The 72,089-nt window shown below is 37.8% G+C and overlaps 1 protein-coding gene and 4 long non-coding RNA genes across 5 annotated transcripts in view; 2 read left to right on the top strand and 3 right to left on the bottom strand.

Moving 5' to 3' along the window:
• LOC126816090 (uncharacterized) overlaps nucleotides 1–4,524 on the top strand; it is a 10,129-nt gene extending 5,605 nt beyond the window's left edge. The window contains exons 3-4 of the long non-coding RNA XR_007678238.1: nucleotides 3,720–3,795; nucleotides 4,318–4,524. This is a non-coding gene — a long non-coding RNA (uncharacterized LOC126816090). The remainder of the gene's footprint in view (nucleotides 1–3,719; nucleotides 3,796–4,317) is intronic.
• A 16,676-nt stretch (nucleotides 4,525–21,200) lies between these two features.
• LOC126815813 (uncharacterized) lies at nucleotides 21,201–33,060 on the top strand. The gene is made up of 5 exons (XR_007678069.2): nucleotides 21,201–21,338; nucleotides 27,486–27,642; nucleotides 31,147–31,289; nucleotides 32,164–32,290; nucleotides 32,989–33,060. It is a non-coding gene; the product is annotated as an uncharacterized LOC126815813 (long non-coding RNA).
• A 1,206-nt stretch (nucleotides 33,061–34,266) lies between these two features.
• On the bottom strand, nucleotides 34,267–36,528 carry LOC126815812 (uncharacterized). Its single transcript, XR_007678068.2, has 3 exons — nucleotides 36,411–36,528; nucleotides 34,959–35,099; nucleotides 34,267–34,456 (listed from the first exon to the last, which is right to left on the bottom strand). It is a non-coding gene; the product is annotated as an uncharacterized LOC126815812 (long non-coding RNA).
• A 151-nt stretch (nucleotides 36,529–36,679) lies between these two features.
• Nucleotides 36,680–42,567, bottom strand: LOC126815304 (heparanase-like). The gene is made up of 7 exons (XM_050540873.1): nucleotides 42,368–42,567; nucleotides 41,562–41,719; nucleotides 40,489–40,662; nucleotides 38,889–39,051; nucleotides 38,221–38,271; nucleotides 37,273–37,473; nucleotides 36,680–36,824 (listed from the first exon to the last, which is right to left on the bottom strand). The coding sequence occupies exons 1-7, from the start codon at nucleotides 42,559–42,561 to the stop codon at nucleotides 36,680–36,682; spliced, it is 1,086 nt and encodes a 361-aa protein (XP_050396830.1). The 5' UTR covers nucleotides 42,562–42,567.
• Nucleotides 42,568–71,553: 28,986 nt separating this feature from the next.
• Nucleotides 71,554–72,089, bottom strand: part of LOC126815844 (uncharacterized) — a 7,425-nt gene continuing 6,889 nt past the window's right edge. Inside the window, exon 4 of the long non-coding RNA XR_007678080.2 lies at nucleotides 71,554–71,644. This is a non-coding gene — a long non-coding RNA (uncharacterized LOC126815844). The remainder of the gene's footprint in view (nucleotides 71,645–72,089) is intronic.

The following is a 72,089-nucleotide window of genomic DNA, read 5'->3' as shown; positions in this document are numbered from 1 at the left end:
TTGTAATTTGTGCTATGCTTGTATACCTGTATTCAGTTATATGCTATATAAAATGTAGAAGCGAACTATGCATTATTATTCCTGGTAAGACAAACGTCTTAAGAAACTGGAAGAAGTAAATACACAACGTGAAGCAGAAGTAAAGACAGCTAGAGACAAATTCTAGACGATCACAAGGTTACAGAAATATGTAGTAAGAAAAGATGCATGGGTCGTACGTAGGATGTGGCGACCGGTTTCCCATAGACGCTCTCCACGTCAGACAGGAGACTTATGGTGCTACACATCAACTTATGAATGAAATTTCTGGTTGTCAGTGTACTTAAGAAGAGAATAAAGCTGGTTTGCACCGAATGACCCCTAATTAGAAATTTAATTTACCTGAAATGTGCGACATTGGAACAAGGTGTAAAATCTAGGGAATGATCATAGGATTCACAACCACTAACTTAAGAATGAATATTTAGGTGGTAAATGCACTTAAGAACAGCAGATGTGACCAATAACCTTAAACAATCAGTGTCAAGCAGTACAATATGCCCACAATGCTAAGTTTCCTCTTGATCTCCGATAGTAACACTGATACTATCCTACTAAGAGTCATTTAAAACATAGATCTATGTCATGTTTTTGCAGATATCAACCAAGACCCAATCAACCAGAACCTAACTTAGGAGAGGCAACCATCTCCATCAAAGTAAGCATCATCAGATTCCTCATTCCTCATGTCTTCCTCAACCAATGACTCCCATAGTTCAGGACCATTACACCATAAGATTTCTTACTGTCTTTCCTTAAACTCCTAACCATCTTCTGGCGATGAGTGCTGGTTAATTCCTGATTTATCAGCGTTTCCCTATATCTTTGAGTCCAAAAATTCCCTTGTCATCTGTAGTGACACTTTTGATTCGCAGGGGGGAATCATAGTTCAGAACCATTACACCATAAGATTTCATACTGTCTTTCCTTAAACTCCTAACCATCTTCTGGCGATGAGTGCTGGTTAATTCCTGATTTATCAGCATTTCCCTCTATCTTTGACACCAAAAATGCCTTTGTCATCTGTGGTGACACTTTTGATTCGCAGGGGGGAATCATACTACCATTGATGCCCTTTTCAGTTTCTCCGGAAGATTTTCACATCTTGCCTTAGACCCATTACGTCTTCTCAAACACGGTGTAGCGATGCCTGTTGAGTGAGGAGATTGCTTGTCGCTTATCCCCATACATCTGCACGGTGAATGATATCGTTACATCGTGTTTGAGAAGAGCAATGGGCCAAAGGCAAGATGTAAAAATCTTCTGGAGAAACTAAAGGGCATCGATAATAGCAGGAGTCTTCCTTGCGAATCAGAAGTGTCACTACAAATCAAAAGGGGCATCTTTAGTCGCAATTAAATGTCGGGAAGCGCTGTTAAAACAGGAATTACCCAGCACCCATCGCCAGAAGATAGTTGAGAGAAGGACATAATGAAATCATGCGTTTTAATGGTCCTGAACTCCGGGAGTCATTGGTTGAAGAGAACATTGAGCAATCTGATCAGGATACCTCTGATGATGACTTTGACATTGCTTCCTCTGATGAAGAGTTGCCTTTCCTAAGTTAGGTTCTGGTTGATTAAGTCTTGATTGATATCCGCAATAACATGACATAGATCTATGTTTTAAATGACTCTTAGTATGAAGGAAGTGGGCGGTAATTAATGTATCAGTGTTACTATCTGAGATCAAGAGGAAACATAGCATAGTGTTCATATTGAACTGCTTGTCACTGATTTTTTAAGGTTATTGTTCACATCTGCTGTTCTTAAGTTCATTTACCACCTAAATATTCATTCTTAAGTTAGTGCTTGTGAATCCTATGATCAGTCCCTACATTTTACACCTTGTTCCAATGTCGCACCTTTCATGTTAATTAAATTTCTAAATAGGGGTCATTCGGTGCAAACCAACATTATTCTCTTCTTAAGTACACTGACCACCAGGAATTTCATTCTTAAGTTGATGATATGATTTCTGATATTATTCCATACAATTTAGGCTTGGTTTCTCACTCGCACCTTTCATGTTGATTAACATGTCAATTACCGATGGGGATTTTTTCGTTATCTTTGAGATTATGTCATACTTTTAGCTAAAACTTCATTTATTTTATGTCTCATATTTATGCTCCTAGCAGGATAAAAAAAATGTCAATGTAGTTTTGTGCAATATACTTGGAAGAGATCACGAGATAATGGAAAAATCGTTTTCAGTAAAATCGAAAAATTGCTAATTAGTGACCTTTGGCCTCTTCTTAAGTGGACTTTCCACAAAAAATCCCATTCTTAAGTTATATTTCCTAATTCAGGGCACATTCCTCTATCAAATGCCATAGAAGTGGAACTTGCACCTTCCATGTTGAATAAACCCATTTTGGGGGGTACTATGAGTGGCTCCTCCTACCACACCCACCACTGGTGCAACTTAAGAATTGGGTTTCTGGGGTCTCCTAACCCAGCCATACACCACTAGCATGTCAAACCTTCCGCACCTTCCATGTTGAACAAAACCCACCTAGCTCCTGGACTATTCGTACTCATTTGATCTATAAAAAAAGTGAAACGAAAAAGGGTTCATGTTTTAATCAGACTATGGTAATTTGTTACAGTCATTTGTTAAAAATAAATTTACTGTCTGTTCCAGTTGACACTACGACTCGAAAATCTATTGCTATTTCTTCAATTTTTAATTAAAATGTTTAAAACGTAACGACCTACCTGGAATTGCCATCCCTTTACCTTCTACGCGTGGGAACTAATTTCACATCAATTAGTGAGGGGGGGGGGGCTTTCCGAGATACGGGGACAGGGTACGTTCAATGTCTTAAATTGGTTGGATATCTGATTTGTTGATTAGCATTTTTAGCCTTTTACATCTCTTTTACAACTAAATATATATGACCCTATTTGATAACTGTTTTGTTTTGGGAGGGCGAGAGCTGTAAGCAGGTATTCTAATGCATAAAAATGGCAGGAAATATGATTATTGGGCTCACTCTACCTCTAGGGTGGCATCTTGAGCCACCGGACCATATGCATTAAAGATAAGGCGATTTTTAGACAAAATTTATACTTTATCCGAAAGGTTACCATGCCACCTAATGCTGAAAATAAGAGTACTGTTGGGATACATTTGGGGATACATGCAATACTATGAGTACTGATCAGGAATATTAAAATACCCCGTCAGAAACGGTTGTTCCGATCACAAACTAACTGTAAACATACAGCCAGAATAGACGAGAACGCGTGTACCATCTAGATTCGGTTTGGTGCCAAAACAACGTGATAGAAAAGATTGACGATCAAAACTGCTCAGCAATACTATATACCGGAAAACCCCGGAAAACAACCGGAAAACTACTGGAAAACACCGGAAAACTACAGGAAAACACCATGTTATACTGAATACCGGAAATCACCGGAAAAATACTAAATACCGGAAAACACCCTAAATAGATAACCCAAAGCCTGGTCCTCTGTTTGCGGGGAGTTAGGGTTAGGTTTTCCCGGTGTTTTCCAGGGGACCAGGCTCCGAGTTACCTATTTAGGGTGTTTTTCAGTATTTAGTGTTTTTTCGGTGTTTTCCGGTAGTTTTCCGGTTGTTTTCCGGTATCTAATATAGCCAAAACTGCTGATGTAGAGGTTTTGCAATAATGGAAACATCTTTGATTTCAGTTATTGCTGGTGAAGTTTTGGCTGCGATCTTTGTCATCTCTATTATAATAATGCTGTTCATCTATTTTAAGTAAAGGTATATTTTTAGCGTCCCATATAAACTTTTTGCATAATTAAAATATGCTACTTAACTCTAAATCACCTTTTATAGATGTATTCCTGTGAGAGTTGGTGAGTTACCTTTACTGTCTATACGGTGGGTAAGAAGCTAGCTCGCTAGCCTGGAGGTCAGGTGTTCAATCCCTGCATTGACCGAATATGTTCATCCAGATTCCCCGGCGTGCTTCCCCCTTGTCAGTGATGCAGGACAGAGGACCTGACAAGGACAGCTGTCTAGTCGTTCGGATGTAACGAAAAACCGAGGTCCCGTGTACACATTGGCGTGCACGTAAAAGATCCTCTGACAGTTGAAATTCGATATAAGAGTAGGCCGTAGTGCAGCTGTCCGGGGAAAAGTTCCCTCATAGTACATTTACACTGTATGGCGTATGCCCGTCTTCATTAACCCAGTTCGGAGCAGAACAGTAGGACGTTAAACCCCATTTCATTTCAATATTTGTTATAATAAATTGTCTTACAGCTTCATTTTACATTTCAGGTAACTATTACAAGATGTTCTTATTATCTGCTACAAGCTACAGAGTGAAAGTAAAATTAACAGTGATCTTTACGTATTGTTAAACAGCTTATTAGCAATTATACTCCACTGTCTATACAAAATATGGATTTTGTTTTCATTTCTCCTAAGAAAGTATTTTGCAAATTTGTAATATAAATTTATAGACTTCAAAAGAACTTAACAATTTGGGAAGAATTATGTCATTACTTTTCCAGAGCATTAGACAAATCTTTCACTTCAAGCCATTCATAACGTGGAGTCCATGAAATTAATCTTTCACCAGTAAATGAACAGTGTCAATCACAACTTATAGTTTGATATTGTAAGATTTTTAAAGAGATAGACGGAGAATTGTAAAAATCGATAAGGCTCACCCTTCCATGGTAACATGGCTACTCATCGAATTTTTTAAACAAATGAAATGGGGTTTAACGTCGTCTTGTTCTGCACCAACTGGGCTAATGAAAACGGACATTCACCATACGGTGTATTATCAGGTAAATTGTGCACGGACAGCGTCGCTACGGTCTACTCTTACATCGAGTTTTAACTGCAAAAGAATCTTTTACGCGCATACCAATATGTACACGAGACCTCGGCTTGTCGTTTCATCCAAACGATTAAACTTTGTCCCTTGCCAGTTGTTCTATACGGCACCAATGATGAGGGAAATCCACGTCGGAAAATCCGGATGAATTTTCATTTTAAAACAGATCTGTTAAAAGTTGTAGCATATATTGAGTTCGGAAGGTTTTCCGCAAAGGTCGTCGTGGGGTGGGGGGGGGGGCTGCAACTCCACGACGCCGAATATCAACAGTCTTTGTCTCCCTACGAACCCAATGAACCAGCTAATTTTTTTTTCTTTTAGTTATGATGAATTTCTTTTTTTTTAAAAATATCATTTTTTGTACAGCTAAATTATTTTAAGAGTATTTTTCTATTTTTCTATCTAATACAGAGTATTTTAGAATGAATCCCAGTATAAACTAAATTTGTTAGTATTTTATTTTGGAAATACATAACAAAATAAGAGTAAAGAGTATTTAATACGAATCTGTCTGTTCATTTACATACATTCAGATTTATTTGCATTAGGAAGAACTATGAATCCAAGATTATATCCTCCAAGTACTATTGATCCTGAATGTGGAACCGCGGAAAGGGGAGGCAACTCATAATCACTCATTAATTGGATCAGGTTTCCATTTAGTTTAGCATATCTGAAAAAGAGAATAAGAAATATGTTTAATAAGAATACTTACAAAATTAAAAACAGATCAGAGTATAACTCGAGAAACTTCTCTGACAAGAAAATGAAATTAATTTCCGGTGAACAAAATTGCTTGCTTTGATATCACTAAATAGATTTTTGTTTTTAATTAAAAAAAAAAAAGAACAAAAAAAACCAACCATAATATGTACATATCCGATATTTGGTTCAAACTTTTAATCAGGTTGAATTTGCGGTTCCAGTTTTGTGGTAATCATTCGCCATTTGCAAAACCTTGACCGGAATAAAAGCATTAAAACGGAAATTACGTACATGCGTGAGTAGATTTAACCACTCGCCATACTCGCGCAAGATTAATTTTGTGTGAGTGCTTAATTGCTCGCCACATTTTCTTCGTGGCAAGCACTGAAGAATATTGTCTTCATAGTTCACTCAACACGGCTATTGAATTGCCAATTGTACAAGCGGTTGCCCACACTGATCCGCAGTGAATATTCGCTTGGCCGCTACAATCACTGATAAGGTTGACATCGATGCGACTTAATGACTACAAAATATTAACTTTTTTCTTTCGACAAATTAAATTTTGAAACATTTTTTTTAGTATTAGAAAATTAAATGAAGGTGTTTGACGTATATCTTGATAAAAAATATTCCATATTTAGCGTAAATAGGTACAGAAAATAGTACGCGGAGGCGTAAAATGGGTAAAACGATATAATTCTGCCCGTACCAGTTCATATTACTACGTTCGATGTAAACAACGCACGTGTGACCATCAATTTGATGTTTTTTTCTGTTTGTTTACTCTGAAGTCTTTCAGAAGTACATTTTTTACCGTCTAATCTGATTGACCTGCTCGTGTTTGTTTTAAAACAACAAAAACATGCCACAGAAGTAATCTTTTTTGGCGTTATCGACACCATCTTGCTTTGTTGGTAAACATTGTGATGTGACGTCACCCTTAGAACTATAGCGGTCTGAACTTTTAAAGGTCAGTCATCTTGGACAGAGATAAAAGACGGATATCGCATTAGGTCTGTAAAACAGATTGGCGGTTGCCATGCATGATACCCGCACATTTTGCAATAGATGGACGGAGAACAGTGGACGCTAGCCCTCACAAGGTTTTCGTACATGTCCAATCTTTGAACCATTACGATTTACTTACTTTTTGGGATAACTAATTCAAATAAAGCTTACATAAAAAACAAATATATTGCAACCTGCAATGACGTCAACGTAATTTTCAAAATGGAGCTCAAAAGAAATGTACTAAAACAGACTGTACTAAAAGAAGACTGCTCAACAAAGATATTACAAAATAAAATAAGTAGGTCAATAATGCAACTGTGATTTGATTTGGACTTCGTATCTTTTAAAATTTGGGTAATGCAGCATCTTAAGAAACTGACATACATGCAGGACTGCCTTTGTCAGATAGATGATTGCCAATGCCAACTTGTGTGAAATTATCTAATTTCTGGATAAAGCACACTTTACCATAAATGCTTTTCTTGGGATTTCCAAAACCATAGCTGCATGTAGAGAAATCACTTCACAGTGTAATCGTATGGGCAGCATTGGGTTCATTTTGCATTATTCGGCCGTTTTCTACGAGGAAAGTGTCACATGGACACCCGCACACACACACACACACACACACACACACACACACACACACACACACACACACACATATATATATATATATATATATATATATATATATATATATATATTGACATTTTAAGGCCGACATTTCTACCATTGCTGTCAAAGAGAAAGATATTGCCTTAACGGATATCTCGATTGTAACGGATCAATAAAGGGACAGCGCTTATGACCATCATTTGGAGTACGCAATCGCTCATTATTCACAGCAAATGATCAACATTTGGAGCATGCATCCATCAGTTATTGTTCATTTTATTATATATACATTGCAATTGTATAATTAAAACTTATTTTTTTCTTCTTTTATTGAATTGCTTTTGAATAAAATTACCAACTATGATGCATTTGTCGGCACTAACACCTTTCTTATCAATTGAATGCAATCGTCAGCATCAGCCGTATTGATAAACAATTACAAATTGTTAATGGCATTTGGTCCATAGTTTCGTTGTTTGCTAACTGTGTTGGTGCGTTTTCCAAATTGCAGTAACGCCAACGGGAAGCACGTCCAACTGCCTTACAACAGTATTACATTACAATGCATTATTACATAGTTAGGCTCATAGCAAGACAACTGCAGCTTCAGTGGGTATGGTGCTGGCTCTATGACCAAACTGTCCCGCGTTAGATCCGGTGATGGACAAGCGATTTCCTAGGGATTTTGCATCGTTTAGTCGTTCAAGTGGGAAAAATCCGAAGTATCACGTTTCATAGCAAATTCTTATTGTATCGCATTATGCCATGTCCCGTTGACACGGAAACAGTGCATCTGCCAATGTGAAATCTGTTAAAGGGTACATGTGCTGCTCGAGTTGTTGCATGCTACTCCCGTCTTTGTTTCAATTACTGAATGCTTACTGTGAGGTTAGACCTTGTTCATCACCAGGTGAAAAGAGATAAAGATCTTGAGTTGTGTCACTAACACCAGTAATATCAAGAGTTACTGCATCACTTCCTAGGTTCAATAAATATACCGTTACACTTCCTTTCTGGTACCCCATCATACTATAAATGTAATACAAACAATAATATTTAAACCTTATGATAAGCACTGCTCTATGATTGTCAAAACCAAGCATATAATACATTAATATAGTAATTAAACAAAGGCTTTTATAAGTTAAGTTGCCGAAAAGGAAAATATTTATTAGAACTGGTTACGTGTGATAGTTAGCTGTGTTTTGTTGCCTACTGTTCGTGCTATAGAATTCATCTATGATCAACTAAACAGTCCATGTAGGGGCTAATTTCGGAGTTTATCTAGACCCGGGGTGGCCAACCTTTTACAAACCATGCGTCATACAAGATAATAATAAGTAACTGGGATGTAAAAACAAGGCTAAATTTTCGAAAAATACTGAACCGGAACTGGAAATATTCATAAAGGACAAAAATAAAGCACAATGTCGTGCCGCACCGAATGCCAGTTGTAAACTGGCAAAAATTGGTGACGCATTGCTGAGGCAGACGCCCGACACCTCACGGTCTCACAATTATAGTTTTAAACGCGTATTGAACAGTTACGGGATATTACAGAACAAAGGTCCATGTCTCCTAGTTCGATTCATTAAGCATATTTTAAACTCACAACAGATTATTGTGAAAGAAGATAAAATTCGCTCAAAATAATGAGCAGTCCTATCATATAAATGAAATGCGTCACGTAGCGCATGCGCCCGTTCTTTACCGTAACATATCTAGATCATACTGTCGTAAAGACTAAAGAAAAGGTAATTTGATCTATCAAAAAAAAAACATCCCCCCCCCCCAAAAAAAAACACCCGAAAAGAACTAATAATATGATTTGTGATAAAATTAGGTTTGTAAAATTACCTTTGTTTGTTATAAGTAAATTGTAAAATTACCTTGGAATCGTTGTACAGTGAGCATACATTCTGATATTAATATCTGTACTCTGGGTAATATTAAATACGTAACTACCAACTAATCTTTTATATAATACAGATATCCAATAATCCTGAAAAATAAACAAATATTGATCACGTGATAATGATATCTGTCATTATAATTAAACGCTAACAAAAATAAAAATTGGTAGTGAGAATGTAAGAGACCTTTATTTAGAGGGTTGAATCACACCTTTAATGTTCATTATGCCCAAGTTCCAGACGAACAGACATGTGCGGCCACAAGAGTGTATCTCGTGAATGATCAAATATCCTCCTCCCAGGTTATAATTTTAAGTATAATTTATTATTATATACTTACATTACTTGGATCAAATGTATATGGACCAACCAAGCCACCATTACCACTAAATGTTTGACGTAAAACCCCTTTAACACCATATCGAGCACATACACCTAATTTATCCAACCACCTGTAACCATATATTCATTCAGAAGATGAATTTATTGGTAATACTTACAATATGTGGAGCGAAGGAATGTTCATCAACCAAGCCACCAGTAAATGTTTGTCTTAAAACAGCTTTAACCCCATACCGAGCACAGACTCCCAGTTTATCCAACCACCTGCAAATATCGTATTGCATTAATCTGTTTGATGCTTATCCAATTTCTGTTTCTATTTACTGATATAAAACAAGACGAATTCAGTGGCTTGGCTGCTGTGAATTTGTTAAGTGCAACCCTGGGGGTTGGATGGTCGAATGATTAGCGCGAGCGCGTTGTATCCTAAGGTCTGTCATTGAGTCAACTGGCGTGGTTTCGATTCCCCGGTTGAACGTGACAAGGAGTAGGGTCGCCTGTCCAACCTCGTGGGTTTTCTTTGGGTCCTCCAGTTTCCCCCCACTGCTAAAGACTCCTACGCGCAAGCGAATTATTGAAATAAAATTGAACCATACGTAAGTCCCGAAATGACCTAGTTTGTGTTGAGTGGACGTTAAACCCCAATTCTCCCTCCCGTTTGTCCCCAAGACATACTCCCAAGAAACGTACAGGATAAATCAAATCATTAATGGTAAATCGTTTGGAAATTCCTTACATAATAGGGACCTTTCGCACCGGTACGAAAACGAGTACGAAAACGAAAACATCATCGATTCGTGTGTACTTGTGACGTCAATCCGTAATGAGTGTTCGGCCAGTGAAAAACGTTACGCGTATGGAGCTGGATTAACGTAGGTATGCAAACGAATATGTTTCTTGTCTCATATATTGAATTTTCACCATTTTTCGAGCCTTTGTGTATATTGTTGATAGTGTAGCGTTCGTAGAATGTGCTCACACAAGGAATATTCTGCTTGATTTGTTGTACATCTGCACAAAAATCGATTGAAAACTTTGCCTTGACCGAGAAGTTCATGGAGTGGAAATTAACGCCATCTAGTTATTATCGTACGTCGGATTGCGAAACCGCGTGTTAGAGGATACGAAAACGTAAACGAACATATGTTCGTTTTGGTGTTCGTTTTCGTACCGATGCGAAAGGTCCCTAATCATTAAAAACGGTCCGAAAGTCAATAAAAATCCCAGGAGGTTGGACTGTCGACCAAACTCATTGTCGTAACGACTTAACGACCAACATGAGCAAGGGAATTAAAATATATCATAATATGTTAGTCTTTAAATTACCTGGAGTGTCCAGTGGACGTTAAGTCTCATTTCTCTGTGTCTACACAGGAAAGTTGCACAAAACACAGAGAGAACAGAACAAACGATAATGGAACATTGCAGGTAATACTTACATAAAACTGGCAACATAGGCAGAATCTATATTATTTGGCCCCGCGCTCCACGTTGTGGATGTTTCACCCAGCCATACAGGTTTACCTGGTGCCGTTTTACTAATCGCTTCTACTGATCCTATAATCTGTGGTGTCAATGATTCAAGTATCAGTGGATCTTTAAATCGATCGACAGTCGCTGCAGATCCACCCATATAATAACTTAAAAACAACAAAATTATTACAAATTTACCATATTTAATAATATGAACCTAATTAATACATATTGCTATCATACTTGCTACATACAGGATTGTGCAACTATGTGAATTACGTATATCTCCCAAAAGCAAATATAATACTAAATACATACTGATGGAATGTAACAACATCTACTGCAATTACTCCACCCGCTTGAAGAAATCTCAAAAATAGAAATAAGATTTTTTTATATATATATTATCAATGCACAATCTGATTAAAATACAGATCTACATTTCGTTTCGTTTTTTTTATATATTCGAAGTAGTGATAGGTCGAGTCAGAGGTCATACGAGCGGCTTTTGACCCTATGACGTCAGACATTGATTAATCAACCAGCATTGACGTTTCTAGCGGTTTACCCACAGGTCCGTGCACAGTACGCCAAGAACTCGCCATAACAGACCGCTTCATTGGCTAATCCCTCACATTAAAGGACAATATTGGTGCCAGTCATTATTACATATGTGATAGAACTGGTTAAACACGTTCCAAATATTATTTTATCACAGAGATCATTGCTTAAACAATCGGAAGTGACGAACGCAAAAGGAAAACACGAGTTATCCCTCTATATAACTGACTCATGTTTTCCTTTTGCGTTCGTCACAACCGATTGTTGAAACATTGATTACGCATCTCTCGTAGCAATGATCACTGTGATAAAATAATATTTGAAACGTGTTTAACTAGTTCTATCACAAATGTGATAATGATTGGCACCAATATTGTCCTTTAACTAGAACGTGGCTTATATAACAACTCTTCCAGATCCTAGTGTAGTGAAGATAAGTAAAACGAAATTTTGAACTATAAAAAACGAAACGAAATAGGATCTGTGTTTTAACCAGATTGTATCAAATGCAACGAGACACCATAATGTGACGTCATACTAGAGGGATTAGGTTAGCACATTTAAATTCAAACATGTCACTGCAAATCATTCATGTTTTTATACATCAGAAGGGCAGGGTGACTTACTCGCCGGTAAAACTCAAACGAATTCATAAATAGAATTACGAAACAATGACTTACTCTTCAGTAAAACTTAGAACTATTCCGGCTACATCAGGCCCCACTATAAGAGATGATGAAAGACTAGGTATTGACTTCAGTAGCTTCTTTAAACTGATAAAGTCTACAGCTGATTGCTGGGCACTAACATGAAACTGTGGAGAAATGTTTAATTCTGAAATAGTAACATATCCATTATAACATGACAAGAAATGACCCCAATTGTGGTATGGTAGATAGTCTTAATTCGTAGACAATTTGGTTTTCAAAACTAACGGAAATTGTACGTCAGCAACACATTAACAACATTGTTTAAAATTGTAGTCCCAAAATGACCTAGTTTGTGTCGAATGGCCGTTAAATCCCATTTCTCTCACACGGTGTTTTCATATTAACGAAATGAACATAAGACAAGATCTATCATTGAGTTAATGGTGGGAATTCGTTCATGTAAGTGAGAAGAGGTGGGCTATCTTGCCAACCATTGGGTTTTCTCTGGTTTCGTCTCACTACAGAAGAAGATAACTACGTACTAAGGAATTATTAAAATAAAGATTGGCCATATGTAAATACGAAATGACATTTAATAATCAGCTTTAAATCATTCACCTGAAACAAAATATATTATAGCAGTTAAATGTCCTCTAAGTAAATGAAATGAAATGAAATGAAATGAGGTTTAACGTCCTACTGTTCTGCTCCGATGTGGGCTAAAGAAGACGGGCATACTCCATACAGTGTGCTATGGGATAATTTTGCCGGGCCAGCGGCACTACGGCTTACTCTTATATCGAAAATCCAACTGTCAAGGAATCTTTTACGTGTACGCCCATGTGTACACGGGACCTCGGATTTTCGTCCCATCCGAATGACTAGACAGCTGTCCTTGTCAGGCCCTCCACCCTGCGTCACTGACAAGGGGGAACCACGCCGGAAAATCTGGATGAACTTTCTCGGCCAATGCAGGGATCGAACACCCCGACCTCCCGGCTAGCGAGCCAGCGTCTTACCCACTTAGCCACCGTGATCCCCCAGGTTATTTTAAACTCACGATATCCAGGGGGCGCAACGCGCATAGCTCCCTCATTTATTCTTATGCTGCACTTACCATTTCCCAATTCAAATCCGTATAATCTATATCCCTTTTCTACAGTATATTTGAGTAAATCAATAGCATTAGTTGCATTCCATTGACCATTGATGCGTGGTGCTATACTCAAATCAAATATCAAATCCCAACCAGTGTTATTTGCAAACATATTAATTCTATCCCAATCATTGGCTGTAAAATATAAATTTAAACAAAACTATAATGTTTGAGGTCTATAATTATCAATTTTGATAATCCACATAAATCTTCTCAAATCTTATTTTGGAAGATATTTATGTCCAGGGCTTTTCGGTGTAGACCAGTTCAGAATACAGTTAAAATATTGCTTTTATTTTACAAAAAAAATAAAATGGTTTTTATAAAGTAAATTTGTATGAAGCGTCACATTGTCATGTAAATCCCTCGCGGGGAAATTATCTATGGGATTGGAAACAGTATATGTTGTATATCAACGTCGGAACCGAGTATCCAAGCATATATAATATATGTATCTATATATATATTTGTGACTGTCGTTTGTCTGTCTGTCTGTCTGTCTGTTCGGGGTTGGCGACTACACTAGGTCTGCCCCGTGTCTGAAATTTGGGGTATAGGGGTAGCTCGAACCGGGGAGTAACATAGGCCAGATGGCGTTAGTCTACCACTTCCGGTTTCGGAGTTATGACCCCCGAGCGAAGCCGGTCTGTTCGGGGTTGGCGGCTACACTAGGTCTGCCCCGTGTCTGAAATTTGGGGTATAGAGGTAGCTCGGACCGGGGAGTAACATAGGCCAGGTGGCGTTAGTTTACCACTTCCGGTTTCGGAGATATGACCCCCGAGCGAAGTCTTTCTGTTCGGGGTTGGCGGCTACATCTGCCCCGAGTCTGAAATTTGGGGTATAGGGGTAGCTCAGGCCAGGGAGTAACAAGGGCCAGGTGGCGTTAGTCTACCACTTCCGGTTTCGGAGTTATGACCCCCGAGCGAAGCCGGGTATCCTGCTAGTACTTAATAAAAACTAAATACCTTTAGGACGGTGGATATATCAGAATTACACTATCCATTGCAATCCCCAACCTAATGACTAGAGGAAGATGAAAGTGCGTTTTGAACACAATCGACGGATATGATGACGGATGTTTAAGAATACAGTGCGTGTAAGAAAGGAGGTTTGTTCCAGTGTCAGAAATATTATACACCATGACCGGAGCCCCCGATATCTTAACGCTCTAGACCCTACTTTGCCAAGGCTATAGGTAAATCCAAGACTGAACCACCGTAATGTTTACCATAGTGTTGTACTTTGTTTCATGTCCCGTTATTAGGGGGGGGGGGGGCAACAAAGGGTATTATTTTGGGTATAACAACAGATTTTCTGGCAATAATAATCCGGGTTTGAGAATATATTTAAATACATACCAGACATATAAAAGTTGTTGACATTGACATTTTGTCTGTATGAAGGGCGTTTTGTGTTGTTTCTAGTAAATATGACGTAATCTGCATCCGTACCACCAACTCTTATAATACATGGGGTTAAAGCACGAGCTAATGTCAATAACTTCGGAGAACTGACATGCAAAATAAAAATTATTGTTCATCTATCCTAACTTGCGGTCCTTTGAGAAATTGTATTGTGTATTCTTAAAATAAAAAAATCTTAATATCGTCATATTTTGCTGGATGGCTAAGTGGGTAAGACGCTGGCTCGCTAGCCTGGAGGTCGGGTGTTCGATCTCTGCATTGACCGAAAAAGTTAATCCAGATTTTCGGGCGTGGTACCCCCTTGTCAGTGATGCAGGACGGGGGGCCTGCCAAGGACAGCTGTCTAGTCGTTCGGATGGGACGAAAAACCCAGGTCCCGTGTACACATTGGCGTGCACGTAAAAAGATCCCTTGACAGTTAGAATTCGATATAAGAGTAGGCTATAGTGCCGCTGTCCGGGCAAAATGTCCCTCATAGCACATTGTATGGCGTATGCCCGTCTTCATTAGCCCAGTTTGGAGCAGAACAGTAGGACGTTAAACCCCATTTCATTGCATTTTGCTGGAATTCTTTGACTTAAAGATACTGAAAATCAGTGAATATGTTAAGGTTTTTTTTTTAATATACCAGCAGCTTTGTGGAGAGATGCAGCGAGGACAAGGGTGTTGTTCGGTCATTAAAGTGCAATTTGGAAGGAGTACAAGAGGCCAAGCAACCCTGCTTCTTGGGCGCCTACGTGACTGCTGTCGGTAACATTCAGATTTCGATATGGATCTTCCTCAGCTAATCCCACAAAGCCAGCAGTATCAGCAACTCTATTTTGTAGAGCCGTTACAAGTATTCGGAGGAAGCTAAAACTTTAATCTGTACTTGGAACGTTTACAATAATTTGGTGATAAAATCAACTATGCAAGATGCGAAATTTCAATAGTTTAATTCGGGAGCGTTTATAAGAGCAGTTAACGGAAAATGCCTGGCACTTTTGGTAAATTCGACGGATGGCTTGGATCTGAAATGTACGTTGGGGCATTCGCCAGAAGCAAAAAGTCCAGTCAGTTTATTTTAATAAAATGCCAGACTTTCTAGAAAGACAGAGGGCCCACCCTATCTGATGCAGACCAGTACGCGCATGTACGACATTGATTGAAGCGACAACTTCCGAAAAATACTTACGTAAAGCTGAGGTTGTGCCAATGATTTTGAATAGCTCCGGAATCCATTGTCACGCCCAAAAATCTTGGGTCTATTTTTTGTACAACCGCCACATTGCTTAGATCGATACTGACATCCAAATAAACATGGTTTATAAATAAGGTAAATAAAAATACTATACAGGAAACTATATTCATTATGATGCTGATATATCATTCAATCACACTAACTAACACATTGATCGATTGTGGTTCATAACAAAAAACTAAGTCACAGGATAGGATAATGTTATCAAATGTGGGGTAGACTTACGTTTGATATATACACCTATATAGATCAAGGTCTATACGAAGATAGATAAACAGGTAATCATAATTAGATCAGTATTATTATATCATGTCAATGACAATATTCTACCTTGTACAGGGTGGGTGCATTCTTATCGAAAAAAGGGTGTCTGTAAGACAGGGCCGTAACTAGCTCAAAGCAAAGAGGGGGACGGGAAGTGTTTTCGGGGGTGCTGTAAAATTCACGGACAATGTATGTCGACAACTTACGGGCCTGCGGTAAGATGGACCTTTACATTGACTGGTTCAGGGTTAGTGCCTGGATTACGGTCCATGGGTGAAGGCATCGACACCTAAGGATTTATTTAATCGATTTAATAGTAAAGAGCCCCCTCCCTTAAATCCGCCACTGGGTTGTATACTAGTAGGCAAGATATATGCCTTGGTCTGTACGTTTACTTGTTTTCATTATGTACACCGTCTTTGGTAGCCTGCAAATCTATGTATGCATACAAGGCCATGTTTTAATCAAATCTTCTTTTTTCTGATTTCTTGAAATAACCAGTGGCCGGTGGCTTAAAACTAAGTTATTTCAACGATTCGTCCAACTCTAACGGATCGTTATCTAGCTAACGTGTCATTTGTTAACGGCCCGTTAAATTTCTGTTGTGCAAAGGCATCCCAAGCCTTTTAATGGCCATAAAAACGTGTTTGAACGATAGTGTGAGTGGTAGTTTTTGCCCGACGTCAGTAATTCGCACTTTGTTGTGTGGTGGATGTGAGGTCATTACCCGTGGGGGAGGGGGATATCGGTCATTGGTCCACTGTTACAGTATTGGGTCTTTATGTAAAGTTCTTTATGACAACACTGGTTTAACTTCAAACGTTACTTTTACTATTCTTTTAGTTAAAGACTCCGTAATTAGCTTGTGTTGAGGGAGCCATGGTCCTAGCTTGGTTTGACACCATTGGGTTTCAACTCCCAAATAACTTACATGGCCGCTGCCTTGTCCCAAGTTAACTTCTAGACGCCTTCCTCTAGTCTGAATAATCTCAGTATGATTTCTGCTTATAATCCCTTTCTAGATAAAGGATCATCGAAGAGATTATGCAGATGGCTATACTACATCATGCCTTCAGTACAAATTGCTTTGCAGGCCAGCCATAAGTTTATATGATAATGATAAGGACAATTTGGGTGTCGATAGCAGACAGGAGGATATAAAAAGCAGTTCTGCTTTCATATGTCAAGATGGCACGATAACGTACAGTTGACATCTGTCATTATGTAACATCACGCAAACTTTCTTCAATTCAGTCTGGTTGGCGAGCTCACGACTGATTGCCGTAATTTATCTTTATAGTCCGCTATGTCCAGTTAATTACATTTAATAAAAATAGTTAAATATATACACCTGCCGCCATACCAGAGGTCTGAGCAGAAATTGTAGTTCGTCTATTTATAGCAATTCTCTGTGTCTCTTTTCTCCCCTTTTGCATGCCCATTTATGTTGGTTTTTGGTCTAGAATGGATGAAGAGGGTTTGAATTAACATTATTTTTCTTATATCTCTCATAGCTCACTGTATGGCCCGTGTCCGTCTTCATTAGAACAGATGGAGCAGGACTGTACGACATTAAACAACATTTCATCTCATTTTGTATATCGGTGATTCAGATTTTGAAGTTTGAGCTTTAAGCTTTTCGATCACCTTCGCATGGTAAACGGTAGAGACGTTCCGCATAGGAAATGAAAATGAAATGAAATGGGGTTTAACGTCCTACTGTTCTGCTCCTATACTGGGCTAATGAAGACGGGCATATGCCATACAGTGTGCTATGAGGGAAATTTTGCCCGGGCAGCGGCACCATCGCCCACTCTTATATCGAATTCCAACTGCCAAGGGATCTTTTACGTGATTTCCAATGTATACACGGGACCTCGGTTTTTCGTCTCATCCGAAGGACTAGACAGCTGTCCTTGTCAGGCCCTCTGTCCTGCATCACTGACAAGGGGGAACCACGCCGGAAAATATGGATGAACTTTCTCGGCCAATGCAGGGATCGAACACCCGACCTCCAGGCTAGCGAGCTAGCGTCTTACCTACTTCTCTTTCTGGTGTCCTATATACTTATATGCCCATTCACATATCCCCAGTTTAGATATTCACTGGGGTGCTTTATTTAGACTCTAAATGTATATACTCTGTGTGACATTATTTTAAAAGGACATGGCCAGATACTTTAGCTGTGCTTAAACTATGCAGTTCATCCTGTAGACAAAGATGCTGGTATTGTTGTTAGCTGTCACTGGTCCAAATATGGTATTTGTAAGTTTTTCAACTTCCCCAAAGAGTGTTGTGTACGTCAGGTCCATTGTATGGTTGCGGCAACTGTATGAAGGGTCGTTTACAATCCGCGCATATCTGGCCGTAATTGATTTATCTACTATTTAAACGGAACGTGGTCGGAATGTCTTTCTCATAGAGATTGCCTCTCGGGCGAATGTTTGGAAATAGCTCAAGTGAACGATTGTAATTACCCAACCAGATCGTGAAGTCAAATGTCATACACGGTCAAATGTGCCGTCTATGTGCCAGTTTCATCTCCGAATGTCCGGAGGGGGGAGTTTGGGCAGTAGTCACGTACGCACTCCGTGTAAATGGCCCATTACTCACTGGCTCACGAACTTGTCACCGCGATTATCCGGACCATTTTGGGATCCAGGGTAGATCATCAGTGGATGGCGTGAAAAACCACGTTGTTGTTTTAAAACACGTTGACATGTACTTCAAACACGGTTTGGCAGTTGGAATTCTACAAAGCGTAGGCGGCAACGCGGCTATCTGAGCAATACCTTTCCCATAGAAAACTACACGACGTATGCAAGTCTGTATTATCCCAGTTGCAAAAAAACAGTACACTGTTAAAAATGGGTGTAATTAAAAACTATAAGCAGTGTAAATTAAGTGTAAACTTTACACCACCGCTACCTTTGTTTAAATGTAATACCTTTCCAAGGGTAACCGACTAAAAGAACTACACCTAACAAGTGTAACCGATATTAATGACTACTAAACACCTGAATAAGTGTAATTGTGGCGTGTTTTGGATAAGCTACACTACAACCAGTGTTATACTCCATTTACACCAAAGGGTGTAACTATTATTGGGGAATAAATCATAGAACAGCGTTAATTTTACAGCGTTTATTGGGTTGCAAAAGTGTAATCGATATTCATGAGTACTGAACACCAGGATAGGTGTAATTGTAGCCGCTAATGGGTGTTTGGTTTGAGCTACCCCTATACAAGCGTTACATTCCATTTACACCAACAGGTGTAATTATTTTAGGGAAACATTCCTACGAATAAGATGCGTTACAAAAATATTTGTGTACTCCAATTTAAGTTTTTTTTTGTTAAATATGGCTTTAATTGCACTAGTAACACAACTATAACTCATTTTAGAGTGTTTACTCATAACGAGTAAAGTATAGATTATTTTAGCATGTATACTCTTAAAGACGTGTAAATGTTCCAAAATATTACCAAGTACAAAATCTTAAACATGCATTATGCAAGAGCAAAATCTGCTTATTACAAGTCTTTCTTTAGGCCTGAAATGTTATCTAAATTATCAATTAGACATTAATTAACTTATCCAGACCATAATAAACTCTCGATGTCAAGGCTAGCCTTCGATGTAGGCTGGATTAGATTCCTATTTTAGTAATGATAACCGAGACTATGCAAAAAATTCACCGGCTTCTTTCTCGGCTTATAGTGGATCAATTTGACTGAAATTTTCAGCAAATTACCTTTACACTATCTAGTTTTTAACTATTATAGCGAGAACTGCCATCTCTTTATCTTATCTCCCATAATGTATCTTTAATTAATAATTCTTGATTCAGTTGAGGTACATAAATAAATAAACCACATTATTCAGCCAAGATTGTCTAATTGCCCATCAGCAGTTGAATTTGAATCAGTCTGATGGGTATTTGTCAATTTAATGTCATTGTAAAATGAAACACGGTAGCCGACAGGCTATATGTAATCTGGGTCGGGCTAAACGCTCTATACTAATTATCATGGAGACCGATAGCCAATTTCAAGTTTTCTGAACTTAGAAGTCGTTGGCTTGAAATAAATATCCAACAAAACAAATTACACCCGTGTTGGTGTAATAATTAAAATGGAAGTGTAATTTACAAACCATCCTTGAGTGGATAATGCTTAATCTACACCCACGGGTGTAAACTATTTATATGTAACATTACACTGTCTGAGTGCATCAGGCAGGTTACACTACTGGAAGTGGCAACTAGTTTACACCTGAATTGGTGTAATGTTCTACACTAGTTGGGTGTTATCGGTTTACACCACTAAAGGCTAGGAGTTACCCCTATTTAGGTGGCAACTAGTTGCCACCCGAATTGGTGTAAACTTCCTTATTATTTTTAACTGTGTACATAAAACCCCACTTCACCTCAATTATTTTCATTCTAGTAGGTAAAATTTCTTAATGTCACCAAATTCTGCATATATCATCCATATCAAGATTACATAAACAAATAAGTAACATTTTCTAAAAAAAAGAAGCAAAATATAACGTTATGAAAGATTAGACTCTTTTCATCGTGCAGGAGAAGGATGTAATTTATACTAAAAGAATACAGACAACCTTCATTACATAAAAAAATTATGTTACCTGATCCCGGATTTTTTGTTGTTTTGTATTCTAGACTGCAGTAGTTTTAGTTGAAACTCTACACACTGATCAGTTGTGAATATTTACTAGACCGCTACAATCAATCACTGTTAGGGAAGACTTCCGTGTGGATTAATAAGCTCGCAATATTAATTTTTTTTTCCTTTTGCGAAATAAATTCTAGAAAACATCCGGAAACTTTATTAATTCTCCTCAAGTGGGCGTATCTTTCTGGTAACCGCCCCTTTCGTTTCAGACTAAAACTGGTTTCAATATAAATACAATGCCATATATCTTCATGTGACTCCAACCTGTGCACAACCCTCGAATTGTACTTGAAGCAACCGTTTCGAAGTAACCTGCACGTTTTAATCTTTTACTCGAAGAAATACGGTCTTTTACAGGATGTTTCTTCAGATTTTATTACTGTTGGCTAATGGAGGTAAGTGCATACCAACAGTTTGCCATATGAGGTTTGTGTACATATGAGGTTTAAGTAAAACAATTAATTCGGATTTTACAATCTAAACATCAACTCCAAAATGAATATAGACTCAATAACATTTAAAAAAATATATTTTTAAACCATATGTTTGTCCTGAAATGATCTATTTTGTGTCGAGTGGACGTTAAAACATCTCTCTCTCTCTCTCCCCCCCCCTCTCTCTCTCTCTCTCTCTCTCTCTCAGCGTCGTTGTTGACGTGAATTATGTTAGATTTTTAGCCGCTCTTACATCGATAACAAAATGTTGTTGAACTAGCAATTTATTGATTAATTGTATGAATTAAAGGCTCTTTAACACCTTTCGGCCACTTTTAATGTTAATCTTAAATTTCGAAAAGATGTATGGCTAACTCGCTTTTATTTATTTGTAAAAATGTGCTAAATTCTGTTAATCTGATGTGAATAAGTGATCTAATAAATTCAATGCGATAAATATTTTATCCATTTCAGTTTTGGCTTTAAAATGTCTAGGGGGTCCGCGGTGGGTGAGTGAGTAAGGCTGTATCCGTGGACATAAAATTAAAATGTAATATAGATAAATGCACACTTCGGGAAGCAAATTAAAACATTAAATTTAATTAAACGGATACTAATGTAAGGCATATCTAGAAGTATTTATTTTTTACAAATTATGACAGAAAAATAAACCCGCATTCTTCAAATTAATTTTCACTTTCGATTTCATTAATAAGGAATTGTTATTATTTTTATTCCTCCCATTGTGGTTTGTTGTTACGTTGGTGCGTGGTTATGGTAGCGATTCATTAAAACACAATCCGACAGCGAGGCTGGTGTCCCGCACCGCAATCCCAATATAAATAGATGACAGATACTAATTATTTGCACATTTATCTTTTTGAAAAGTATCGAGCAATCAAACTGATTATCTTTACTTGGTCTAAGCAGAAATGTTCACGATCGAACCCACGCAAGTTTATGAACTTCCTGGTATTGAAACTATACACTAAGTTCCATCATTCTTTAACATGCAGTTAGAATCAAAGTTATCTTGTCCAAAATTGTTCAACTCTGCTTAGCTTTAGCGGATAATGATATTCATTAAACTCAGCCAAGACATGCGCATATGAACATATACATCAAGGTTAAACATTATACCGCAATTAAAAGCAGCGTTGTTATGTTCCAAACTCTCGATGCCCCCGGATGCCTGCGATATTTAGTGGATTTGAATACGTTTTGTGGTGAATGAAATAACCGTAAAAATAGATAATCGAGACTTTGTTAATTATCGTAACAACGGTAGTAATGACGATCGGGGCTAGCCTAAAATTAAATCGTTAGTATCTAAGTTCAAAGTGAAGAGTTTGACTGAAATTTTCAGCATATTCATTTTTCATTATCTTTTTTAAAACTATTATAGCAAAAACTGTCAACTCTTTGTTTAGCCTTATCTAATGCCCTTCAAATAAATTATTATCCCGCGCCGAACGAAGTTAGGGATAATGACATTTCCTCCGTCCGTCCTGATTTCGTTTCCGGAGCATATCTCATAAACCGTTCAAGATATCTTTATGAAACTTTGCACATTCATCTACCTATTGCAGTAGTTGTGCCGTTTGCTATTTAGGAATTTCTAGAATTTTTATTCTTGGTGTACAATTTAGTTTTCGGGGCATATCTCATAAATCGTTCAAGATACCTTCATGAAACTTTGCACACATCTCTACATATTATAGTTCTTGTGCCTTTAGCTGATTTGTAATTTCTCGGATGTAATAATTCCATGGAAACAGATGTTATTTAGTTTTTGGTGTACAATTTTGTTCCCGGAGTATATCTCATTAATCGTAAAAGTTTATGAAACTTTGTACACGCATCAACCTATATTCCTTTTGCTTATCAGAAATTTCTTGGATCTATATTTTTTGTGTTTTCATGGAAACAAATTTCATCAACCTAAAATTGTAAAATCACTTTTTTATGAAAGAAGGGTTACGGTCGTGTGCTTTATCCTTATCATCAGATGGTGAGATGGGATGGGCATTCAAATTTGAATAAAAACATTGTTTATAAAATACTGCTTTCTGTGGACTATGTTCCGTTTCCTTGGAAGTTAGAGGAAATTGAGTTTTATTGCCTTTTATTCCCAATTTTTCGATTATGTCATCTGTACAGAAGGTTGAATTCGAGTCTTGCTTAGCCATTGAGACTGTATCAACCATCAGGTGACTTGATCCTTACAGCTAATATTGACAAGCTAATGGCTTAGGAATTTGTGTTGATAAGACCATTTATAACCGCATACTATGCTTGATGTACCACAGTTGTGTGTCGTTTGCTGCGCCTCTTGCACATGTTCTTATGTTTCTTAATTAGTTCATTGCTCTGCATTCGTCTATATAGTGACAACCTTTACAAAGGAGACAAAAAACATTTGGTCTGTATTCAGACTATTGAGGACAAACATGTTGGGTAAACATATTCTTCCCATTTGAGTAATGATTACACTCACAATAACTATCAGCAAGGGTAGCAAAACTAATTCCTATTTGATTACTAGTATATTAGATTTTGTTTTCTACGTCTGATTTTCTCTTATCACTGATATCGCCAAATACTAGATGGTTGGAATTTCTTGATTCTCTCCCAACAACGTCTTTTACTTGATTTCTCTATCAAACATTACGGTAATGTTATCTACATTGCTTCGCCATCCTTTTCTTGTGTCACGGGGTAAACCTGCTATGATTTGCCTTAGGCTTTCTGGATTTTCAATTTGGGACAGGTAGTCTATGTCCTTCAAAACATTTCGGCAAAATTTTGGAAAACGGCGCGTAATCTTTCAACATAAGCTATGTAGCTATCTTATAATTCTAACCAAAGGAGCCCTGTTGTTCTTGATAGATTAACCGTCATCTTCTTTCATCGACAAGCAACTCATCAACAAGCAGGCGACTGCCCCCCCCCCCCAAACTTTCGGGCAATCTGACTTTTCGGGCAGACAGTTGAAATGAAAACAAACATTATTATTTCATCTAGTTGGCAAAGTAAAGTGGCCGAAATCTAATAAAACACTAATTGTACTTTTCTTTTAATTAAATACCACGAATTTGTACTGAATTTACTATGGATTAAAGCTTTTAGTCTGAAACCACTCTACTTTTTTCGACATTTTACGGGCATCGGTTATTATGTGTGAATGCAGCTGTAAGTCTGATTTGATGGTTGGAATTCACGTCGGCATAGAGTGGGTTTTCGGTTGCAAACCGATTGGAAACCTCGAAGTTTCTTAATTCAAAGGCTAGAAAAGCAGAAAAAACGCATTTGCGGTGGTTAAATTTTCAAAACTTTCTCGGGGGCCGCGAGTCCGGTTGTTTGGGGATTCAGGTAAGTCGCCTAAGGTAGGATATATTGGACCATATTGAAGTTACTGTATTCGAGGGCTGGAATTATAGCAGGAAAACGCCTATGCATCACGGGACCATTTTATGTTTAAATTTATCTGATATTTTTAGATTTATCTTGTAAGAGGACACCGGTGAAACATCAAACACCCTTCATATAAAGGCTTCGGGTTATTAAAAAATTTAAAAGTGGCGTCATAATCCAAATGTATAAATGATGATGATGTCATACATACGTATTCAATTTCACACACCGTCTTCTTTATATTAAATATACTATTCAAAAAAAGTAGGGGATATTTGATTTTTAAGTGTTATTAAAGTCACCTAATGAAACTGACGAAGAAACAAATGACAAAATGAAATGAAGTTCACTTTCATCGATTTATTCCAAATGATCGTTAGACTAAGTAAGGCACAGACTGACCATTATAAGGGTAAAATGATACCCGGGGTCAAACAGCAAAGTTACCACAGCATCACAACCAAGTCAGTAACGGGTAAATCCTCCTCTGTTTGCCAAACAAGCATTGATACGACGTGGCATACTCCTAATGAGACGTCTAAGGTCATTTTGGTCCAGATTGTCCCATTCCTGTTGCAACGCAGCAGCAAGTTCTTGGACATTGGCAGGACGTTGTTGACGTTGACGTAACCTCTGTCCAAGCATGTCCCAGACATGCTCGATGGGGGAGAGGTCGGGACTCAGTGCTGGCCAAGGTAATGTGGTGATGTTCTGTTGTTGGAGGTAACCTGTAACGATCCTGGCCCTGTGACATCTTGCGTTGTCATCATGGAAGATGAAACGGCGGCCATGACGTCGTGCGAACGGCACAACATGGACTGCCAAGATGTTGTCCCGGTAGTACTGGCCTGTAACACGCCCTGCAACAACATGTAAAGCCGTTCTTCCAGCAACAGTGATGCCTCCCCACACCATAACAGAACCACCCCCAAATCGATCATGTCTGATGACGTTAACGTCTTGGAAGCGCTCGTTTCGACGACGCCACACCCTCCTACGTCTGTCCAAAAAATCAACAGTGAACCTTGACTCATCTGAAAACATCACATTGCTCCAGCGTCGATTATCCCAATGTTGACGATCCCTACACCAACAACGTCTTGCCTGAATGTGATGATCTCTCAAACAAGGGATCACGCGAGGACGTCGGGCGCGAAGGTGACCCCTATGCAGTCGATTCCGAATCGTCTGGCCACTCACACTCACACCAGTGTCTGTTTGAAGACGAGTGCTGATCTGATTTGCTGTGATGACACGATTTCTCAAGGCCAAGGTACGGATAAATCGATCCTGGGCTTGAGTTGTCGCCCTTGGTCGACCTGAGCGTGGTCTGTCCTGTACAGATTGTGTATCACGGTATCTGGACCATAGCCTGCTTATGACAGACTGAGAAACATTCATCGTCCGCGCCACAACCGCCTGTGTTGTGCCGATCTGTAGCATGCCAAGGGCACGTAACCTTTCATTTTGGGTAAGCCGACGCATATCAAAATTTGTTTTCTGGTCACTAAAACAATTAAACTGATGTTTCCACCCTGGAATTCAATGCCACAATGACTGTAACATTCAAAGTCAGAGTCGTGCAAATCTTGGGTTGGACCCCCATGATGATTCCAAGCATCACATGCATTCCATGCGGTAGCTATTGGTGCGTTTGGGCGTCACATGTAACTGGAAATGTTTCTTCTGTTAGGTTCTATAGTGACTTTTTTCGTAGTCATTTGCATATTTTAGTATTATGCCCCCAAAATCAAATATCCCCTACTTTTTTTGAATAGTATATTATTATTGGCATACTTGTTCAACAAGGACGTTACCCAAATATCTGTTTTATTTTTACGCATGTTAAGGGGCATAAAAGGTCTGACTATTCATTTTATTCATGCAAACCAGTGAGGGGTTACATAGAAATAGATGTTAAGTATTGTTTAATGGTCGAGAGCGAGACATTAAGTAATATATTGTAACAACATGAGGGCCGTGAGGCCCGAATGTTTTTACAATATATTACGCAATGTCTTAAGCTCAATACCAGGGCACAATACCAGGCCCAACTTTTCTAGAGTAAAATTTTGCGTAGAATACGCACTGAGCCTCCTGTTTACTTCCATAATTTTAAAATATATATTTACGATTTGTATAGGATCATGCCTGTTTTCTAATCAAATTTTTGCGAACAAATGTTGATTTAAAAAAAAGTTCTGGACATGCATCTACCGCAGCAAGGTAAACCCCACCCTTTTTATTTCATTTTTCTTGAATTTGTAACATTTTAGGTTAATTTTGGATCCCCGTTGCTTTCTTACAAAATAAATGCAGCGCATTATAATCCACCTTGCTGTGGTGGAGGAATGTTTTTTCAATCTCTTTTTGTGATGCATCCCTCTACTACGCATACATTTAATGAACAGTGTTACAATCGTCCATAGATCCGTATACAATTTCTAGTGAACCATCTTTACTGATTTATCTTTTAAATTAATCATAAAGACATATAAAGTTTTCTTGTAGACGAATCGTCTTTTTATTGGTCATATATGACAACTTTTTTAGTGATTATCTTCATTAGTCTCTCTGTCAACATATTAATTCTGAACCGGATGTTGGGAGTGTCATTGGGCATTTAAAGTTACCATTTTGAACATTAAAACCGATGTAATAATAATGATATTAATTCGTATTTTTGCTTTTCAGGTTATGCTGTTAATGGACTTTTGGATACCAGTTCTTGTGCCGACTTTCAGTCCAAAGTTAAAGAATGTAATACAAATAATGGTCTGGTAGGAATGGGTATACGAACACTGCCACACGTACAGCTGTTGTTCCTTCAAAATACAACTGTAATATGCGGGTATTTATTAATAAATATTAAAAATATTAACTCTGTCGTCTGTCAGTTGGGAGGATATTCCGTGTTTTAAAGAGTTGGGACCATGGTGGCTTAGAATAGTGTTGGAAGGGGTCTGGTATGACAGGCACTTAATGTTCCCCCAAATACATAGCGTGGTGTATGCTCAGTTTCATTAGCATTAAACTCCGTTTTAATATGTTATCTCCTTGATCCGTTTGGTAAATATCTTAGCCATCGCTCACAATACATGCTCACTTTCTATGTCCAGTTATCATGTAATGAGCTAAAATGAAGTGAAATGAAATGGAGTTTAACGTCCTACTGTTCTGTTCCGAACTGGGCTAATGAAGACAGGCATACGCCATACAGTGTGCTATGGGGGAAATTTTGCCCGGACAGCGGCACTACGGCCTACTCTTATATCGAAGGGATCTTTTACGTGCACGCCAATGTGTACACGGGACCTCGGTTTTTCGTCCCATCCGAACGACTAGACATCTTTCCTTGTCAGACCCTCCGTCCTGTATCACTGACAAGGGGAATCACGCCGGAAAATCTGGATGAACTTTCTCGGCCAATGCAGGGATCGAACACCCGACCTCCAGGCTAGCGAGACAGCGTCTTACCCACTTAGCCACATGTAATAAGCTAAAAGTCTAAATAATATATATGCTAAGGGTGTAAATGTTCCTCTAATCCTCCATCCAGTATTAAGAGGGTGTTCTCTACATTGGACTTATGCATTCAAATATGACTGTTAAGGTTCAAATTATTGAAGTAAAATGGTTTCCATTTACTTGTGCAAAATTAAGAACTTGGTAATGTTTTCAAAATGTCTGTCAGAAAACTGGACGTGGCTAAGTCCGATGATACATAATACCGGAGCTAATTTTTGTCTCTGCAAGATAAAAATAGCATTGGACATCATTGTTTCATATTTTAGAAAATGAAACTGAGAGGAATTGTCTGGGTTTTTTTAAAACCTGGGCTGACAACAAAGGTGATCAACCATCGTGCTATAATATACTATTCAAAAAAAGTAGGGGATATTTGATTTTTAAGTGTTATTAAAGTCACCTAATGAAACTGACGAAGAAACAAATGACAAAATGAAATGAAGTTCACATTCATCGATTTATTCCAAATGATCGTTAGACTAAGTAAGGCACAGACTGACCATTATAAGGGTAAAATGATACCCGGGGTCAAACAGCAAAGTTACCACAGCATCACAACCAAGTCAGTAACGGGTAAATCCTCCTCTGTTTGCCAAACAAGCATTGATCCGACGTGGCATACTCCTAATGAGACGTCTAAGGTCATTTTGGTCCAGATTGTCCCATTCCTGTTGCAACGCAGCAGCAAGTGCTTGGACATTGGCAGGACGTTGTTGACGTTGACGTAACCTCTGTCCAAGCATGTCCCAGACATGCTCGATGGGGGAGAGGTCGGGACTCAGTGCTGGCCAAGGTAATGTGGTGATGTTCTGTTGTTGGAGGTAACCTGTAACGATCCTGGCCCTGTGACATCTTGCGTTGTCATCCTGGAAGATGAAACGGCGGCCATGACGTCGTGCGAACGGCACAACATGGACTGCCAAGATGTTGTCCCGGTAGTACTGGCCTGTAACACGCCCTGCAACAACATGTAAAGCCGTTCTTCCAGCAACAGTGATGCCTCCCCACACCATAACAGAACCACCCCCAAATCGATCATGTCTGATGACGTTAACGTCTTGGAAGCGCTCGTTTCGACGACGCCACACCCTCCTACATCTGTCCAAAAAATCAACAGTGAACCTTGACTCATCTGAAAACATCACATTGCTCCAGCGTCGATTATCCCAGTGTTGACGATCCCTACACCAACGACGTCTTGCCTGAATGTGATGATCTCTCAAACAATGGATCACGCGAGGACGTCGGGCGCGAAGGTGACCCCTATGCAGTCGAATCCGAATCGTCTGGCCACTCACTCTCACACCAGTGTCTGTTTGAAGACGAGCGCTGATCTGATTTGCTGTGATGACACGATTTCTCAAGGCCAAGGTACGGATAAATCGATCCTGGGCTTGAGTTGTCGACCTGAGCGTGGTCTGTCCTGTACAGATTGTGTATCACGGTATCTGGACCATAGCCTGCTTATGACAGACTGAGAAACATTCATCGTCCGCGCCACAACCGCCTGTGTTGTGCCGATCTGTAGCATGCCAAGGGCACGTAACCTTTCATTTTGGGTAAGCCGACGCATATCAAAATTTGTTTTCTGGTCACTAAAACAATTAAACTGATGTTTCCACCCTGGAATTCAATGCCACAATGACTGTAACATTCAAAGTCAGAGTCGTGCAAATCTTGGGTTGGACCCCCATGATGATCCCAAGCATCACCTGCATTCCATGCGGTAGCTATTGGTGCGTTTGGGCGTCACATGTAACTGGAAATGTTTCTTCTGTTAGGTTCTATAGTGACTTTTTTCGTAGTCATTTGCATATTTTAGTATTATGCCCCCAAAATCAAATATCCCCTACTTTTTGGGATTTAGACATCTTCGGTATCCCCAGTGTATTCATTCCGTTCTATTCCACCTTACCCTGGGTAAAGTATCTGCTCTTGCATCGATTGTAGCTAAAGTCTACGAACCAATCAAAAAACAATTTACAAACCAGTCGTTTCGAGTTCGTTTTTATAAGGGTAGATAAACATATTCACGTCCATTTACTGAATGCTTTATGTAAATAATGTATATATTTCTAATTCATTTATATTTAATTGTATTATCAAAATCTGTAGTATGTTTAGCTTATTTAAAATATGTATATTTTCTCCCATATTCGTTTTGTATGTCTGTACCCGCTCGCACTCATCTCATTTTGCACTTGTCATAAAACGTTTCGTCCCGTCTTTTACTGTCTTCTGTACATATATATAAATATCTAATAATTCTTTAATCCGTTTTTTCACTAATCACATTGTAAAATATTGCACCATGTATACATAACAGGTTATTGTCTGCGATATCACCTCGGTGGAAGCGGACGTAAAATACAACTAACTCACACACTTCATGAACATATTATAAAATAATTTGTTTGTTAATAAATATGCATTTAGTATAATTAAACTCTTGAAGGGGAGGCTTTGTGTTTTGCTTACTTTACCCGATGAGAGTTACTTCCCTTTGCCAACTAACGATTTATCGGCTTACAATTAACGATTTATGGGTTTGGTCGATGGAACAATCATCAAGGGCGGATAACTTGAAAACGCCCCCACCCAACCCCAACCCAATAGATTAACCCAGAGGTTAGTGGAGAAGAACGGAAATAGCTAGGCCACTGGGGATACCAGAAAATGGTACACGGCGCATTATTGGCCATCACAAGGGTATGAATTTCCAACGAATTACTAATTTAAACATACACGATGCAATTGTCTACTTCGAGACCTCCATAGCCCAAATGGATGATTATTGTATTACAAATCCTTCTATTATCAATTCCAGTTCAATGAAAAACAACTATAAGAAAGCCATGGGTTGTTTCATTGACCTACTTAGAGGATGTGCATCAGTTAACGAAAAGAAACTGGTAGCTTCTTCAAGGAATTATAAAGAAGCATTTGATCTACTCTGTATTGACGGACCTAGTAAGTTGAAATTTATCAGCAGTATGTATTCATTTAAAAGTGACAAGGGAAATGAAATTATTTTTGTTAGCAGTCATTTATGGGTTCATTGTGTGAAACAGTAGGAATTTTGTATTGGTAAGAATTCAAATTTAACTGACAGATTGAGATAAATGGACTGTGGAGACGATGTTTGATTTTAGAATAAAACGTTTCTCCGTGCAAGCCAAAATGAACTATCCTGCATTGCGGGGCCAAATGACACTATCCTGGTATACGCTTCCAAATCGTCTATAAGACACTTATCATAGTGACAGGATTCAAAATCGTCATGGTGACACTATCTGGTCTCATAGACGTACTTCATGTCCGATACACAAACACTAAGTTTATAAAATAATATCTACAAGCATTTCAACATATACAATTTAAGTATTATAAAACATATTGTTTTTTAATACCCAAGAAGTCTTTCCTAGCTATTTCGCCCAAACGTCCGCAGGGTTTACACGCGGGTCTAAAAATATAGGTTACTCATATAATTTGTGGAGTGGGGGAAAGGTATTACCATATCAGTAGAGACGATAAATAAAACATATTTATTGCGTAAAAAGGCTGACATCTGGTTACGTCAATTTTACAGCACCCCTGGAAACACTTCCCGCCCCCCTCGTCGCTCTGAGCTAGTAACGATCCTGACCTGAATACACAACTCTCTGGGCGGCCTATACAAAGCCAAATTATGATTCAATAATCATTTCAGAAATATTCAAATAACATCGACGTGCATGGCTGTAACAGCCACACTTTAAACGTATTGTGTAATCAATTTTTAAATTGGTGATTGGTCTTGTATCTGGTTCATTTATCTTTATTCTGATGATAAACTTTTCAGCTGAAAGAGATTGTGTTGGAAAGTATGCAGTAATTTGTTTAAGCCTTAAATTGGCTGCTGCTGGGCTATACCCAGAGGGACCTTCACCCTACGATACGTATGATGTCAAGAAGAATTATATTTGCAAGTATGTGTCTATTAGATTTCACCTTTATTCTTGTACATGTAATGTAGAAGATTAGGATTGTCAATCATATTGTTACTCCAATATGTGCATCTAAATAGTATTTTTCGTCAATTGTGAGGCATCCTAAGCAAAGAGGCGTTACACATGTGAGTAATCTTAGGTACAGATCTCAGACACGAGCGGCGCTTATTAAAATATATGAAATTCTCAAAACAAAACTCGGTCGGTAGTCTTCAACACTGAGACTATCTTCTGATAGATATCTTGCATGAGACAGGACTGCTTACTTGATTCGCATATACTAACATCTGATACCAGTCCCCATAGCTTTCATTTTACCAATGCCTTCAGACATATGAGCTGGTAAGTGGGTGGGGCGTTACAATCAAGGTCATATCTTACCAAAGAGTCACTCTACTCAATATTACACTTATTTGTCACTTTGTATTCATTTGACTGCAATTTGAGATAGGTGGTATTAGTTTTATTAAAATTATAATTGTGCCATTGTAGTAGTATTGTTGAATGAAAGGACCGTGTACATCGCGGATATTCTCCGAAAAATAATACTTAGTGTGCTTTGTCGTTAATTGAAAATAAAAACTGTTATCGTGAGAATGTAATCGAAGATGACATGATAGGTAGGCTACAAATTACGTGCATATTGTTACTTTCAAATATTTTGTATATATTTACAGGCAGGCTGAATATTATTTGCCCTGTTTAAACGCAGAACCTATGGAGCCGTCTTGTAGAGCAGCCTCCATAGATTGTTCATGTTTTTACCCCAACATTTTTAATAATACTAATATGGTTTTATATAGAGTCCTATAATTATCCATGTTGACACATGCTCAAAACGCTTTAGTAATAGCTCTGCTGGTAAAACTGTCGAAACATAAAAGTCTGTTGATTCTTCATCTGTTGTGGAAGTTTATTCCATAATCTAGGGCCAGATGAACTGAAGGACCTATACCTATATGACTTTAAGTTATATCTTGGAACAACTGGGGACTGATTATTTTGAGAATGAGGGGGTCTAATAGGGTTGTAATCATTTATGAGTTCATACAACTATTAAGAATCTGCGTTATTGCGACATTTATACACTTATGATAGTATTTTGTATCTGATTCGTGCTTCAGCAGGTAACGAGTAGATCTTGGCTAGAACTGCTTGTGGGAAATGAAATGAAATGAAATGAAATGGGGTTTAACGTCCTGCATCACTGACAAGGGGGAACCACGCCGGAAACTGCTTGTGGGATTTCAGAGAGTAAACTATTACAATAATCAGTCTTCATGTAGTGTAGGCCATCGAAAGCATAAAAACGAAACGAAATATAGATCTGTACTTTAATCAGATTGTTAACTCCAGGTTTGCACAATCGGTCCCAGATGAATAGCATTTCAGAATAGCACATGTACATTGGTACATGCGCAATTAATATCCCAAAGATTTAATGGGTTTTTTTTATCACTTGCATGTCCCATAACTGTGACGAGAAATAGCTGCATTGATCAGTTTCTATGAAAATAACGAAACCAAATAGACTGAAATAGTTCATATTCCTGAAGCAATGACCCGAGAAATCTCTCTCTGCCCATTGCTGGATTGGCTTTTGATACTTGAGCTTTTGAGGGAGTGTGTCTATTATTCCCGTTAAATCAAATATATATATATATATATATATATATATATATATATATACAAATTATTTAGGGAGAGGGGTTTTACATAGGCTATGCCTGTTCCCCAATCCCATTCAGACAACCTGAATATTGTTTTAAAAAAAAATCAAATATATTTCAAGTACAGCAAAATGACATTGGTTGTTAATCGGACTATTGACCAGTCATAATTTGGAACAGAAATTTGCTTCCATTACAGCAGTATTTGGTGGGACTAGCTCTAATCAAACGAAACACTGCGGGGAGTATGGAAATAGTCCGATGATTTACAACCTGAAACGTGAATATATTTTCGAAACTTTATTATTACAGGTATTATGTTTACAGGCATTCTACTTTTCTGATATCAGTTAAAACGATAAAACCCATATTATAACCTTCCACCCTTACAGATCCTCTGTGTTGCACGTGAGTAAACTGTGGTATATAGGAATCACTTGTCATCCTGAGTACATTGCCATTCAGTTTTATGTACCTGAAGAAAATTATTTTAAAGATATGAATGTTGAAAACAAAAGTTTGTGTTTCAACAAGAGACGTATTTATTTTTTACTTCCGTTGTGAACGACAATAACAAAGTGCATTAAGAGTATTTCAAAACTATATTTGAAAACAATGCGCACAGAAAAAATTCGTCCCATCCTCCTTAATCAGAGACACAGTTTTACATTTGATTACCACCCACTGCAAAAGCTGTTCCCTGGTCATGAATTTTTGAAACAATGATCCACGAAGTCGATATTCAATTCAAGAGTTTATCTGCATTTAAATTATAGATTCGTACTTATTTTAGTACTTATCCAACATCCTCTATCGCATGAAAAGGCCGGTTTACCACGTTAGTATTTTCGCAGCGATTCTCCTCCATACACCATAAGAATTCAATCGTCGGTGCATTATTAGAAATATATATAATGTAATTAAAGAATAAGCACTGACAGAATAAATCAGGAAATAAAAAGTATAGAATTACTCACGCTGATCTCAGACCGTTATTATCTCCAGGAGATAGCATATACAGATGTTGGTTACTGGCACCATTAATATTAACAGTTATTGCACTACTTCCTAGATTCATTAAATATACAGTCACACTTCCTTTAGCGTAACCCAAGGGACTAAAATATAACACAAGCATGTGATATTAAAATATATCACATATCACTTTCTTTATTATAACTCATAACTACAAAAGTCAAATATTATGACACTTCCTCTTACTACGACATAACATATTAAGTGTTATTAAATCCTTATACAGCATTTAGTAATTGAACATATCATATAAAAACACAAATTTATATGGAAAACAATCACCGACTTTCTCAATTGAGAACGACAAGATGAACTTGTTGAAACGTAGCGTGAAATAAAGTCAGTGGTTGTTTTCCATATAAATTTGTGTTTTATATTATATTTTTTTATATTTGTTATCATAAAGAACTAAAATATTAGATACCGCCAATACCTCCTTTACTAAAACCTATAACACATCACATATATGATAACATATCTTTTACTGTAACCAACAACGATTCAAACTGTGTTACACTTCGTTTACTAGGGGATCCATGGTGGCTTTGTGCGCAAGACGTTGCTATCCTGGAGGTCCTGTTTTCGAGAAAGTCCATCGGGATTTTCCAGCATGGTTCCCCCATGTTGGTGGGGAAGGATAGAGGGTCTGTCAAGGGACAACTTATAGTCGTGTGGATGGTGCAAAAAACCAAGGTCCCGTGTACACATTTACCTGCACGTAAAAGATCTCTTGGCAGCTGTCATTCGATATTAGAGTAGGTCATATATAGCGCCGCTGTCCGCGCAAAATTTCCATTAAAACAGACTGTAAGATGTATGCCTGTCTTCATTAACCGTTTGGAGCAGACAACAAACTTTCCTTCATAGCAGACTGTAAGGTGTATGCCGGTTTTCATTACCGTTCAGGGCAGAAAAGTAGGATGTTAAACTCCATTTCATTTTATCTTTTTTATAGCCTATACCTGTAGCCTACTGCATTTACTATTACCTATAACGCATTCCCTATACCTTTAGAATATCCTCATAGAGTTACACTAGAAAAACAATACCCATTTTATACCCATTGTGTATAAAATGAAATGAAATGGGGTTTAACATCCTACTTTTCTGCTCCGAACTGGGCTAATGAAGACGGGCATACGCCATACATTGTGCTATGATGGAACTTTTGCCCAGACAGCGGCACTACGGCCTACTCTTATATCGAATTCCAACTGCCAAGGGATCTTTACGTGCACGCAAATGTGTACACGGGAGCTCGGTTTTTCGTCCCATCCGAACGACTAGACAACTGTCCTTGTCCACCCATTGTGTAATAATAACCAGAATCACAACGTAACATATTCCATTCTGTAAGACTTCCTATTGATAGAACCATATATTAAGATACGTACCTGGGATATCTGGTGCAATGAGCATAATAACGAAGGTTTACATTTGGACTGCCGTTCAGTTTGAAAACGCGATCGCCTACAAGCTGTTTGTACATTCGTGTCACCCAGTAATCCTAAAAAATAGGGAGAAATAAATTGGTTATTAAATAAAATTGCTATGGTTCAACCTGCCATACGAAAATGCTATTTAGAATGTCAATTACTGTATTTGTCCGTTGTATTTATATTTGGTTTCAACTGAATTAACACGATTTTCTCTTTTTCCCCCGTTAAAAGTGTTTGCTCTTCTCAAAATTAATGGTATTACTAACATTTCTAGGGTTAGTATGTTCATCAACTAAACCAGCATAAAGAGCTTGTCTCATCAGACCCTTTACACCATACAAAGCTGCAACACCTAATTTATCCAACCATCTGCAAAACACCATTAAAGTAGATTAAGTATTATTTTCTTGTTTTATTAGAATCATAATTTAACTATATTCTCTAGTCGGAAAGGAATCCTGGACGTGGGCTAAATGTTGTGGTGCTTTAATTTTGTAAACGTACACGATATGTTTCAGGAGAATTCTACTGTTTATCTATGTATCTGAGAGAGAGAGGGGGAGTGAGAGAGAGAGAGTAAATCGAGGAAACGGGACAATAATCCGAGGATCTCGCCCCGACAACACGAGATGATTTTTACCTCGAGTTATCGCTCCATCGCCCCTCAACTATCCGGGTCCTATCGCCCCAACTTCTCGCCGTGGAAGTTGATAAACACGCATGTTCAAAATTTCTTGATATAATATTCATGGGGATATGTATTTATACGTTAAATAGTTTAAGGCCTATTGTACAGTGTAGTAAAACATGTACTTACGGAAAGGAAGCTACATACAGTCTGTTCAGATCTCCCGCAGCACTGCTATAAGCTGCTGATGTTTCACCTAACCAAACAGTTTTACCATGGGCATATTTATTTCTAGCATTCATGACACTAGTTAATCCAGCCTTCAGTGTGTCTAGAACCTTATGGTCATGATACATTTCAACGGTCGCCTTTGGGCCGCTAGTGTAGTAACTAGAAGGAAGATCCAATATTTATTCTATGTATAATTTTACTTATTTGTTTTTTAAACTTGACAAAACAGGAAAGAGTAAAGATCAGTTTCTAATTACAAAAATGTACACATCCCTAAACTACATCAATGAGATGTTTATAAAAGTCTACGTCTGAAAACAAACTGGGGATCTAAAAGGCCTCAACCAAATGTGATGAAAAACAGGACTTTAAAGGGCAGGTTCATGTAAACAAGACATTCTCCGGAAACTACATTATAATATATATAATTTTGATATTCAAAATGTTTTGCCAAACGAAACAAATGGGTTGCCATGTAAGTTACGTCCACACTTGGCAAGAGATGGACAGAAAACAAGCTAAGAAAAGGGCTATTTTTTACACAATCAGGGGCCATAATCCAATACGGTAAGTATTAAAAGGAACCCAGACCTTTGGGATATATTTTGTTGAATAGTCAGAAATTCGATGATTTAAAGTTCAAAGTATTGCCAGATAGCCAAGTGAAAGAAAGCATCAGAATAAAACTAAACACAGCGACCTATCGATATATTTTGCCCATTATAATATATTCATTCCATTTCTCTAGCATTTTCTTTCAAATAATTTTTATAATATCTGAACTAAGAGCCTTTTAAGTAATATGTATTTAATATCACATTTCCTTAGCCCGCATATGGTTTAAACCCGATAACGTCTCGTTTCCCAGTCGTGTAATAGCTGTTTCACAATATAAAAAATACTTACTGGTGATAGGTTAATACATCTACATTGTTTGCTCCACCAGCTTTCAAGAAACTGAAATATAAGAGTTTTCATTATCATCCTCTTGAATTATCCATATATGATCGCATTATAAACCTAAGAAATGAAATGAAATGAAATGGGGTTTAACGTCCTACTGTTCTGCGCCTATGCTGGGCTAATGAAGACGGACATAAGCCATACAGTGTGATATGAGGGAAATTTTGCCCGGGCAGCGGCACTATCGCCTACTCTTATATCGAATTCCAACTGCCAAGGGATCTTTTACGTACATTCCAATGTATACACGGGACCTCGGTTTTTCGTCTCATCCGAAGGACTATATACACCTTAGAGAGACACTGCATCGTTCCAACCAGAGACCGATTTTGGGTAATGTTCTTGTATAATGCAAGCAGATTTCAACCATATTCGTTTTTGTGGACATCGAACATAACCAAAAATTCCAAATATATTTTGTCTATGGGAACAAAAGTCAAAGGGTGTGACAAGAATCATTGAACATAATGTCCCAGTTCCAGGGTTCTTGCGATTTTTCAGCCTAGGGTTAGCCACACCAAGATCGATTGGTTGTTTTAAAATAAATCGATGTCCACTGTTTAAATAAAACAGCAGCGGTATATATGCCCATGATTATAGAAATATCTTACTCTTCAGCATAGGTAAATGATTGATAGAATATTCCAGCAACGGCCGGTCCATAGATTTTAGGATGCGATAAACCTGGCATGGAGTTTATTACTTGTTTCAATGTAACAAAATCTTGTGCTGACTGTTGAGCTGTTACGTGTGTGTCTTTGTTATATTCCATTTCTAGGGTAAAATAAAAGATTTATATATATTTGTGAATTTCGCATGTCAGTCTGTCTATTCCTTTATACAGGGTTATTAGCTTCACTAGGGTTGTCCCGCGGCTGCAATTGGGGGTATAATTGAAATGAAACGGAGTTTAACGTCCCGCTGTTCTACTTCTACTGGAGAGAGAGAGACAGAGAGACAGAGAGAGAGAGAGAAATGGGGTTTAACGTCCACTCGACACAAACTAGGTCATTTCGGGACTAATATATGGTTTAATTTTATTTACATAATTCGCTTGCGCGTAGGGGTCTTTAGCAGTGGGAGGAAACCGGAGGACCTGGAGAAAACCCACGAGGTTGGACAGGCGACCCTACTCCTTGTCACGTACAACCGGGGATTCGAAACCACGCCAGTTGACTCAATGACAGACTTTATGATACAGCGCGCGCACGCTAACTATTCAGCCATCCAACCCCCCTACTTCTACTGGATTTTAATGAAGACGAGCATATGCCATGCAGTGTGATATGAGCGAAATGTTGCCCAGACAGCTGCGCTACGGTCTACTCTTACTTCGAATCCAACGGCCAAATGTTCTTTTACGTGCACGCCAATGAGTATACGGGACCCCGGTTTTCCGTCCCATCCGGAAAATCCAGATAAACTTTCTTGGCCAACGCATTGATCGAACACGGGACCTCCGGGTTAGCGAGCCAATGTCCTACCCACTGAGCCACCGTGGCTCCCAATTGGGGGTATAAGGAGTTGTATAAGCCTAGTGGCGTTGCACTTGCACTTCCGGAGTTATACTATTTCCGGTTCACGACAAGTCTAAGCAAGTTTCACATGGCTCTAAACGCGCAACGCCCTGTATATTTCTAGAAGACTTTTGATAAAGTTTCATATTTCAGAATGCCATTAAAACACCACAATCGTTCATGAAATGAAATGAAATAGGGTTTAACGTCCTACTGTTCTGCTCCAAACTGAGCTAATGGAGACGGGCAAACGCCATAGAGTGTGGTATGAGGGAAATTTTGCCCGGACAGCGGCACTACACGGTCTACCCTTATATCGAATTCTAACTAGCAAGGGATCTTTTACGTGCACGTGAATGTGTACACGGGACCTCGGTTTTTCGTCCCTTCCTGCATCACTGACAAGGGGGAACCACGCTGTAAAATCAGGATAAACTTTCTCGGCCAATGCAGGGATCGAACACCCGACCTCCAAGCTATAGCGAGCCAGAGTCTTACCCACTTACATTTGAAGACCTTCAAATAATCAACAAAGGTATATATAGCGGAATCCTAGATTTTATTCGCCAATAAAATCAAAGAATTTATAGGAAGCATTTATGCTGAATAAATGAACATTGTTTTTGTCTACAGTAGTTAATTATTTAATATAATGCACAAGTGAATACCAAAGAATCTATTCAAATATACCTACCATTACCCAATTCAATGCCAGCAAATCTGTAACCTTTTTGGATACTGTACTGAAATAATTCCTTGGCGTTGGTGGGATCCCATCTTCCGTTTTTACGTAATGATAGGTTCAAATCAAAGATAAAGTCCAATCCCGCATTTTTTACAAATCCATTTACACGATCCCAATCCGAGGCTGAAAAAAAATTATTTATTGTTAATAAACACACTGAAAAGTTAAATTATTATCGCCAAACCTGGGGCTTACAATAATTGTAAGAATTTACATTATTATTACTGTTTACAATGTAATCAAATCATATTAACCATTATCTTATGGCTTTTATTCCATGCAACAAAGAAACTATTTTCACCCAGATTCATATATTTGAATGTTCTGAATTCATCTAACCTATAAATGATGTTAGTTAAATCATAAATCATAAATTATGGATTAAAATCAGGATTAGGGAATAAAAAGTAATTGAAATATAATTATTTACATTTCTATTAAGCTTTACATGGCCATTACGTTAACAGTGTAATGATTAAGTTCCATTAATATTCACATTAGAATAACTAACTGCATCCTAAAGCAGTTTGTGTCAAATTGACACGACCTAGCATTCCATGTAGACATTGAGAATACACTTCTCTTTTTATTAAGAATGGTATTAAAATAAAATGAAATGGGATTTAACGTCCTACTGTTCTGTTCCTATACTGGGAAAATAAAGACGAACATACGCCATGTTGTGTACCTTGAGGGAAATTTTGCCCGGACAGTGGCCCTACGGCCTACTCTTATTTCGTATTCCTATTCTCAAGGGGTCTGTTACATGCACGCCAATCAGAACGACTATACGTTGTCCCTAGCCAGACTCTCCATCCTACATCACTGACAAGTGGGAACTTTCTCGGCCATTGCTGGGATCGAACATGGTACCTCCGGGTTAGCGACCTAACATCCTACTCACCGAACCGGGGATTCAAATGGTAGTAATAAGAAGCCCAAACCTTAAAAAACAACAGATAACTGATAGGGATTTAAATCGAAACGAAATACAGATCTTATGAGAGCATCCTAATACTCACTGCCAAATGTATATTTATTTGCATTCAGTATAAATCGTTTATCAACATCTCTTCCTACATGACTATTCTTGTTAAAAACTACATAATCTGCATCCGTGCCACCAAGTCGTAAATAACATGGCGTTAATCCCCGAGCCAGTGTCAGTAATCTCTGTGAACTGAAAAATAAATCAGATATGAAGTTTCTAAGACAAAAAATACAACACGCTATGGATTAATAATTTATCTCATTATACGAGAACTGTGATCAGCGGGAAAATGATATCATTTGTAATACAAATTGCAACAGAAATTTGGCTAATAATTTTATTACTCATCAAACTAGACATTCTACTTCTATAAAAGCATGTGCGTACATTTTATAGATAGACTATCTTAAAATGGAGTGATAGAGGGCGAGAGTAACGTCTACTCGTCACAAACTAGGTCATTTTGGGACTAACATATGGTTCAATTTTTATTTCAATAATTCGCGTGCGCGTAGGGGTCTTTAGCAGTGGGAGTAAACCGGAGGACCCGGAGAAAACCAACGAAGCTGGACAGGCTACCCCACTCCTTGTCACATACTACCGAGGAATCGGAACCAAACCAGTAACGGACCTAATGATACAACTCGCACGTGCTAACCATTCGGCCATCCAGCCCTCCATCTTAAAAAGAGAAGCACAGAATCGACCATCTTACAAAGATAATAAATTGGGTAACAATTCGAATTATGATTTGTAGCACATGAGTGTTCGTTAAAAGAAATATGAGACTGCAGTGAAACACCGTCTCGCTTTCAAATAGCATAATACATAACGTACTTAAAGTTAAGGGGTTTAAAATGATTTCTCAATTCATATGAATCAAGAGTAACCCCAATATATCTCGAATCAATTTGCTGTGCAACTCCGGAATTGTGAACATCAATGGTGACACTCTGTAACTGGATTCCATTAAGACAAAACACCAGAAACAGACCAATATATACACAATGAACAATCCCCATAATAGTCATCCAGCAGCCACCAAACGGTGTTAACAATCTGAATTAAATCTCTTTTCCTTATATCCTTTAAAATAGCTTGCCCTATATTTTGTTGAAGGCCATAGTTCTGATTGACAAATAGACATGTATCTATGTAGAACACTGACGTGATTTGATAAGGATGTTAAGAGCGGGAATCAGTTTAACGACCTACTTGTCGGCGCCGAATGAAAAGGGTGGTCAAAAATGTTATCATTTATCAGCCATTGGCCTTTAATGTCAAAGTTTAATAGTTCCATTGCAAATAAATGATCACTTAATCCATACTTAAGATGCAAGTGTATGTCTTTAATAGTAAGTGCAGGGGGACTGCACCACACAAAATTACACAAAAACAAATACACGGACAGGACATCATACTCAGGAAAACACAAACTTACAGACAATTCAAAAAAAGTGAATGGATCCGGGTGATAGCCGTAAGCGTCCACTGCGCTTTACAGTTCCGGGTCTGTAGTGACACAGACTTCACTCAAATTTGAAAACAATTAGGAATACAACCCAAAGAACCCATTGTGTAATGCCAGCATGAGTCATGATCTGCTATATGCTACACGAAATACGAATGTAAGCATATGTAGTAAAATTCAACTATACAAGTAACCACAACGGTGAAATGTACACCCAGCACAACTTTTACGAACTGATCTACTCACATCGCAAAGAGAACACCGACGATATTTTATACGGATGTATTATTTTCCAGCCATTAATGTCATGGGAGGGGGGGGGGATGGATGGCCGAATGGTTAGCACGTGCGCGGTGTATCATAAGGTCTGTCATTAAGTCAACTGGCGTGGTTTCGAATCCCCGGTTGTACGTGACAAGGAGTAGGGTCGCCTGTCCTCCGGTTTCCTTCCACTGCTCAAGACCCGTACGCACAAGCGAATATTGAAATAAAATTAAAGCATATGTTAGTCCCGAAATGACCTAGTTTGTGTCAAGCGAACGTTACCTCTCTCTCTCTCTCTCTCTTAATGTCATCGACTCCCAATATAAAGGTACCCACAGCTATAGAACGGTACACCCCTGACAAATTTTACGGAATGTGATTAAATAATACTGCATAGGTTATACTAGGAAATATTGAAACTTACCTGAAGTTAATACGATTGAAATGAGTTGTAAAATAGTACGAATCAAGTGTAACCCCTATGAATCGGACATCAATATACTGGACCACCTGAGCATTGTGGGCATCTATGGTGACAGTCTGTGGGATGACCTTATCAACACCCAGTAGCAGAACAACTAGAGTAAGATGGGTTAAATCCATCTCTATGCCTGTTAAGCAAATGAATACAAATCTCTATTTCGGTATTTCCTTTTTATCGGCTTTTTATATACTTTGAAACGTGTCATTTCACAGGCGATCAAGGTTGCATTGATACTATTTTTCCGATCTGTTTCTAGGCGTATTTCGTTTCTATCAGCTTTTAACAAATCTTAAGATGCGACATGGCACAGGCTCGCACGGCTACGGTTACGTCGTTTTACCTGTAAATATCTAATAAACAGAAAAACATAATATGGTACAGAATTGCTATTTTAATTAAAGCGACGTTTCGTTGAGGGTTCTCTCAACGTTTTCAAGCAAATGAAATATCTAGCTTATAAAAATGAAGGACTGTTTTCTAGGCGTTTATATTTCGCTTCTTCTAGCTTTTAATAAATCTTGAAATGCGACGTGGCTTGCAAGGCTCGCACGATCAAGGTTACATTTTCCCACCTATAACTATCTAGCTTAAAATAAAGGAGGACGGTTTTGTAGTAGGCGTCTGTATTCCGCTTTTTCCAGTTTTTAATAAATCTTGAAATGGACAATGGCAAAGGCGCGAACGATCAAGGTTACCGTTATATTCAGTAGGCCGTTATATGTCTTATTTATGAAAAAGGGAAAACGTTTTTCTTGGCTTTTAATAATTCTTGTAATGGGCAATGGCATAGGCTCGCACGATCAAGGTTACATTAATATTTTTAGACCTGTATATAATATCTAGTTTATAAAAAAAAGGAGAACAGTTTTACAATAGGCGCAGTGTATTTCTTTTTAATCTTCTTTCATGAATCAGAAAATGTGTGATTTCACAGACGACATTATTTTATCTCAAATCTTTATATATACTATTCAAAATAAGTAGGGGATATTTGATTTTTAAGTGTTATTAAAGTCACCTAATGAAACTGACGAAGAAACAAATGACAAAATGAAATGAAGTTCACATTCATCGATTTATTCCAAATGATCGTTAGACTAAGTAAGGCACAGCCTGACCATTATAAGGGTAAAATGATACCCGGGGTCAAACAGCAAAGTTACCACAGCATCACAACCAAGTCAGTAACGGGTAAATCCTCCTCTGTTTGCCAAACAAGCATTGATCCGACGTGGCATACTCCTAATGAGACGTCTAAGGTCATTTTGGTCCAGATTGTCCCATTCCTGTTGCAACGCAGCAGCAAGTTCTTGGACATTGGCAGGATGTTGTTGACGTTGACGTAACCTCTGTCCAAGCATGTCCCAGACATGCTCGATGGGGGAGAGGTCGGGACTCAGTGCTGGCCAAGGTAATGTGGTGATGTTCTGTTGTTGGAGGTAACCTGTAACGATCCTGGCCCTGTGACATCTTGCGAACGGCACAACATGGACTGCCAAGATGTTGTCCCGGTAGTACTGGCCTGTAACACGCCCTGCAACAACATGTAAAGCCGTTCTTCCAGCAACAGTGATGCCTCCCCACACCATAACAGAACCACCCCCAAATCGATCATGTCTGATGACGTTAACGTCTTGGAAGCGCTCGTTTCGACGACGCCACACCCTCCTACGTCTGTCCAAAAAATCAACAGTGAACTGTTGACGATCCCTACACCAACGACGTCTTGCCTGAATGTGATGATCTCTCAAACAAGGGATCACGCGAGGACGTCGGGCGCGAAGGTGACCCCTATGCAGTCGATTCCGAATCGTCTGGCCACTCACTCTCACACCAGTGTCTGTTTGAAGACGAGCGCTGATCTGATTTGCTGTGATGACACGATTTCTCAAGGCCAAGGTACGGATAAATCGATCCTGGGCTTGAGTTGTCGCCCTTGGTCGACCTGAGCGTGGTCTGTCCTGTACAGATTGTGTATCACGGTATCTGGACCATAGCCTGCTTATGACAGACTGAGAAACATTCATCGTCCGCGCCACAACCGCCTGTGTTGTGCCGATCTGTAGCATGCCAAGGGCACGTAATCTTTCATTTTGGGTAAGCCGACGCATATCAAAATTTGTTTTCTGGTCACTAAAACAATTAAACTGATGTTTCCACCCTGGAATTCAATGCCACAATGACTGTAACATTCAAAGTCAGAGTCGTGCAAATCTTGGGTTGGACCCCCATGATGATCCCAAGCATCACCTGCATTCCATGCGGTAGCTATTGGTGCGTTTGGGCGTCACATGTAACTGGAAATGTTTCTTCTGTTAGGTTCTATAGTAACTTTTTTCGTAGTCATTTGCATATTTTAGTATTATGCCCCCAAAATCAAATATCCCCTACTTTTTTTGAATAGTATATCTGGTCTGTAAAAAAAGAAGACCTGTTGTGTTGTTGGTGTCCTTCATGATAGATCGACCTTTGGACGTTGTGGGAGTTTTGGATAACGACCATGAAACACACTTTTTTTTATTATTTTTAACTTCTTTTTTGTTGTAATGCATGTTTTACAGCGCTTCTGAAAGCCTGCGTGTGACAAAGTGCTTCATAATTTATAATGTTTATCAAACATATATTACATTATAGCATAGTAACATTTATTAGATGCACCGAAACCCAATACTTAAAGGAGGCAAGTCTCTAATTCAATATCATCCACAGTCTTCGACATTGCAAACATGACCTATTGGTCAATTTAAATCAACTTTGATGTTTTTATCTTACCGTGAAATGATGGGCAATGAAAATTTTAAAATTGGTACATGAATCGCTTGTCAGAATGCTTCCGGGCGCCATTTTTAATGAAACGACTCGGTGAAGGAGGCTAAACATCCCACAGGAGAATACTACCGGTGTAGACTGGAATAACTACCATTCAATTTGGACTCTTCGCGTATTTCGCCGGACAAAACTGATTAGAAATTACAGTAAAAAACAGAATCGATTGAATGTAAATCAGTTTAGATACATTCACATTACATTATTATATGCGTTGCGACCCATTTGTGTCCATTTCTAGGTGCCAGTGAATAGAGATGTGGCTCCTTGAATACTATGAACAACTGACCTCTTCATGTATTGGTTAGTTGTGTATCATTATAGACAATAATTTCCATATGTTATTGACAATGTACACTCTAACAAACCAGTCAGCACCCTACGCGCTTTAGAAACGGTCGTCTCCGTGCTAATCGGTCACCCAACGAAGAAATGGTCCGATGCAAGATAGATCGTTCTCTTTTAGTGGCGAATCCCGAATATTATTGTTTGACATCAATCTAATTTATTGGGATTAACATTCATAAGTAGATGCATCGTCTATGAGCAAGTGGTTGCTATGCAACATACGCCCATATTTTGCATAAGATCGGGTTCATTGTCTCATTGTCCCAATTGCTTCACATCGAATATGAAAAAATATGTTAGAAAACTCTAGCCTCTTTCGCTTTCACAAGGTCTGTGGAAAAGGGAGATAACCCCGGAACGGAATTCCACGAAATGTTGAATATTGATGTTTGTCCTCCCATGACCTCAGTGGAGTAAATCCTTACGGTGAGTATACGTATCGTCTGAACAAGTGGTTGCTATGCAACATACGCCCTTATTTCGCATAAGATAGGGTTCGTCCTCTCATTGTCCCCATGCTTCACTACGAATATCAAAATAATATGTTAGAAAACTGTAGCCCCCGTGGAAGGTATGTGGAAAGGGAAAGTAATTCCGGAACGGAGGGCCACAGTACGCGGAAAAACGATACTTGTCCTCTAATGACCCAATGCTTCACACAAAATATGAATAAATCCGCAACGGAAAGTTATATCGAACGCTAAACATCAGTAATGATCTTCCTCGAATGAACCCAATGCTTCACACCAAATATCTAAGTGAACCTGATGATGATTCTAAGGTGAATTAAAACATCTAACTTTACAAGGTTTAAGATATGCAACGATCAACTCAATATGCCATTGTTACTACTTCAGCTGACCTTAAATCGTTACTCATCTAGATCCGATCTCAAATAAAAAGTACATCAGACCTTAGATTTTGACAATTTTTTTGTGATTTTAACAATCCACTTTTAATTTTAACTAAAAAGCTTGAAATGTTTTATGCTCACAACTTATCACAAGTATTTTCATGACAAATCACCTCACAATTCTGGAATAGTGGCTAAATATCAATTAGAAAGTCAAATGTTTGCAGTTATTTCGGAAAGAACGCAATACTCCCTTCTCACAGAAAAGAAGTTCAAGTGTATACAAATTGGCTTGTAAAATCTTGTTTCACGAAATACTCTACTTCCAAATTGTCCATAACTGTAAAGTCATCTATTGGTATAATAGAGAGGTTTTGCAACTTTACATTTACACTTACATTTAGATGGTTAAACGTCATCAGTTTTTGCGAAGTATGACGTAAAGCGCACGTCATTAATAACTGTAAGTTCACAACAATTGGCTGATCCTTGTTTAATTTCTATAATCCAGTCCATGAATTTTCTCTGAATAGTGGGTTTCACAAACTAGTAGACAAAATAAGTGCTTTACTGATCTCATCTTTAACAATCTATCCGTGATGAAGGCCTTTCGAGATCGTGGAACAAGTTTGTGTCGCCACCTTCTAAGTGTGAGTTTAGCGAAACGTCATAATACACGTATTGAAGCAGTTATGAAAGAAGCATTTCTTAGGAACCCGCAAGCATCCAGACCGGACGAAGAAATCCTCAAATTACTCGACATCTGTCTGGGGAGGAATGGCTTTACATTCAACAACCAAGTATAACTCCAGTCTTCAGGAACTGCGATGGGAAAACGATTTGCCTCGAGTTATGCAAATCTCTTCATGCCGGAGTGGGAAAGGGAAGTTTTGCCACTCTGCCCAATAAAACCAGATTTCTATGGACGTTTTTTAGATGATGTTTTCATAGTCTGGACGTACACACTAGACGAATTTTGGACGTTTTTCAACATTCTGAATAACCACCATCCATCTGTCAAATTAACCGCAAATGTAAGTCATAACAGCATAGATTTTCTTGAAACCACCGTTTTTAAAAGTAGTAACACCAATAACTCTGGCCAAATGGAAACTAAAGTATTTTGCAAAGAAACCGATACACATCGGTTCAAAAACTCCTTTTACCCAAAGCATACGTTCTCTGGCATCATAAAATCTCTGATTCTCCGTTTCCATAGGATGTGTACTCAGAAGGCCGACTTTGAGTGAGCATGTACGCTGGTATTTAGCAAACTAAGAGAAAGTGGGTACTCCAAACGCTATCTTCGACGATTAAAAAACAATACTCTAGCTGAACTTGCCGCCAAAGAAACAAACAATATATCAAAACTAGCCCTATATAACCCTTAGTAAATAGAATCTGCTAGATATAAGAATCACTAGCCCTAACCAGTGATAGTGGAACAAACATATTTTTTTTTAGAAAATCCAATTCTTAGTAGGAAACACACTATCACGAACTGAATTTTCATTATCCTAGGTCAGTGCTTATGTGGAGACTCAACCGCTCCCCCAAATTCTTAAACCTAACCCTGGACCAAGCCTAACCCTTACTCTAACTCTAACGCGCAATCCACATATGACGTCTCCGATCTAGCGTTCTCCAAAAAATTATGCTACTATTGACAACACGAACCGCAACTCTACCTAGACTGTAAATAATGGAATAGCGTCAACACTTAAAGTTGACGTCAAGTTATTATGACGTCATAATAGAATATCACCATTTGAGCCGGAATCTTCATTGAAACCACACGTTAAAAAGACTTTCAACGAATTTATATACCAGTATTTACTTTGAATAAACGAAAAAAGGGTATGTATTACCTGATTTTACAATTTTTAACTATTTAAAAATATCTCTGATCAAAACTTAATCTATATTTAAACCAGTTATCAAGATAGAAACGGCAAACCCGATGGTCCCACAAGATGTAAGCCTATGTATACATGCTTCATGAACTCTGAATTAATATTGTTTTATTTTATTAGATAACTATTTAAAATGGATGACAAGATTGACAACGATCTTCATTCCTTCTTGAACAATTGGTTATGTAAGTAATATTTAAATATCGACATTATTTCAAATAGACAGGGTTGGGGTTAGTATTACAACTGGTCATTTCAGATCATTCTTGCTCCCAGAAATTATGATCATTGGGTCGGGAATATGCATGGTAAAATATTTAAACCTATTTGGTCGGATCCAACAGGTCAGCAAGTATGTATCTATCATTGTTTTGTCATGGTCTTCGTCGAGTCTTTGAAAGAATACATGTTAAAGCGAAAAGAGCCCAATCCACCAACAGGTTTGGTATCTTGGCCCTTCTTTTCCGTTTTGAAAATCCCAGACAAAGGGACACCCCCAAAATATATGTAATAAAAACAGTGTAGGTATAAAAGTTTATCCGCCATTTTATTTCATGGAAGTCACGCTGTTCGGTTTTCATATTTTGCAGCCAAATTGACGTTTGATGAGAGAACTCGTTTATTAATTGGAGCTTGTCAAATGAGAAAAAGATGTTCTGGGATAGAACATAGACTGTCTACAGAAACAATAGCATTAGATAGATTAATAGAAAATCTGGGTTCTCCAAGAGATTTAAACCAAGTTGATATAGATATAGAACATGGTAAATATCCAACAGAACCTGTAGTAATTGTTGTATCTACTGGCAACCCTGATTTAAGCAGTGACGAAGATGGTTATGTATTGTCTAGTGATGGCAGTGCTGCTGATGATGAAATATCTACTGATGATGAGCTATTGTTTAATAGTGATGATGATGATGATGGTAATCTTCCAAAAAGACTTGAGGACCCATTTAAAGGTATCGTTAATTATACCTGCTGCTTGTGTTGGCTGAAATAGCCTGCTGTCTGAAATGTATCATAGTATAATCCCATATAAATATAATCAGTATTTAGTTAAATTTTAGGACCTTTATTTTAGTATATATTGGGTTGAGAAGCGGGCGGGGCTAACGCTTGCGCTTTAGATCGTTGGGTCTGTCATTGAGTCAAGTGACGGGGTTTCGTTCCCACAAGTGTATGTTACAAGGAGGACAGTCGTCTGCCCAACCTCGGGGGTTTCCGGATCCCTCGGTTCCCTTCCACTGATAAAGGCAGTTACACGCAAGCGGAATATTGCAATAGGTTTGAATCTTACTGTAAATATCACTTTGAAATTTAGTACGACCTCGGTAAATGTCATTATTGAGTGTTGGTAAATATCACTTTTGAGTGTTGGTAAATCCTTGTAACATTAAAGTTAGTAATTTTATGCAGTTCTATAAGACGAATTCTTATCTTAATTCATGATCGTGAGTTCAGATATTAAATGTTTTATATATAATTTAAAAACTATGTACTATTCCACATTTTGTACAGAAAGATATAGATGGTGTAACTACAGGTATATTGTCTTATTTTATTTTATTTTTATCTTTGTAGCAATTGTTATCACTAATTATGGTTTAACGTCCTACCTGTCTATACCGACAGGGCTGGTGAAGATGGCCATACAGTGTGGTATGAGGGCAATTGCTCCCCGACAGCAGCGCTACGGTCTACTCTTTATTTCGAATTCTAACTATCAAGGGTTACTGAGACCTCGATTTTCCGTCCCATCCGAACGACTAGACACTGTTCCTGTACGACTAACAAAGGAAAACTAAGCTGGAAAATCCTGGAGAACTTTCTCTTCCAACAACAGGATGGAACCCATGACCTGACTATAGTGAACCACCTCCTTCCTCACTGAGCTGCAACATTCATTGACAATTTTTAGATACTTAATGTTTAACTACCTCTCTTTCTTGATATGAATATTTAAATGTTATATTTATTTATAGTTTTAGATTTAACTTCTACCTCACCGACAAAACCTAAAGAATCCAGATTACGACGATGGAGAAGAAAAGCGGCTAAAGACATAAAGAAATTCTTCACTTGCTGTGTTCAAACAGATGACATGTGTCTCTAGGAATTCAATAAAAACATTTACCTTCGATAAACCGAAATACGATAAAGAATTAGAAACAAAAAATAACAAAAATAAACAAAAGTAAAAGAAAGGACAAAAAATTCTACAATTATTTATACCCGCCATATACAATATGTATGTAATATTTTTATATAAAGTTTCATAACGATTATTAAGACTCCTATAAGCTACGGGGATATAGAGACGCAATTTCAGGGAAGGGCCGCAATAAAACCTATTAAATACAATATTATGTTTGTGATTCATTAATTCTTTTTAGAAATAGTATTTTTTATAACGAGATATATACATTAATTATTGTTATACAGAATAACGTTTGTAGCATTATAAATAAAGTTTCATAAGGGTTTAGTTTAGTATGGCTAAAGCCAAGCTCACAACCCGTCGTAGGTGTTTTGACACGGGTCGTAGGGATTGGTAGCTCGCAGACCAGTCACAAGAAACCGGGTAAAAATTTTGTATGTGCAAGACGAAAAGTCTCTACGGCCAGCCTGCGATCTCCTACGGTGCCGAACACACCAAGCGACGTCTCATGTGCGGGTTTACTTAAATTCCCCCCGTAGACCGCCCGTTCTAGTAATATACAGGCTTGAGATAGGATAAAAATTATAATATTTCAAATGAAAGAACTAAAAACAAAAACACTTTAAAAACAACAATAATGTTATATTTATATTTGTTATTTATTTAATATTTTATATAACGGAATATACATCATTTATTGTTATATACATAATATTTTTTAAGCATAATGTCTAACATTACTGTTTGAAGATGTAAACCCGATTTCTATCTTTTAAAAAAAAAACAAACAAAAAAAAAACGCCCCCCCACCTCAAGAAAAAAACTCACCTGTTTAACCCACCTGTTTTTTTTATACATATATTATACAAAAATAAACAAAACAAAACAAAAAAAAACTTGTTTTTTATACGTCTGTTATAGCCTATATATTTGTGTCATTTATATTTATAAATATTTGATATTATTCTAGTTGTGATATATACAAAATAAAAAATAAATAAACAAAAAAAATATCAATCAATCAAAATTTCGCCAGGGGTGCCCCTCTTGACCTAGTTAAAAGTATTCAATCCTTGGTGATTTGGAAAAAATAATCTGCTAAGAACTCTGAACTGTGGGGTATAGTGTACCTAGGATACAACGAACTGAGCGGTTGTAGTAAAAATGTTAAACTTTAACGTTCAACATACTCTGCGATTAAACAGCGGAAAAAGAAGTACTCAAAGGATAATCCAGGCTTCGATATTTATGGTAAATGGATAAGTTCTCCCGCAGTCAAGTCACATGAGAAATAGGGCTGCATAATATATTAAATTCTTTCGGCTTTGGGTAATTCCTTGGAGTTAAAATGTTTAGTGAGGGATTTGAAGCAAAATTTTGATGGATAACTTAGTTTGAATATGTTTTTTTATAGTCCAAATATGTCATCAAATCACACAGTATGTACATGTAAAGGTATCTTTAATTAATTGATATTTATTTAATAACACTGCACCAGGCGTCACACCAAATTTTAAGAATAATTTGTTAAAAACTGTAGCCTTTATTACTTTCACGACGTTTTCTGTATGTGAGCGGAGGGGGTTGTCGCAAAATGCTGATTATGATACCGTGCTTCCCTGATGAACGGGTGGACGGACAGCCGAGGTTTCATGATCTTGTGTTCGCGGGAGATTCCGCCAACTTTGTTACACACTTCCCGTAAAAGGCAAATGCCATAACCCAGGAAGTTACCTTCTAATTATTATGTACCAGGTTTCATGCTCTTGTGTTCCCAGTATATCACACAGGAGGTTCTGTGATCTTTGTTACACAGCTCATCAAAAAAACAAAAAAAAACAAACAACATTATCCTCTTTTTTAAAAAAATCGACCCGAAGTGGGTCTATAACCTTGTTATTATTAAGTACTAGTTCGATACCCGACTTCGCCCGAGGCGGGAGATCACGTGGCTAAGTGGGTAAGACGCTGGCTCGCTAGCCTGGAGGTCGGGTGTTCGATCCCTGCATTGGCCGAGAAAGTTCATCCAGATTTTCCGGCGTGGTTCCCCCTTGTCAGTGATGCAGGACGGAGGGGCTGACAAGGAAAGCTGTCTAGTCGTTCGGATGGGACGAAAAACCGAGGTCCCGTGTACACATTGGCGTGCACGTAAAAGATCCCTTGGCAGTTGGAATTCGATATAAGAGTAAGCAGTAACGCCGCTGCCCGGGCAACATTTCCCTCATAGCACACTGTAGGCCGTAGTGCAGATGTCCGGGCAAAATTTCCCTCATAGCACACTGTATGGCGTATGCCCGTCTTAATTAGCCCAGTTCGGAGCAAAACAGTAGGACGTTAAACCCCATTTCATTTCATTTCGCCCGAGGCGCAAGATCCGCTTACTCGCCATTTTCCTCTCTTGTACACTTTCCAGCTAGCTGACATCATCCGTTACTATTATTAAACTTAATTACCATAATAAACAGTTACCTCCCGTTAACTGTAGAATTGATTTTGACTGTGTTTAACTAATAAATGATGTAGACCTTCATAAATCATGGCCTAAAACATTCCCGGGGTCACGCTGGTTAATGTCATACCACTTATGTGGGGGTGGATCGCTGCGACGAAGCGTGATGGGCGAACATATACACATACACACTTCTTTGAATTATAGAGAAGATTATCTACTCATTCAAGATTTTTGTGTAATAAACATGTTTTAAGTTGCATCCAAATAGAATAGCAAGCGGTTGCCATGCGAGATACTCCTATATTTTGCAAGAAATGTGTTGGAAATCGATAGTGCTCGACCTGACGTGAACATAATGCTGCACACCAAATTTGAAAAGAATCCATCAAAAACTACAGTCTCACAACGTCCTCTCATAACCACAATGCTTCGCACCAAATTTGAAAAGAATTCGAAAAAAATCTCTTGCCTCTATCGCATTCACATGCCAATGATGACGGATCGACGGACGGAGTGACGACATGTGGGCGTATAAAAAGGGGCATTTGCCAACCGACCAGTATTCACGCCAGCACACAACCTGAAAGATGCAGCTCAATGGAAAAATACAATTGAAAAGTCCATGGACGATATTCTATTCATTTGCATTGCCTATATCTGAAAAGAATATAAGAAGTCTAGATCGGCGACGGTCCTGCAGAAATACATGGCATCTGTACCCGAGCAAATGGTTATACACGTCGGACCAAGGATACACGAGCAGATGCTAAAGCATTTTTCCCAACAACCAAGCTCTATACCACACAGGTCCGCACTTTTTCCCGATTCCGACTAGACAACCAGATCGCCTACCAAAACATCAACAGCTACAATCAATTGATCTCCACTGTACCTTTACCAAACGCCACCACGCTACCAAGCTTCAAGGGCAAAGTGGAATTGAAAGGAAACGACGCCATCCACTGGGGTCCAGACACGGCGAGCGAGATCATCAACTGCTGGATGGGAAATTTAAACTAGAATCAAGGAAAAGGAATGAGAAGCCGTATTTAGGACAGACAGCTGTCAATTTGAGCGATAGACTTCTCAGCCTCCTAGAACTTAGCATACTTGACAAAGGCCTCAAGTTTATTCCAACAATAACATCCAAAGACCCCATTGTTCAGGCAACCGATCGCTTTAGGAACAAACTCGGCAGACTTATTCACATAGAAAAATCTACATGGAAACCACCGAACAATTCATTATCACAAGCACTTCTAAACACTTTCGACCAAATGAACACAGAAATATTATCCCTTCAACCACGATCACAAATACCAACATTACTGTTTGAAGATGTAAACCCGATTTCTATCTTTTAAAAAAAAAACAAACAAAAAAAAAACGCCCCCCCACCTCAAGAAAAAAACTCACCTGTTTAACCCACCTGTTTTTTTTTTATACATATATTATACAAAAATAAACAAAACAAAACAAAAAAAACCTTGTTTTTTATACGTCTGTTATAGCCTATATATTTGTGTCATTTATATTTATAAATATTTGATATTATTCTAGTTGTGATATATACAAAATAAAAAATAAATAAACAAAAAAAATATCAATCAATCAAAATTTCGCCAGGGGTGCCCCTCTTGACCTAGTTAAAAGTATTCAATCCTTGGTGATTTGGAAAAAATAATCTGCTAAGAACTCTGAACTGTGGGGTATAGTGTACCTAGGATACAACGAACTGAGCGGTTGTAGTAAAAATGTGAAACTTTAACGTTCAACATACTCTGCGATTAAACAGCGGAAAAAGAAGTACTCAAAGGATAATCCAGGCTTCGATATTTATGGTAAATGGATAAGTTCTCCCGCAGTCAAGTCACATGAGAAATAGGGCTGCATAATATATTAAATTCTTTCGGCTTTGGGTAATTCCTTGGAGTTAAAATGTTTAGTGAGGGATTTGAAGCAAAATTTTGATGGATAACTTAGTTTGAATATGTTTTTTTATAGTCCAAATATGTCATCAAATCACACAGTATGTACATGTAAAGGTATCTTTAATTAATTGATATTTATTTAATAACACTGCACCAGGCGTCACACCAAATTTTAAGAATAATTTGTTAAAAACTGTAGCCTTTATTACTTTCACGACGTTTTCTGTATGTGAGCGGAGGGGGTTGTCGCAAAATGCTGATTATGATACCGTGCTTCCCTGATGAACGGGTGGACGGACAGCCGAGGTTTCATGATCTTGTGTTCGCGGGAGATTCCGCCAACTTTGTTACACACTTCCCGTAAAAGGCAAATGCCATAACCCAGGAAGTTACAGTTCGATGCGCCCCAAAATCAGCTCATCCAAACAAAAATTATCCTCTTTTTTTTTAAATCGGCTCCAAGAGAGTCCACAACCTTCTAATTATTATGTACCAGGTTTCATGCTCTTGTGTTCCCAGTATATCACACGGGAGGTTCTGTGATCTTTGTTACACAGCTCATCAAAAAAACAAAAAAAAACCAAACAACATTATCCTCTTTTTTAAAAAAATCGACCCGAAGTGGGTCTATAACCTTGTTATTATTAAGTACTAGTTCGATACCCGACTTCGCCCGAGGCGGGAGATCACGTGGCTAAGTGGGTATGACGCTGGCTCGCTAGCCTGGAGGTCGGGTGTTCGATCCCTGCATTGGCCGAGAAAGTTCATCCAGATTTTCCGGCGTGGTTCCCCCTTGTCAGTGATGCAGGACGGAGGGGCTGACAAGGAAAGCTGTCTAGTCGTTCGGATGGGACGAAAAACGGAGGTCCCGTGTACACATTGGCGTGCACGTAAAAGATCCCTTGGCAGTTGGAATTCGATATAATAGTAAGCAGTAACGCCGCTGCCCGGGCAACATTTCCCTCATAACACACTGTAGGCCGTAGTGCAGATGTCCGGGCAAAATTTCCCTCATAGCACACTGTATGGCGTATGCCCGTCTTAATTAGCCCAGTTCGGAGCAAAACAGTAGGACGTTAAACCCCATTTCATTTCATTTCGCCCGAGGCGCAAGATCCGCTTACTCGCCATTTTCCTCTCTTGTACACTTTCCAGCTAGCTGACATCATCCGTTACTATTATTAAACTTAATTACCATAATAAACAGTTACCTCCCGTTAACTGTAGAATTGATTTTGACTGTGTTAAACTAATAAATGATGTAGACCTTCATAAATCATGGCCTAAAACATTCCCGGGGTCACGCTGGTTAATGTCATACCACTTATGTGGGGGTGGATCGCTGCGACGAAGCGTGATGGGCGAACATATACACATACACACTTCTTTGAATTATAGAGAAGATTATCTACTCATCCAAGATTTTTGTGTAATAAACATGTTTTAAGTTGCATCCAAATAGAATAGCAAGCGGTTGCCATGCGAGATACTCCTATATTTTGCAAGAAATGTGTTGGAAATCGATAGTGCTCGTCCTGACGTGAACATAATGCGGCACACCAAATTTGCCATGCGAGATACTCCTATATTTTGCAAGAAATGTGTTGGAAATCGATAGTGCTCGTCCTGACGTGAACATAATGCGGCACACCAAATTTGAAAAGAATCCATCAAAAACTACAGTCTCACAACGTCCTCTCATAACCACAATGCTTCGCACCAAATTTGAAAAGAATTCGAAAAAAATCTCTTGCCTCTATCGCATTCACATGCCAATGATGACGGATCGACGGACGGAGTGACGACATGTGGGCGTATAAAAAGGGGCATTTGCCAACCGACCAGTATTCACGCCAGCACACAACCTGAAAGATGCAGCTCAATGGAAAAATACAATTGAAAAGTCCATGGACGATATTCTATTCATTTGCATTGCCTATATCTGAAAAGAATATGAGAAGTCTAGATCGGCGACGGTCCTGCAGAAATATATGGCATCTGTACCCGAGCAAATGGTTATACACGTCGGACCAAGGATACACGAGCAGATGCTAAAGCATTTTTCCCAACAACCAAGCTCTATACCACACAGGTCCGCACTTTTTCCCGATTCCGACTAGACAACCAGATCGCCTACCAAAACATCAACAGCTACAATCAATTGATCTCCACTGTACCTTTACCAAACGCCTCCACGCTACCAAGCTTCAAGGGCAAAGTTGAATTGAAAGGAAACGACGCCATCCACTGGGGTCCAGACACGGCGAGCGAGATCATCAACTGCTGGATGGGAAATTTAAACTAGAATCAAGGAAAAGGAATGAGAAGCCGTATTTAGGACAGACAGCTGTCAATTTGAGCGATAGACTTCTCAGCCTCCTAGAACTTAGCATACTTGACAAAGGCCTCAAGTTTATTCCAACAATAACATCCAAAGACCCCATTGTTCAGGCAACCGATCGCTTTAGGAACAAACTCGGCAGACTTACAAAATTATTCATATAGAAAAATCTACATGGAAACCACCGAACAATTCATTATCACAAGCACTTCTAAACACTTTCGACCAAATGAACACAGAAATATTATCCCTTCAACCACGATCACAAATACCAAATCTCAACCATTCCCCCAAAACAGCATTAAATACCCTCAAAAAATACAAAAGAAAAGCGAAAAGGCTCGTGTTGTGTGATAATGAATCGCACAGACTATATCTCAGAGGCAGGAAAACAATTAAGTAATCCTAAACATTACACTAAATTAGATCAATCCATCTTTAATGACATAAAAATCCAGAAACAGAATGGTTTATACTTAATAAATTACCCAATGGACGCCCAATAATATAAGACTGTGGTAGCGAATCATACAACGTATCACAATATATAGACCATTTCTTATTACTCCTAGCATATCAATTAACACGCATCCTACCTTAAAGACACCAACGATTTTATTCGTAAAATCAAACAGTTAAGAGTCCCTGAGCACACCATTTTTTTCATCGACGTACAGAGCATGTGCACGAATATCGATGTACAAGTTCCACGATCGCAAATACCAAATCTCAACCGGGCCCCAAAAACAGCATTAAATACCCTCAAAAAAGACCAAAAAAACCCACATAATAATTAGGAAAAGCTCGTGTTGTGTCATAATGAATCACACAAACTACATCTCAGAGGCAGAAAAACAATTGAGTAATCTTAAATGCTGATGTTATGTTATATGTAGTGTTATATGCGGAGTAAATGAATTTATAATAATAATAATGATAATTTCATAACGATAGTAATAATCTTGCGTTTGTATGGATTTTTTTCTTTTTCTAACAATATTTAATCAATCAATATTTACATATTATAAAAGAAAACTATATAATTATGGGATCTGGGGGCCTGACAAGTACAGTTGTCTAGTCCTTCGGATGAGACGGAAAACCGAGGTCCCGTGTATACATTGGAATGCACGTAAAAGATCCCTTGGCAGTTGGAATTCGATATAAAAGTAGGCGATAGTGCCGCTGCCCGAGCAAAATTTCCCTCATAGCACACTGTACGGCGTATGCCCGTCTTCATTAACCCAGCATAGGAGCAGAACAGTAGGACGTTAAACCCCATTTCATTTCATTTTGGGATCCGAAAACAAGCCGGAGCATATATAAATCCATTTCCCGTAATAAATTATTTAAAGACATATAAATACATTGTTTATAATTATAATCACGAATTACATACAGGTATAAATTACAAAAGTAAAACGTATTTTTTCTCATTGATGAAAAAGTACAAAATACTTAAAGATACATTATGGGAGATTCGATAACGAGTTTTCAATTCTCACTATAATAGTTAAAAACTAGATAATGTAAAGGCAATTTGCTGAAAATTTCATTCAAATTGATCCACTATGAACCGAGAACTAAGAGATTGAAATTCCCGACTAGCCTCGATCACTTTTACTAAAGTCAGTACGATAAACAGCATAGTCTCGATTATCCATTTAATCGTTAAATCGTGAAGGAAAGTTATGCAGTAAATCGACTCACAAACCACTAAAGATCGCAGACTAGCGATGTCATCTGGAGTTGATTATGGTCTCGATAGGTTAATTAATGTCTTATTAATCACTTAGATAACATTTCAGGCCTAAAGAAAGACCCGCAATAGGCAGATTTAGCTCTTGCATAATGTATGTTTAATAGACAGAGGTTAATATACAGAGATGTTAATATACAGAGGTTAATGTGGTTAACTACACGATTATCCCATGTTGATAGTGTGATGATAGAGTGATGGATTTGTATGGATTGATATACGTATTTAAAACGATAGAAACAGACTGCACGGCACGATATATAGTAAGCTGGGCTGTAGTAATTTGCAGTACGGCAACTAAACCATTCTCAAGCAGGACTTCTATATATAAGGGTTATATTGAAGCTTCGGTAAACAATATGGAATCTTTTAACAATTCAAATATTTCAGCTGCTCACAATCTCGAACAGGTGTTGGAATATTTGAAAATTATTTTCTTCGGAGTCGGAACAGCCATGATCTTGTTTTCTATCGTTTCAATAGTTGTAAATATAATGATACTGATCGTATACATCCGATCAAAAACTTTAAGGAGAGTTCAAGACGTTTTGTTAGCCATTTTATCGGCTATCAGTATTTATATAGCTCTTAGTTTGCCGTTTTATATATCATACTTTGCATTTCCGGGTTACGTAATGGTAAATAAAATTCCATGTCTTTTGTTCGGCAGCTTGACACAGAGTGGAATTATGACATCAAGTTTTGTGCTACTGGCTTTGGGACTTGAAAGATATTTCTTCATAACACAGCCCTTTTCGGTTATAGATGTTTCCGTAAAGCGACTGTGCTTCGTTTCCTTTTTAGTGTTTTGGATTCTTACCATTCTTTCTCTGTTGCCACTTTTAGGCTATAATTATTGGAATTCAATCCACTTTTGTCGACGTGTTGTGTTTCCCGAAATTTATTACAAAATCAATCAAAGTATTGCTTTGTTATCTGTGGCCGGTACAACTTTCTGTCATCTGTGGGTGTTAAAAGTAGCTTTAAAACATTCCAGACAAATCGCCAGTATGGAAGAAAACATTAGACGACAGGTCAGTACAATATCTCGAAATGCACATCCAAATAGAACCATGTTTCCAAGTAGAAAAAGGTGTGCTTTCGTAACTGTTGGACGTATTTTGGTCGGTTACTTGATATGTTATTTACCTCATTATCTCTTCTCGGTTATTTGGCAAACACCGGAAATATTACGTCAAGTGTTTTTCTGTTGTCTGATTTCAAACTCACTTGTGAGTCCCCTCGTCTACGCCAAATCCAGTCAACGTTTCATCAACAGAGCTCGTATCCTCTATTGGAAAGCACCAGACGAAAATGGTCTACAATTGCAGGACATATAATCAGCCTGCAACCTTGGAAACGTCGAAAACATTTCATTTAGGCATTTAGTGAAGGCGGGAGTAAACAGACATTATGCAAGAGCTAATTCTGCCTATTGCAGGCCGTTCTTTATGCCTTAAATGTTATATAAATTATGAACTAGACATTAATTAACTTACCAAGACCATAATCAACTCCCGATACCATCGGATACTCTAGATTTTCAATAGATTTAAATACGATTTGCAGTTGATGATTTAACGTAAAAATGGATAATCTAGACTATACCCCTTTCATTATCTATTTTTTTTTAGCTATTTTTGCAAGGACTGTGGGGTCTTTATCTAATCTTACATAATGGCAAAATAAGCAAAAATAACTTGTATTTATTGAGAGAGAGAGAGAGAGAGAGAGAGAGAGGGGGGGTGGCGGTTAGTGTTAACCAAATTTTAATGGTAGTCTCTCTCCAAAATCAAAACAGTAGGCATATTCAACTGTCAGTAGCATAAGAGGCATCCATGCCGTAACATTAAAAAAAAACAACCTTGGTTATATTGATGGGCAAGAATAGAGAGTAGCTGACGGCGGTTCTTAGAGAAAAGGGGATGGCGTCATGACATCAATAATAATTAATGTAAACACTATAGATGTCCATAGTATAAGTTGGAATTGATCCAATATATTACATATGTGGTCTGATAGTCTACATTTGGCTATCGGTGTGAAATATTAAATTAATAACGGATGAAACTCAGTTTCATTTTAGTAAGCATATTCTTTCGTTACAATTCATATTTTGTCATTCCTTAATGAGAACTAGAGGAGTCTAGTCGAAACGTCGTCAATAGGAATAATTGTATTCCAAAGAATTTTTCGTATTAATTTGTGACGTAAATGTAGCCACAATTGTCATTATACACTTGTATGTTATATATATTTACTGGCTAAATCGCTAATATTTGGGATTTAGAAAATAACACAAATGGGTCGCAACGCATATAATAATGTTATATGAATGTATATCAAATGATTTACATGTACTCTCCTTTCAAATCAGTTATGTTCTCAATCAAATGACAACCTCTAGCGTATGGTTATTCCAGTCTACACCGATAGTATTTATTGTGCATACTCTCCAGATAAGAATATGGCGTCTAGCCTCGTTTTTCGAGTCCCTGTTACAAATGGCGCTGAATCGCATTAAAATGTTTATTTTGTCTTAAATATTGGTTATCAGAAGCCATTTTTCCCGGTAAGATCACAACATCAATGTTGATTTAAATTAACAAATGATTCGTGTTTTCAATGTAGAGACTTTGCTACTTTAATCCCGATATATTTGTTACGCTGTAATGAATTGGTTGTTAACCCTACTGTTAAACAGTCATAACTGGGGACAGGAATTACCAGTCAGTTCCGCAGTGTTGAGTGGGATTTGGGAGGTCTAATGAAATGGAAACACCGTGGGGAGTGTAGGTTTATATACACATATGTTTCGTATTCATTGTATGAAATCAATGTTTCATATTCATATGTATGCTTTAGTGGATGAGAGTGAGACATTAAGGGAAATATAATAATAATGCACGAGGGCGCCAGCCCGAGTGTTGTTTCAATAGATTTTACAATGTATTTAGCTCGAGACCATTAAACAACTTTATATACAGACTCTATCCCCACGTGCATTTCAATGAAATACGTCCCGTGAGTCCAATATTTCATCTAGAATAAAATTTAATATTGTACGATTGGCAAGTTGTCCGTGCATTATTGAAGTAATGGTACGCCAACAGCTGTTAATTTATATCCCTTATTAAGAATGTTATTAATTCTGAAATATGAATGCCATTCAATCACCATTAATTTCTAATACACAAAGTATCACCTTTCTAATGATTATCTCAAATATCATTTTCATGAATTTCATGAAATTAATTATAAACTAAAACTCATTTTCAAGCCGCTAATAATGACCATACAACAAAGAGGTGTAGGCGCGGATCCAGGCTCAATTTAAGGGAAAGGGCATTTACAACGCTGCATTGCCGACCTTTTAGCGCTGGCAAGTTGTTACTACATCACTTCAATATGGAGATCTGAAATGTTTGCCCCACCCCCACCCCCACCCCACTGCTAAAGATCCTGGGTCTGCGCCTGAACGAGGTATATCAGAATTGAAGGTTATTTACCAATTATTACCAGGCTTAATATAAATTCTTAATTTGTTATACCACATCCCCAATTGTTTACACTTGCCCTTATACAATTTTAAATATAGCCTTATTCTAAGTACTAGATGTGTTAGTGCCCTACCTGTTGTGTACATTATCCATTAAATCCTATTTTACTTGTCCAGAGGGGTCAAAAATATTTTTAAATCCAAGTCACAGTTGAAAAGCTTTACGTCAGGCTTTTCAAATCATTTAGTTGAAATTTTCCAATTTTTTAAATTAGTTGTGTTAAGACATAATTTGTATCATCAATTAATTGGAGTATTGTAAAATAGTACAATTTGTTGACCAGAATAAAGATTGGGACATATTATTGAGTTACAACAAGAGTGGTATTGAGCCTTTAAAGTAACTGAGCGTGATTTGCATCTTGTCGGAAACTATCACATTTCTCACGGCTTAATAGAGGTTAATATGTACTCAGATTGATATTTTAACATTTAATAAAGAAATAACATCAAAATATCAATGATAGATGATCTCCCGTCTTGGATTTAATCGGATTAATTAATCAACGGGTTGAGATGGTGGTGGCCGAGTTATGATATCAGGACTTGTTTACAGGCGACTTGTCGACCGTAGATTGCAAGATGGCGGAAAGAGAGAGAGAGAGAGAGAGATGAAATGAAATGAAATGGGGTTTAACGTCCTACTGTTCTGCTCCGAACTGGGCTAATGAAGACGGGCATACACCATGCAGTGTGCTATGAGGGAAATTTGCCCGGCCAGCGGCACTACGGCCTACTCTTAATATCGAATACTAACTGTCAAGGGATCTTTTACGTGGACGCCAATGTGTACACGGGACTCGGTTTTTCGTCCCATCCGAACGACTAGACAGCTGTGCTTGTCAGGACCTCCGTCCTGCATCATTGACAAGGGGAACCACACCGGAAAATCTGGATGAACTTTCTTGGCCCATGCAGGGATCGAACACCCGACCTCCAGGAGAGAGAGAGAGAGAGAGAGAGAGAGAGAGAGATGGGGTTTAACGTCCACTCGACATAAACTAGGTCATTTCGGGACTAACATATGGTTCAATTTTATTTCCATAATTCGCTTGCGCGTAGGGGTCTTGAGCAGTGGGAGGAAACCGGGGGGCCGGGAGAAAACCCACGAGGTTGGACAGGCGACCCTAGTTCTTTTCACGTACAACCGGGGATTCGAAACCACGCCAGTTGACTCATTGACAGACTTTAAGATACAGCGCGCACATGCTAACCACTCAGCCTTCCAACCCCCCAAGATGGCGGAGAGAGAGAAAGAGAGAAAATAGAATAAGTAGAGGCGTAACATTTAAATAATTGGCAGTACAGATCTATGGAATTCAGCCCCATCATATTTTTTAAAATGTCCAACGGGGTTTATTATTTTTAGACTAATATTCCTGTTACTGTTAAACATTCAACTTTTACAATATTGTAGTTTGCAAGGGCTTCGTATATCACTCAAATCACGCTCATAGACTCAAAAGGAGCTAAACCTCTAGCTCAACATTTTTCGTCATATTTGAAATACGACGTTGAATCAAGTACTGGTCCATTTCAATCAACATTGGTGTTTTTGTCTTGTAGTGGAAATATGAAAACCTAATTTCCAATATTTAAGACACAATGCACATTTTAAAATCAGTACAATAGTGGTGTATTCTATGGTTTCGGGTGCCACTTGTAATGAACAAAGAACAACATAATTAGTTATAATTAGTAGTTAGTGGCTGGTTCGAAAACAACAAAATAAGAATAAAAAAAAAGGTGTAGACTGAACTTAGAAGGTGCAAGCGATTGTGATTCATTTTGGACTGTTCACGTTTTGCACCCAACATTAGAAAGTACAATATTTGTTTAACAGATTGAATATAAATCATTAAATATACATTCATATAACAACAATGTATCCCTTTCGACCCATTTACGTCTATTTTAATGTTTCAAAAAATAGAGCCACACACCCTTTAATTATGCAAGATTGGTATAGATCCATCTAATGAAAGATTTATGCTGTACCATATCTTTTACAAAATTACAATTCATCTCTTTATTTATATAAATGTTGATAAATAATACCGTTAAGACGAAGTAAGAAATATCAAATATCATTTTACGTATATTATATACTTCAAAAAGTCTTTGTTTTATTTTTGCCTGCTATTGTCAAGGTAATCTATTATTCTTCGTATGTGTGAAACTGTCTGGCTTCGGTATAATTATTTATGTATAATATAGCATCTAAAGACTTGATGAATAAGTAAAAGTGGACGTTTTTATATATAATTATATTGTTTTGTAATGTAATGATATAGTATATAACATTATGTAATGATATAGTATATATTTTTATGCCATTTAATGATATAGTATATATCTTTATGCCATGTAATGATATAGTATATATTTTTATGTAATGATAGAGTATATATTTTATGTAATGGTAGAGTATATTGTTATGTAATGATATAGTATATATTATGTCATGTAATGATATATATTGTTATGTCATGTAATGATATATATTGTTATGTCATGTAATGATATAGTATATATTTTTATGTAATGATAGAGTATATTGTTATGTAATGATATAGTTTATAGTGTTATGTCATGTAATGATATTTATTGTTATGTCATGTAATGATATAGTATATATTGTTATGTAATGTAATGAATAATGGAGAATAAAAAGCCTGATGAGGTTCCGATGGAACTGAAAGTGCTAACCGCATAGTACTGTGTTTCTTTCCCCAACATTTTTATTTTCATATACAACAATTGTGGGTAGGTCATGGCTTACAGTACTTGTGGGAAGTTAATGATATTCCGTCTATTAAGGATCTATATTATACTGAAAATGTTCAAAACTGGCGTATCAAGTGGTATATAATAATAAAGTTCTGGTCTGGCTCCCGTCCTGCTATGACAAAAGGGAAAATCCCGAGGAACGCTGTGATGGATTCTGGGACATCGTGGTAAGTTGGCCAGCGTGGCTTCCGGGCAATGTTTTAGGACAAGGATTGTATTACGGAGAGCGGTTTCAGATTAGCGGTCGGTGAAACAAAGACATGGCAAATGGCGAGTGGTGGGGGGAGGTGTATCTTGGCTGGTTTGTTGGTGAACAATTTGTATATTTTATATGGCGGATTTCCCAGACATGATGTTCAATACACAAACGCTCGTGCTTCCCTTGCGCATATATTTATTTACATAATAATGAAATTTCTCTTTCGCGCATGAATATTCCAGTGTTGCGATACGTTTTCCTGTGTGTATAGCAATATAGGATTATTCTGGTAGCACTAGAGGTAGTAGTATTTATTTATTACATGTACAAAAACAATGAACCCATTTCTTATTAGAATCAACGTTTAAGTAGGTAAATGATACGAAGGTATATATGTTAATTAACGAAACAGATACAGTATAAAAATTCAAACAATAATTAAAAACAATTTATGTGTTTCTTGACATCAATTACTTTGTTTTTTTCTACTTCGTGACGAACATTTCAGCAGTCTTTTACAGTCAGACTCTACTAATTAAAGACAGTTATTTCAGGAAATTAAATAAAATGAAATGGGGTTTAACATCCTACTGTTCTGCTCCGAACTGAGCTAATGAAGACGGGCATACGTCATGCAGTGTGCAATGGGGGAAATTTTGCCCCGATTGCGGCACTACGGCCTACTCTTATATCGAATTCCAATTGTCGAGGGATCTGTTACGTGCACGCCAATGTGTACGCGGGACCTCAGTTTTTCGAATGACTATAGGCAGCTGTCCTTGTCAGGTCCTCCGTCCTGCATCACTGACAAGGGGCAAGCACGCCGGAAAATCTGGATGAACTTTCTCGGCCAATGCAGGGATTGAACACCCAACCTCCAGGCTACCGAGGCAGCGTGATAGAATTCCTTAATGTGATAGAAACTATACAATTAATGGAAATAAATTGACAAACAAATAGGTTGTTTCAAGAACGGTCTAAAAGTTGAGTATTATGTTATTTGTGTCATGACCAGACCTCAAAGAGGTTTTATAAGTAAACATGGATGTGGTATTCTTCCTTTATCAATTATAGAAAAATATAGCTATTCTAAACCCCATATCGAAAAAGAAATCCTTGTTTTTAATTGACTATGGTGTCTACTCAGATATCTGTAAATCAGGAAGTTAAGGATATATTTTCAAAAGAATTGTTTGTAAGTATTTTAAAAAAGAATAATAACATTATTTTTGCTAATTGTTTTTTAAACATGTTAAGACGAAGGAGAAGATTAATCTGAATGTATTTTGTTAACTATATTTCATTATTTATATTTTTTTTAATGATTTAATTTTAAAGAACTGTGAATAAGTGTGTCTGGTAAGTCGATATGGGCTGGACTCTGCCGTTATTTTATTTATATTCCACCTAATCTATATATTTCATTGTATGCATTGTGTTTCACATTGTGTAACGCATTAAACATGCATTATGTAAGAGCTAAACCTACCTATTGCAATTCTTTCTTCAGGCCTGAAATGTTATTTAAATTAATAATTAGACATTAATTAACCTATCCAGACCATAATCAACTCTCGATGTCATCGCTAGCCTGCGATCTTCACTGGATTAGGATCTGATTTGCTGCTCAATTTTCATTCATGATTAAATCCTGAAATGGATAATCGAGACTATGTTTTTATTGTACCGACTTTAGTAATGATGATCGAGACTAGGCCGAAAATTCAATCGCTAAATTCTCGGTTCAGAGTGGAACGATTTGACTGAAATTTTCCAAAAATTGCCTTTACATTATCTAGTTATTAACTATTATAGCGAGAACTGTCAGCACTTTATCTAATCTACCATAATGTATCTTTAATAAACTAATTAATGTTTCACTAATCTATAAGATGATCATCATTTATATTAATATTATTACATTTCCCATCATTTTATAGCTCGTTTGTCCATGCTACACGTTTTTATTATTATGTTTTCTTTTATGAATCAGCCATTACTAATTACTAATTATTCCTGCTTTGTCTTGTAGGATAGATACTATTTCCTCTCTTTATAGAATACGCGACTCCTGTAGTGATTAAAATGTCATTGTGTCTTAAATATAATAATAGGATTCCACATTTTCACGGCAAGATATCAATATCAATGATTAAAATTGACAAATATTGAATTCTTATTCGTGTTTTTAATTTCGAATACAATGAAAACTACTAAGTAAGGGATTTAGCACCTTTAGTATATAGTGTATTAATGTAAAGAAAATGGCACTGTATATACGAGACCATCAGACAATAAATAGTACTGTAATATACGTACCAGACAATCGAAAAGATCTGTAATGTATGTACCAGACAATCGAAAATTACTGTAATATACGTACCAGACAATCGAAAAGATCTGTAATATACGTAGGCCTACCAGACAATCGAAAAGGACTGTAATGTATGTACCAGACAATCGAAAAGGACTGTAATATACGTACCAGACAATCGAAAAGGACTGTTATATACGTACCAGACAATCGAGAAGGACTGTAATATACGTACCAGACAATCGAAAAGGACGACTGTAATATACGTATCAGACATTGGAAAGGACTGTAATGCATGTACCAGAAAGGAAATAGTACTGTAATGCATGTACCAGAAAGAAAATAGTACTGTTATGCATGTACTATAAAGAAAATAGTACTATAATACGTCCCATACTGCCAGAAAGGAAATAGTACTGTAGTGTATGAAATAGTGTAATGTATCTATCATACTATGGTAAGGAATTGTGTGTGTCAGACTACCGGAAAGGAAATTGTACTGTAATGTATGTACCAGAAAGGAAATAGTAATGTAATGTATGCATCAGAGATAGAATGATATTTTAATACGTACCAGAAAAACTCTTGGCTTCCTTGTAAGGAAAATGAATTGTTTCGCGTTCAATAATCCATAAAAGATCAGATTCGTTAGAATTAATATAAGTTTTGTTTTTGTATCGTATTACAGCTCCTAAAATAATCAATGTTTTTTTGTTTTTTTTGTATTGTATTATTACACCCATTAACATATTTAATACGTCCTAGAATAAAAACTTTCAGTATTCTACAATATAGCCGTGTTCCCGGGTCTTTTCCGCTAGGTCGTCGCCTTTCTCCGCCGATTGAAGTTCGCCCGATCGCTGTCTCGAACTTTTCTGCGGTAATAGTCCAGGGGCTAGAACAGATTTAATCTGAAACTAATAGATATGTGATCGAGACCCCAGGAATGCTGCTCCGATGTCATGCTTTTGGGAATACTGTAACATTTCCGCCAAAATTGGTTTTATAACATAACGCGGATACATCCAAGAAAATGAAATGAAATGAAATAGGGTTTAACGTCCTACTGTTCTGCTCCTATACTGGGCTAATGAAGACGAGCATACGCCATACAGTGTGCTGTAAGGAAAATTTTGCACGGGCAGCGGCACTATTGCCAACTCTTATATCGAATTCCAACTGCCAAGGGATCTTTTACGTGCATTCCAATGTATACACGGGACCTCGGTTTTTCGTCTCACCCGAAGGACTAGACAGGCCCTCCGTTCTGCACCACTCACAAGGGAATACCACGTCGGAAAATCCAGATGAACTTTCTCGGCCAATGCAAGGATCGAGGAACACCCGACCTCCAGACTAGCGAGCCAGCGTCTTACCCACCTAGCCACCGTGGCTCCCGGATACATCCAAGAAGCTTGTGTCAAAATGTTTCCAATGAGAATATAAATTCTTCTGAATAGCTCAATGTATTTCTTAGTACAAACACAAAATGGGTATCAAACTGTTCCTTGGGACCCCGCCGGATAATATGAACCCTTATGAGTTTCAATTTTTGGAATTAACTCACTTCTGAGTAGGACAATTTAAAGGTCATCATTTTTCGGCCACGTCCAATCCATCTTAAATGCATATCTCAGTGCATACATTCAGTGCAAGAACAAAATGGATATCAAACTCTTCCCTGTTATCCCCTGGGAAAATATAAATCCTCGTGAATAGTCAATTACGGGGATTAACCCGCTTTTGAGTAAGTCACGCCCAATCTGCCTTAAATGCATATCTCAGTACATGCCTTCATAAGCACACATTAGTATCAAATTAATCCCTGCGAACCCCTGGGAAAACATTGATTCATAAACTTAGCTAATGTGTCAAATCTGAGAACCATATTGGTGTTTTGGTTCGGTCATAGCACATTTAGCTGTTCAGATATCAATTCGGCGTCCCCGAAAACCTAAAGTTTAACATATTACGCCATCACATTACTAACCTCGAAATATCTCGTCAAATGTGACCGCTATTTTGAATATAGCGTTTATATTCGAATACCTATTGGTCGAAACATATTTTCACATCTGAAATAGGCGACCCCGAAAACCATGTCAATATATGACACGCCAATATGACACGCGGGCCGAATATTTCCAGAAACCACTTTCAAACCGATGTCCGTGAGGATTTGTCGCGAATTTTACCCAACTTAATAACCAGAAAACGCTTCATAGCGGCCATCTTGAATATAATCCATATATCCATGTCAAGGCTTAAACTGGGGGGTTTTCCGCCGGACTATATCATATATACATATAATATGGTACTTAAATTCATAGATAATATTCATATTGTGAAATAAACACATTTATAAAAGGGGATTTACTTTATTTAGACGAAAAAATGATTAGAAATGAATATTCTTTTAATCCTGATAAATTAATCGTTATCGAGTCACCTGAAAAGAAAAGAAATATTTTTTAAAAAAAATTAATTCAAGATTATTATATTTGTATAGAGATTTGATTAAAATGTAATAAGATAGGTTAATTATAAACAACTGAAACCGAAGAAAAAAATTGTAATTTTAGAACTGGTGCTAACTCGTAATTCAAAATAGTTAACGATGCATTATGTAAGAGCTAAATCTGACTATTGTTGTAGGTATTTGTTAGATAAATGTTACACTGTTAGAAATTTTTGTAAAATTACAGTAGTACAAGTAGTTTTTGTACCTTAATTATCGGTATATTCTCCACAATATAGTAGTTTTACCAAGTCTGGCGTCTTTTAACGGAGTTTCGTGTATGTTTACAGAGTTTCGTGGTTTTTTTTACAATAGACGGTGATGAAATCAAAGACACATTCAAAATCAGTAAAAATACATTCTTACATATGTAATA

The sequence above is a fragment of the Patella vulgata genome, chromosome 3 (genome assembly GCF_932274485.2).
Source record: "Patella vulgata chromosome 3, xgPatVulg1.2, whole genome shotgun sequence".
Classification (NCBI taxonomy): domain Eukaryota; kingdom Metazoa; phylum Mollusca; class Gastropoda; family Patellidae; genus Patella; species Patella vulgata.
Note: the sequence above shows the minus strand (reverse complement) of the source record. Positions and strands in the feature narration are given on the sequence as shown.

Coding starts and splice junctions, on each gene's coding strand:
- LOC126815304 (XM_050540873.1), bottom strand. CDS start 42,561: ATGACTATTATGGGGATTGTTCATTGTGTATATATTGGTCTGTTTCTG. Junction 40,663..41,561: donor AAATAAATATACATTTGGCA/GTGAGTATTAGG, acceptor ATTTTTTTTCAG/CCTCGGATTGGGATCGTGTA. Junction 36,825..37,272: donor CTGTATGTAGCTTCCTTTCC/GTAAGTACATGT, acceptor GGTGTTTTGCAG/ATGGTTGGATAAATTAGGTG.